The following is a 72,089-nucleotide window of genomic DNA, read 5'->3' as shown; positions in this document are numbered from 1 at the left end:
TCCACCTGTTCGGGTGGTTGCAAAAACAGCTGCAATAGCAGCTGAGTTTTGGGCTTTATTTGCCAATCTGACGCCTTGATATACGTGAGTGTATAAGCACTAGATTTCGCAATCTTTCCCACCACGCAGAATCAGGCAATACTAAGATCTCAAGGATGTGGATCAAATTTTCAGTTCATTTTTAGAATCATCAACAGTAAGTAACTCCAATTGTGACTCTTTACTGTTCTCTGATTTTTACTGATGCTTTCACATCGTGAAGGTGCATAATCTTTATATAAATTATGCACATAAATATAAACCACATAAAAAAGGGCATAGATATGCATCTTAAATCATTAGGGAAGGATTCAGCAAAAAGTCAGTTACTAAAATCATGCTATTTTATGTAGGAAATAAATAATGCTTAAGTAGTTTGAGGTATCTAATTAACTTCCTGATACTTGAGGGTTCACAAAAAGGATAGGGCCAACAAGTCAGGTTTGATTCTGTATTTCCCAAACATGAGAAGAATCTCAGGATCAAAATTGCTAGTAGCTGAACTGGATGCTTTATGACATGCAGCAATCATTTACGATAAATAAGTAGCCTTCTAGTGACATTTTAGATAAACATGGAGTTATACCAAAAGTATAAAGAATCTCAGAAGGCCTGCACCTGGGGTGCTTTTCCATTTCTTCTGGATTTTTCTAACAAGCAAAATCAGCTAATCAACTTTCAATCAAAGAGCCCAAGAAATGTCTTGCACTTTCAGCTCTTGCTGAAATCAATAAGCTCCTAATAAAGAATGAATAGTATAAAGCATAACCACAGCCAAGCTGGTAGGGAAACAAGAAGGGAGAGTTTTGTACCAATGCAAAAGAGATTCTCCATGTCCCAGGTATCTCTGACCTTTTATATACGGCAAACATAAAAGCTACAGTATATCTAAACAGTGGTTTTGTTCAGTGATATTCTCTGAGTTGAGATTAGCAGTACACACTAAGGAGAACTAGAGTGTTTCTAATTCCTTGCATTTTAGCTTTATTTATTTGTTTATTTTCTCCTCAGTGTGCAGAAACTTCTGCGTATGAAAGAGCAGCATAAGCTACTCTGTTAACCACTCTGTCAAGTAGAGGTGATGATAGCATTGCCATTACTCTCCCTGAGATAGCTGGAAGTTAATGACCCCTGCACAGATTTATGAATGGAATCGTATTAATTTGATCTAGTTGGTCAACTTTTGAAGGAGAGTGAGATTGGGGAAGGGTTGTATCTGGGCTTGGTATCTTCTTTTGAGTATTATTCCATAATATTCCATATTCGCAAAGGGAAAAGTAGATGCTGCCTCGGGTGCATTTTCTTAGTATGACAGAATTTTCTGTTTCTGAGATCTGGTACTCAGAACCTAGGATAAATAAAACATGAAAAACAAGTGAGGGCGTGAGGAGTAAATGGAATGGATTCCCTATGAAACAGCCAAATTCACGTATTCAGTCAGTTCCCCTCACAGCAATAGAGCTGCTGCGAGATAAAGTTGTAGGTTGGCCATGACAGTGAGCTCCATGCTGAGACACTCAGGTAGATCCCTAGCTTCCTAATACAGGGCTGCTGGAAGGGCACTGGCCCCACTCTCCCAGGTAAGCTTGGGATTGAAAAACAACAAAAAAAAAAAAAAAAGAAAAAATAATTGGATGCAACTGGTGTGACAGTAAGAAATGTAATTTACACTAAGAGCTGAGTTTCTGTACTGTGCTTAATAAAGTTTTAGCAGACTGATGCACGGTAAATTTGTGGTCACAGCAGGTTGCTTATTGGTATAGCACAGCCATGTGCATGTTGTCTAATAGAAATGAGGGTGTAGCAGCACCACATTTATATTCCAACTGATCCCTCTAGGGCTACAAAACATTATGGCTGTGAACAGTAACTAAAGGTGATGACAAATAAGCCGGGGATAGATTTTGATGTAGCAAATGATAAGAAATTAAACAGAATCCTTGTGTAATAACTTACTTCTGTCTTCAAGCATAATGAAAGATGTTCACATAAGATGTTGGGATAAAATTAAACCTTTATGTGAGGATGGATATGGCTCAGAAACAAAATCTGCTTCTTGGGTGGGAGTTCAGAGAAATCAGAATCTGACTAATTAAAAAGTGGATCTGAACCTGACTTTTTTAATGGGAGCAATCTGGAGATATTTCTCTTGCCATATTTTTTAAACTTCCTGGTCTGAACAAGAACATTACAACCTCTGCAAAATGTTAAGAAAGTTGTACAGTGTTAGGTTTCCATGGCAATGACACACTGAAGCTCTGCAATTTATCTGCATTGAAGCTGACAGTAGTATTGAGAAATCTGTCTCTCTTCACTCAATTTTGAGAACTCCATGTTATTCATCTGCAGCAGAAGGTTTTCTGGATGAGATGCAACACAATTTCTGCAAAGAGTATACATTTCTGGACACCATCCAGGATGCTATATTTTCAAGATTTTCTTAGAATTACTGAGAAGTGTTCACATTAATGAGAACAGCCAAGGTTTCATGAGCAAGACTATATTTTTAAGCATACAGTAACTATTTACTCAGTGATAACATGAGGTTTCCTAGGGCAGAAATTCCAGTTTCCATTTAATCATCAGGGCTTTGTGTGGGTCATATATTTAATATGAACACATATAGTCGTATACACATAAGTTCATTTCTTTGTTTATTGAATAGGAGAATGATGGTTGAATTGTATATTTTATGCTGTGGTTAGTGAAAATAGAAAGAAAGAAAGAAGATAGTGAGGAAGAAGACGACTCTGTTTGGATGTTCTTCTAAGACCTTGAAGGAGTATAATGAGTTACAATCACAAAGACATCCTTTCCTGTTGTGATTTCACATTTCTAGTTCAGCATTTTAGGGAAAAAAAAAAAAAAAAAAAAAGAGAAAGAAAGAAAAAAAAGGAAAGAAATGAACTGAACAAAAACTAAATATATATTAAAAAAATGAAATTAGGTGATGCTTCGCTTAAGAATCATATTTTGGGTGAAAATTCTGTTTGGTTGATTAGATTTTAACTTTCCCATATAGCATGTTTTCTGTTCCCTCCCTACATCATAGCAGTTCAATTTGGAATAAATATTTGTATCTCAAATTCAGTCTTCCCAACTTTAGGAAAAAAATCTATATCAGCAAGTATGTTGGGATGCTTATTACAAAATGCAAAATAATAGCTATCAAACCATTATTTTTTTGCTGTAATCTGTTTGCTACAGATTAAAATACAAAAAGGTGCATATTGTTGCAGCTGTCATTATTATTCTCACTTATAGCTTTAAGTATCAGTTTTTCCAGGAAGTGATCTTCCTGCTCTGGAAGAAGTATCAAAACATACATATTCCTCCAAGCTTACACTTGATTGACTTCATGGTGACTTTGAGCTCTGTTCTAAGAAATTTTTCATATTTGTGAAGACAGGTCTAATGGGCAAAAGGTCCAAAGGGCAAAAGATCAAACTCACACTTGAATTCACCAAAATAGCTGCCAAAGCTGCCAATCCAACGCAAGAGGCAATGGATCACTGACTGTGAGTGTTGCCAGCATGATATTTCACTCTGAAGTAAGGGATGTCAGCCTGTTAGTCATGTTGATTACTTGCCTGTAGACGTACAAGTGTTTGTTTAACATTGAAATATCTGGTTTCAGTCACTTGACTGATTTCAATGGCTGTGATAGGAAATACATTTAGTTTATATGGCATGTTGAGCTTCCCTTTTCAGCAGGAAATTTAATATTAAGCTTCCATATTATCTTTAACAACTAGGCATTGCATTATTATGAGAACAAATTAGTTATGAATGAATGATCAGCTTGAAATGCAACTAAAATTCAGGATGCCAAAATACCTCTGCAGTTCTCTCAGATGACTGAAGTTGTATTCATTCTTTAGAATTCTGCTTAATTTAATGGTGAGAGAATTCTGTGCAGAATTATTAATGTAATTCCTGAAATGTGATAATATTTATTTCTAGATTAGGACTGTTTGAGTCCCCTTTCCAAACTGTTCTGCTATAAATAACTTGTAAATAATGTAAACATAAGAATAAAATATTCAGATTCAGACTGACATATACAAAATGTTTAGTTTAGATTTTATAGCCGAAAATTTCTGAAATTTCTGGTAGAAAATTACACATTTAGAAAATAGAATTTCCTAGCAAGAAAATTCTACTCAGAGTTCCCCCCCCTCTCTTATCATTGGTAAGGTGTTGGAAACATATTTTTTATAGATGCTATTATAAGAAGTTGTTTTAGAAAATGAGCTTCTTCTTTGCACATTTAATGAAATATATTTTCACTGACATAATTTTGTGAACTAGGGGTATTTCTGCAATACACTATTTTTCTAGACTGAAATAAAAATTCTTAGCTAATTCCAGATTGTTCTGTTCTTGAGTGATCAATTAAAATGACATCTGGTAACAATGTTAGAAGACTAGGATGATCCTCTGTCTTGGAAAAGAGTGATTTATGGAAGTAAGAGGTCTGTCTGAGGTATGAGCTTTCAGATGAAAAATAAAATGAAAGACCAGGCTGCTTGCATTCATTAAAGTGTTCATGAGGCTCCACACAGGACAGAAATTCCTTCTTCAAATTGTAGTGTAAGTCCCTTTCATCAAACACTCTATCTTAACTACCAAATTAGTGGAAGATGATCTAATTACAATCTGCTAATGTGCAAGACCTCCTATGCTGACATTGTAGGCACCATTTTGTGTTATAGGTTATTGCTAAGGATTGTTAAACAGTCACTGTGTTGCATTCCTATAAATACAGTTTCCAAAGTATGTAAATTCTATTGATATCCCACCAGGGAGAAAAGTGTTAAAAAAATCTAAGCTATTAGACTCTTACTCTAGTGGCAATAAGGTAGCAAAGTCTTTGTCAGTAGGCCAAGAATTTACCATGATTAAAATACAGGTAAGGAGTATTTCCACAGTTGCAATCAATAGAATAAAAAAAATTAAAACATGGCTACAATCCCTACACTACTGCACAAGTCAGCCCCTAGCTAACAGGATTAGGAAGGAAATTTCTTCAACAGCATCTTATTAAAAAAAAAAATAATAGTAATCCTTCAGTGCTTAAGAACAAGACTCCTTACATTTTCCCTATCATTATTTTACCAGGTTTATGCTACGTTCCCTTTCTTCACAATAAAGACTTATTTGCCTCTAATGCAGATATGACTGTGTGAATGGCATAGAGCTGCCCTGGGAAGTTGCAAAATGTTATTGTGACAGAGGCTTTTTATTATTTAAAAAAAGTATTATTCCAGTGGGAATAAAGCAGTGAAACTTTTGTCAGTAGGCCAACAATTTGCTGTGATTAAAATACAGGTAATGCAAACAAATGGCTTGTGTGACTCTTTGAAAGATTTTTTCAAACATCTGAAAGCTGAACATGGTGTTTGCCCAGTGCACTTAGCTAAATAATTTTCACTCTAATCTGCTTTATTATTACCATCCAGTATTTTGACTTCAACTTAAATGTTCTATTCCTACACCCACTGAAGTCAACAATAAGTTTCCACTACCTTCAGTTGCATAGAAACATATTTTGATGGGTTAAATCTCAGTTTCCCATCAAAATATTGGTATGTGTTAATCAGTGAAGATGTTTTCCCACAGTAGGACGACGTTGAACAGGGAAAGCTTAAGCAGTGACACTGGGGACAGAGCTGTGAACAAAACCAAGGACTCTCAACTCTTTCTCCCAGACCTAAGGACTAAGCTACACATTACATAGAAACTTGTCCTTATAGACTCAAAGCACTTTGAAGCTGCCTCACACAGCGATGGTGCACAATGATACTTAGCCTGAGAGTGTGGTATGTTCCAATTTATACCTGATTTCATTGGAGCACACTTGTATTGGCTGTGTGAAAGAACTAAGTTTGTTTATTCAAGAGGAAGATTTACTAGAAAATATATTAGACATAGCTTTCATTCCTTACCACTGACATGACTGCTTTTTAAACAGAGTCCCATTCAATTTCCTTCCATGTTTGAGGGAACTTGCAAATCACTATTAAGATTTCTTAATGAGGAGCTTGAAAAATCTGCTACTGTGTTGTGGATGTGCCCATTTATCAATTTATTTCTGCATGTTCCATCAGGAGCTTTGTTTGTAGGGCTTTTTATTTCTTAGGACAGTAACACTGACCCAACTTCTCATACATTATCATGGGCCTATAAAAGAACATTACTTGAATTTCTAGATCTAGAAAGCCCTCTTCCTTCATCATTTGCTAAACAGTTCCTAAAATAAGATTATATTTTCTTTATTGTTTGTAAATCTCAAACACGTTCTGCCTGTTATACCCATCTATGCAAGTTGCTGTGTCCCAGGTTAATAAAACTTTACCATAGTGTCTGAGGCCACTCTTCAAAACTCCTCATTCAGAGAATGAACTTATTTCAGAAACTAAAAACTAAGCAGGATTACAACCTATATTTAAGACTCAGTATCTGCATAAGCAGGAAATGAAGTGAAGACATTATGAAAGTGAAAAAGTACAAAGTATGAAAATTATGAGAAAACCTTAACTGGAATAAGCTCTCAAGTAGATAGCAAGAAATTCACTACTCAGTCTTTCCCTGTGTTTGAGGCATTTATAACATGGATTTCCCGGTGTCCAGTGAGAGCTACAGCTGTTAGCTGTTAGCAGGCACTAACTGTTTCCTTAAGCTACTCAGACAAATCTAAATAATCTAGATAATTCCATTTTTCTGTCAAATTTATTGAAATAGAACAGCGAGAAAAGAGTGCAGAGTGAAGTTAGTTGCACTCTGTCTCAGTGTCTAAAAATAAATAAAAATTATATATGAAGCTTCATTATTTTTACTTGTATTCTCTATAGGTAATTTTAAAATTGGAATCAATAAATTCATTTCTGCATACTTGAGTCAAGTATAACATATGAATGATTCAGGTCTACAACAGTTCTACAAGCTTTTGTAGATCTGTCACTGTGCATCCAAACAGGTCTACTTGTGAGAGTAATACAGGGGCTTAAGAAAAGGCTGCATTGTGGAACTGTGATGTAGTCAAGACATAACCCTTGAGTGAAATAATTCATAATCACCTTATATTTAAACTCCAGTTCTCAATATCCTATTTCCAAACATACATACAAAGGATGGGGAAAAAGGCATTGAAAAAAAGTTGAGAAACACAAAAATCTCCTCACTAAAAAGATACTGGGCCTATTCAACAGTTACAGAAAAAGGATAAGAATAACATAAAATAATGAATGTGTATAGTCACATAATTCTCCTTGCTTTTTTCCTCATGAAGAAGAACAAAAGGAAACCAGTGGAAATTATGCTGCAAGTGGAAAGGAAGAAATGCTTTTGAAGATGAAGAATAATTGTTGGCACTATTATATGTGATTGAGATGAAGCTAAAAGGAGAATTCAGAAATTGATTAGACATTAATATGAATAATAAGCACACAATCTAAAGTTACAATAGCCAGGACTTATTAGGTTATTGTAGCTCAATGTCATGCATTTACCACATACCCTAAAATTAAAATTAGATTTGAATAATACAGCAAAACACTCAGTAATCTTTCCCTTAATGGATTTTAGAAGTTAAAAATTATGTATGATAAACCTGGGATAAAAATGGTTACAGACAACAAGAAGAGCTGGAACAATCAGCCTGTACAAGTAAGAAAGCCAAGTAAAAAATTTTGTAATCACTTCAGATCTATGACTGCAATATTGAAGTATCTCTGTCCTGTCTGTATAGGTTAAAAGCTGAAGACACTAAAGACACTTTGCTGGGCAAAGGAGTCTTTTTTTTTTTTTCCTGCCTTGGTCTAGTTTACCATCTCTAAATATAAATGCTAACTATTTCAGTATGACACTTGTAATTGCAATTTCTGTGTGCAAAGAATATTTGAGATACTTCTAAAACTGCCAGCTGACTTAATTTTCCCCCAAAACGAAACCATCTGGGAGGAATGAATCCAACTGGTATTTCTCTACACACACCTTTGCACCTCAACCAGCACCAGGGATGTGTTGTGTCTCTTACTGCCTTACAATGGCAGAGGTGTAATTATTGGCAACTTCTGTCTACATGTAAGGACTGCGGCTTGGAATCATTAAAATGCTATACTAGAGACAACAGAATGTTTACTTGGAATATTTTTTAGTATACTAAATAATATAATTAATGAAAGAAATTTCCCCTGACAGCTTTCACAATAGTTTAAAACTCACTGAACACAACCAGACAACTATTTAGCTAGCTGGAGGAGAAAGCTTGAGCAATGGGCTCAAAAAGCAAGGTCTTTTCAAATATGCCTGCTTTTAAGATTTAGTTTCAGTCTTTTCTCCCTCCCTGTCATGTAATTAAAGTTCTTGACTTGTTTGAAAATGGCTCAGATTAAGTTTCATTTTGTTAAGCACCTCAATTTTTCAGCAAGGAAAAAAAAAACACCATTAGGAATTTGCATTATCCATTACAGCCTCCTTCATGATCTGAAATTTATATGGGAAATGCTAATTGGACGTTCATCATCATAAAGATAATGATTCCTGTAGTCTTTGTGGTGATAATTAAGATAGAAGATGAAAATGATGTGGAGTGAACATTGTATTCTTTATTTACTGTAAATGGAGAATGGAAAATTAATTCTGTCCTTGTCTTCAGGGTAGAGATTCCAGGAAGGTATGGAGGGGGTTATGTAAAAGAAATTGTTTCTTCTAAGACATCTAAATTTGCTTAGGGGAGAGATGGCCCTGCAGATTTTATTCCAATATCCAGATGAAGGATGTTGGTACTGTGTGAAATCTTCACCTATTACTGGGTACTGTCCTAAAGACAGATGTGGTTAATGAGATTCCTTTCATTATGCTTCAGCACACTACGAGCTGGGAGCTTCCCCTCTATTGCTCTCTGAACATGTGTTCCAAGTTCTCTGAGGGAAAGATGACTTCCATGGTGCATGAAGTGACAGAGGAAGACAATCCAAGTCAACTGCTCTGAACAGTCACCATAACTACTTCCATCAGCTTCTGAGACTAAAAGCAAAATAAATGTGAAAATGAAAGAGTTTTACAGAAATACTTTTCTCTTACATTTGTTTTACTCTTCTGAAATCTCTAAAGAGGTTTAGTGACTCTGCGTGGCAGTGGATAAAGAACCAAAAGAAGCCACACTGAATCCAAGATGGATGTGGTTAATACTATTATTTTTTCTGAAACTGGAATAAACCTGAACCGTTAGCCTGAAGTCTTTGCTGAACCTCTGTAGGTCTCAAGAAAATCAAACACCTCTGAATCTTGGTTCGGAATAGAAACTTGATTAAAGACAGATGCATAGAAATTCACCTGCTTCAAATGCTGTGCTTAGTTGATACTGCAAAGTATTGCAGTGCTGTCTTTCTTTCCTATCTGCATTTGGCTTCTCCCCTGCAGTACCTCTCAGTAGGACAGAGTGTATGAATGTTTGCCTCTTTTCCATAACTGTGTGCTACCCTATTTCGTATATTACAAATATCAATTTGCAAGCATCACCTGCCTAATCCTGCTTTTCTTTTATTTAGGATGTCCTGCAGCAGACAGCTCTATTTAGTTATCACCAGGCTGCCCACCAGGCATCCAACTCCCACAACTGGCTTCAGCTGGCATAGCCTATGCTCAGATCTTTGCTCCAGAAATGAATATCACACCAGATAGTGGTGGAACTGGAAAGGAACTTTGGTGTTGTGGTCAAAACTGTGGTGAAAACTGTGGTGAGAACTGGGATTCTGCAGGGAAAGAGAGAATAGGGCTAAGTCCTTTTCTTGGCAGGACTCCTTAGGTCCCTTAGGTCTGCCTTGTCACACACAGTTTTCCATTTTAAAATATTGCATTTTCTTGTGAACTCTGCTTGACTGTCTTTCAGTTATGGAAATCAATTTTGAACCATTCTGGGCGTGAGCCAGTATAACTTCAGTTGCAGCTGAACCCATGAGTGCCTTGGAAGCCTGCATGCTGAACTTCCCAGGGCATAGGGCCAGGAGCAAAGCACTCCAGACCTCTGTCATTGGTCACAGAAAGCTCTCTGCATTACTAGCCACACTGCAGCAGCACCTGAGGGCTCTGGTTACTGCCTGTGTTTCAGCTGGCATCGAAGAAGATGCAGTCTTTTTTCTGAGGTTTACCAGGAAGCATCAGGCAAGATGCAATGAATAAATAATAATGCATAGAAGGATAAAGGAGTACAAAGGCAGCAGTAATACGATCAGACAGTTACAGAGGCCCACTGTGTGCAGAATTTAAGGGTTTTTGAGCAAGTCTGAAGATAATTCTACTGAAAATTTAAGTCAATATTTGCAGAAAATGTATTTAGAGACCATGCAGAACCACCCATTTGATCAGTTTTTCTACAACGAATCTTTAAATTAAAAAATAATATTAATCCAAAGTTGCAAAAATCACCCCTGATAATGAGGACAAGAGCACAAATACAGGCATAGATTAACAGGGAATGAGTAGTGGGGTTATAAAGACTTTAATTCCCCTCTGGGTATTAGTACCCATTGATGTGGTAAACACTCACAGATAGCGAGCTGTGGTCACAGCTACATGGCTGCATCTGTCCCTGAGACATGCACAGGAAAATGGATTCCTTTTTCTGATAACAGTCATGAGGCAAATAAGCAAGGTTCATGAGCTCAAAGCATCATGAGACTCATGCTGAAGGGCTCAGTGACTGAAACGTTTGTTGATTCAGTGGCAGGGTGACCCAATGGTATCCTGAGGCCATTAAAGATCTTGAATTTTGCAAAACTTTTGAAAACTGAGAAGCAAAGAGTTAGCACTCTTCCTCAATTCATTGAACATCAGAAATACAGCTGCAATGTCTATGCCCAGGCAGATCCATCTTGTTTCCTTAAAGCAGGCAGGAGAAACCAACAGGAGCTATTTCTGTACATTAAACCAGATGTAGGTTTGCTCCTTGCCACAGTGAACAGCTGGAGCCCACCGGGAAGGCCGTGTTCTATTATGGGGAGCTCTGGACCTAAGTTAGGAAGGAAGATGAGCTCCTGCTGATAGCCACTTCTGTGATCAAAGAGGAAAAAAAAACCCCATGTACTTTGATCTCAGTCCTACAGCACATAGAGGTTTCCCTGCTGCAAGGACTATCAATAACTATGCTGATATTCAATGCTGAGCAAGAGAAAGGGTTGTGCTAACTGGCATTATATGCACATAAGTAAAAGTTTGTAAAAAAACGTGAAAGGACTAGCATATCATAAGCATGATGTCTTTTTTAGTTTTCCGTGTAGAGGTTGCAGAGATAATCCATCTTTAGTACATTCAAGGCTAGGCTGCGAGCCCACAGTATGCATGAGTTGCTGAACTACAAAAAGAAGCTAAGGCATTTAACTTTTTGTTTCTTGTTTTTCAGAAATCTGCATTGCACTTAGCATTTAGGGACAGTGAAGGATTCTGCAGTTTTTATGTGATTTAATGCAGGCATACATTAGGATCAGCCCTCACAATCAGTTCTGAGAAGAGCTGGAATGACAGCGTTCATTTCTGGCTGTAGCTAGTGGCTGCCCATTGCAATATGGTGAATAATAAATAATCTGGTGAACAGAGACCTGTTATTCAAGAGGTTTTGAGAGTGAAATCAGTGGATATTTATGCTGGGCCCATAAAAAGAATGGCAAGTCCAATAATTACATAAGAGAGAGGAACTATCAAATTTGACCAACAGCATGTTATGTATACATTGGCAGGCAGTTATAAGAAGGAGACTGTATATTTCATCTTTCTGAATGAAAAAATTGCTTACAAGAAGCAATTAAATTAGTGATCCAACTTGTTCTTTTTATAGTTACAGTATTTAAGTCATTTCAGCAGCATCCTACAGTTTTATGAGGCCATAATCTGATTCCCAAATGGAAGAACTGTGGGGAAAAGTAAAACAGCAAAATGGAAGCACTATTCCTGGTGTGAAAAAACTCACATGGGGCTGTGCAAGTAATTGACTTCTTGGTTTGCTTGCTGAACTGGAAAAAAAAAAAAAAAAGGCCAGCAGCAGTGAGAAAAGAAAAATTGCTCTCTTGTATTGGATCAACACAGAGTGAGGAAACATGGAAATATAATTTCATAGGTCAGTATCCTTAAATAAGATAACAAAAAATATTTATATTGTTTTGGAGATATTACAGACTGTAAAGATTTAACTAGACAATGAGTCAGGGGGTATGGCACTCCTTTTGCTTAGTGTTTCTGACATTCATCTCAGATGTGAGCCATTTGAGCAGCATTGTCTGCTACTAGGTGTTTAATTATCTAACACACTAACACACACAGTGCAGCAACTTCAGAAAAACCAGCTGTTCTGTCTTGATCCACTGTTCAGACTGAAGACACTACCAACTTCTGAGTTTTGCAGAGCTGGCATTGAAATGGTTTATGTGTTTGGAGGATGAACTCTGCATTGGGCTTTAGATAAATTGTTTTCTGCTGAAATAAAAAATAGTTCTCAGCATATTTCCTGTACATATAAGAGTAAATATAGGCTGGAAAACTGCAGATAATTAATTCTTCCCTTTAATTTGGGGATTTCCTAGATTATAGTCCAATATTTAGAGAAAGTTGGAAATTGAGGTCATCATCAAGGTACATCTTCAGAAAGTCCTTATGCACTTTGAACATTTTACTTCAGAGTTTTAATCTGGAAATACACCAACTGACTTGAAAATAAGATGCCTGCCTTGAACCTTTGAAATGAGACTCCTATGAACTCCAGCATCAGCCTGACCTTCCATGTTCAGATTGCTCAAAGTTAGACTATCTTGAACCTTCATTTATAAATGAATCGCAAAAAAGGACACATCCTGAAATATTATGAACGTGAAAACAATGCTCCAAAAATCTTTCTGCTTCTGTTTTTCCTGGTTTAACTCTGCATCATTTCCTGGGCCTTTAATTCAGAGACTGTGTAAGGGGAGGTTTCACTTCTCTAAGCAGAAGGAACAAGTCATTTTGTAAACCTTTCTTCCAAAAGATTTTGTGATCTCTTGTGATAGGCTTAAAAGAATCAAAATACTAAGTGAAACAACAAATAAAAACTGAGATCTAAATCCTGTTTTTCAAGGTTCCTGAAATACTAAGTTTAAGCAGTTATGTTTCTGGTTGCTTCATAGTTTATGAAAGACATGGTGATCATCCACAAGGTTTACAGATTTTTAAATTATCCTACTCTTATTAAAGAGATGCTAGCTTTTTGCATATAGATACAAGTATTGTTCATTCTGTTTAAAACAGGCTACAGTTTAAAGTTGACAGATAACAGTAGGATATAAATAATGAATCGTTCACAAAAAGGGAAAGCTTGCATAATGTTCTTTTGTTAAGGAGGGCTATTCTCTCTGTCATTCACATACCATATTCATGTAAAACTCTAAACCAGTCACACTGCAAAATGTACAAGTCAGAGCCGTTTATGGGTAATATTTACTACCACCTCTGGGAATATGATTTACTCTTCTTGTTTTTACCTTTTCTTCCCCTTCTCTTCCTCACAGAGTTGTAGTAGCAATGCATACAGATTCAAAAAATGACCAAGGTTGGAAAAGACCTCCAAGATCATCCAGTCCAGCTGTACACCTACCACCAATATCTCCCCACTAAATCATGTCCCTCAGTACATCTAAACATTCTTTGAATATCTCTAGGGATGGTGACTCAAGCATCGCCCTGGGCAGCCCATTCCAGTGCTCCACTCTTAGAGATGAAATTTTTTTTAATATCCAACTTGAACCTCCACTGGAGCAACTTGAGGCCATTCCATCTCCTCTTATCACATGGGAGAAGAGGCTGATTCCCACCTCACCACAACCTCCATTCAGGTATTTATAGAGAAATATAATGTCTTCCCTGAGCCTCTTCTTCTCCAGACTAAACAATCCCAGTTCCCTCAGCCGCTCCCCATAGGACTTGTGTTCCAGACTCCTTGCCAGCATTGTTGTCCTTCTCTGGACATATTCTAGGGTCTCAATGTCTTTCTTATGGTGAGGGGCCCAAAACCGAACAAAGTACTTGAGGTGCAGCCTCACCAAAGTTGAGTACAGGGGGACAATCACTTCCCTGCTCCTGCTGGCAACACAATTTCTGATACAAGCCAGGATGCCATTGGCCTTCTTGGCTATGGTGGCACACTACTGGCTCATGTTTATCTGAGCATCGACCAAAAACCCTAAGTTCACTTCTTCCACATAGTCTTCCAGCCACTCTGCCCCAAGCCTGTAACCTTCCCTGGGGTTGTTGTGGCCAAAGTTCAGGACCTAGCAGTCAGTCCTGTTGAACTTCATTCCACTGGCCTCAGCCCAGTGATCCCCCTAAAGAGCCTTCCTACCCCCAGGCAGATCAGCTCTTCCTCCCAGCTTGGTGCCCTTTGCAGATTTACTAGGGGTGCACTCAGTCCAGGTCACCAAAAAAAAATATTGAACAGGACAGGCCCCAATTCTGATGTCTGTGGAACACCACTTGTGACCAGTCACCAGCTTGATTCAACCCCATTCAGCACCAATCTCTGTGCCTGGCTGTCCAGTCAGTTCCTTACACAGCAAGGAGTATACCTGTCCAAGCCACGGGATGCCAGCATCTCCAGGAGAATACTGTGGGAGGCAGTGTCAAAGGCTTTGCTGAAGTCTAGGTAGACTGTCAACAGCCTTTCCCTCATCCACCAGGCTGGTCACTCAATCATAGAAGAAGATGATGTTGGACAAGCAGGACCTGTCTGTCATGAACCCATGCTGGCTGCACCTGATCCCCTGGTTATCCTGTATATGGCACATAATCTCATTCAAGATGATCAGTTGCTGACACCCTTGCTGGCACCAAGGTCAGACTGACAGTCTTGTAATTCCCTGGAACCTTTTTATGACCCTTCTTGTAGATGGGAGTCACACTGGCTTACCTCCAATCCTCTGGGATCTCTATGGTTGACCAAGAATAGTGATAGATGGAGGAAAGTGGCATAGCAATTACCTCCACCAGCTCCCTCAGCACCTTTGGGTGGATCCTACCTGACCCTGAACACTTGTGACAGTCCAAGTGCAGCAGTACGTCTCTTAACTACTCCCACATGAGTTGTGGGGGGTTTATTCTCCCCATCCTAGACTTCCAAGTCAGCGGTTGGTGAACCCCAAGAATAATTGGTCTGACTTTTAAAGATAGATGTAAAGAAGGCATTGAGAACCTCGGCCTTTTCCTTATCCTCAGTGGTCACATTCCCTCCTACATCCAGTAAAGGCTGGAGATTCTCCTTAGCTCTCCCTTTACTGTAAAAAAGTTTTTTGTTACCTTTTATCCCAGTGCGAGCTTGAGTTCAGTCTTGGCTTTTGCCTTTTTGATTTTGCTTTGTGCAAAGGGACAATTCTTTCCATATGAGTGCAGTTCTTGGAACTTAGAATTCAAGTGAATGGAAGAAGGTCCCAAGAAAATCCTCTTGCCATGCATTTGATTTTTTTCAGGGCAGGGAGGTCAAGAAAATAATCTGTACTTTGAAAGCCTCTGACAACATCATCTCGAGGTTTGATTTCCTCAATTTACCAAATTTAGTAATCACAGATTTGGCTTGCAATGGAGTAGAAAACTTTGACTTTCACGATTAGACATGTCAGGGAGGGAGTCTTCTTGAACCAAAATGCACATATATACACACACATGCAAAGTAGCTGCAATCTGCATAACTGCAATTTTGGCATTGTGCACTGGTCAATTCCTATTGACAAACTAATTTTCTGCTATTATGAGGCTATGTATATTGATCTTGAAATAACCAACAAATCTAAGAGTATTAATTTGATGTCCAAGAATGTGAAAAGTCTGGTTTGCAGATAACAACAAGTAATTTATCCTGGTAAGTGTCTTCTTAAAGATAATCAATAATGTCAGTGGGATGAAGAATTACATCATTTTGTAAGGATCCTTCTGAACTGGTGTGATTCATTAGTGCTGTTTTTTTGGATGGTATGGCACAACACTATGCAAGTCTTAGGCTGGAGTTTAGAAAGGTTTGTTTCCAGCCTACACTTGACATATACCACAGGACTATAGCAAATTCAGTATTGCTTTTTTTTTGTTTTTTTTTTTTTAATAACAGTTAGGTAACAAAAAAAAAAAAAGTTGGGTAACTTTCCACTGACCTACCATATATGAAGATAGACAAGTGTGAATCTTTGGTCTCAGTATACTTACACAAATGAAAAATCTTCTCTACTATGTCTGGTGACAATCATATCATGGAAATGCACATACATGGGTTAATTTTCACACACCTGCTTAGTATGTGTTACTAACTGCCTTTGGAAGGAAAGCAGAAGTGACAGTGCTTTCACATAGTTGGCTGCAAAATAAACAGTTCAAGCAGGCAAGTGAGAAATCGCAGAGACTGATTGATATTGTGGAATAAGATGCCATATGAAAACCTTAACATATGTCAGGGTTTTGGTGTTTTTTTTTCTTTTTTTTCACAATAGCTACTGTACATATAGTTTCTCTTTCTGGAAGGCTCACAGCCTTGGAGGCATTAGTACCAGCATCAAGAACTCTTTTGCTTAAATGGCGCTCTCTCGCAGCATACTTTCGTCATATCTTGTAAGATAACGAGGTTCAGGAAGTTAGTACTTGACTGAGGAGACCAATCAAGAACATTAACAACCAAATAGATGTTAGAAATCTGTATGTGGCATTTTTTTTTCTTACACAGAACAAGTTATGCAGTAGAAAAGATTCTGCACCTCAGTGAGGTCTTTGAGTGTGGTGATCACAGATTTTAAGCTAGATTTGTGGGGGCTGTCTGTACCACGCAAAAAATTTTGCTTGAAGTAATTCACTTACATTTAGTTAGCTTTCTTTGGTGTTTGCAGTGTTCTTTACTTTCTTTCCTAGGAAAACTGGAAGCTTTCTTCCAGTACTGGCTTTGCCAAAGCAAGCAAAATAATCTTCAGTTTGCATATCATTCAATACTGCATTAAGTTTGTGAAGACAGCCTAGGCACTGTGTAGATACTGGAGAGAACCTAGCTCTGAAAGAAGTGACTCAATTTAAACATGAGTTAGAGGAGAATCTCTAACTAATAAGAAAATGAGAGAAGTCTAGAATTGTTCTGCTATTGTTCAATAAAGGGCATTGCTTTCCTGCAGTTACAACAACACACACATACAACAGTATGCAAATGCAAACAGCAGGTGATTAAAATATAAGAATCTTTGGGAACCTGTTCAATTCCTGTAGAAGCTGTTCACATTGAATGTAAAGAAATATCTGAGCTATTCTCTTGAGGATGAAAAAGAAAATTCATGTTTCTGGGGCCAGTGCACCGTAGAACTAAGAAATGATTTTGAATGAGGCTAAATGAAGACCACATCATTGATAAATAGAAATTCAGATGGCAAAAACTACTACTCTCAACAAAAGTGTTGGTGTTCAGCCTTTTTGAAAACTAGACTCCTTGTTCAGAGGAAGAAGGAGACTTGTTTCTCATTCTCCTCTCAATGACACTTGAGATCATCACTCCCATCTGATAAGCAAATTGTTTTATTTTTTTCGTAATAATAAAATATTCATTGTCCAAGATGGGCTTTACTGGCCTAGGAAATGCAAAGAGAATAGCTCATAATTAAAACTTCATATAAAACATTATAAATAAGGTGTATAGTTTTATGGTTTATTAATTTATGCATACCCAAGCTAAAATACTGAAACAAACTTTTCCTGAGAAGCAAGCTGGGGAAAAACTGGATGCTTTTTTGATTTGTAAATTGTTATATTCTCATGGTAAGTATTTTTCTTTTTTCTTATCCTGTTATATTCTCAAATTTTCTAATAATTAATTTGTGCTTTCACTATAACAGAACCAACATCCCTTAGTAGGACTTTCATTTCAGATACTATAATTTTGGCTTTGAATTTTTGTTCAGCTTTACTAACTTGGTGATCCTCTGGCAAGGAAACTGTCCAGAGGCAAGGAGCTGGCTTTGATGTCTCCAGGCTGCTCTGGCCCAGCAATTACTGGGAAGACAACCCCCTATGTAGTTAGGCCGTACATTCACCTGGGTGATCTAGAAGCTTAGAATGATGGAAGATTCTCTTCATGCCTAAATAGGTGATGGCTGCTGATAGTTTCTAGTGAAATCAAATTAGTTCTCAGCATAATGAGGACCTTGTTTTCAGCTGCAAACTATTTATTGGAAATTTCTGTCCTTTTTAGGCAGTGTTTTCAATTTCACTGAGCAGACAGTAGAATTCACTGTGGTTTAGAATCCAAAAGCACGATCTATGATTTTCTTAAAGTTACTGGAACTAACTGCAAGGTAAGATATTCAGCAGCCTTTGAATGTCTGAATCTGATACTTTGACATAAGAATTATCCTGTGGTTTAAGGTAGCATTCAGAAAGACGATGACTTCCAAGCTCATATTTGACAGTTCAGCTTTCATACCCATACAAGCTATTCCCTTTAGATCTGCAAATTTCTTATGTGGCCTTTATCAGTTTTCAGCATTTCAGATGCGATACTCTTTCAGTATTCATTTTAATGACTAGCTTCTTAGCTAGAGAATTCATGAAAATTGCATACTGACTTAGATTAATAGTTCTCCTGGGTTGAAAGGCTCAAGTAACCCTAAATAGCATATAGAGCTGGTTGGTGATTCAAATTCAGCCTGAGTGAGCGGTTTCTAAAGTTCTTCTTTTCATGAGTAAGGAATAGCATTAGCTGATGTGAAAGAGACAGGAATGAAAAGCCAAAAAGTTACTGGGAGCTATCATGAAGGAGCCATGTTCTAGCAAAGAGGCTGCAGGGAAATCTGAAACTCAGAATTATGATGTGGGTGACAGAATTGCTGGTGACCTTTAGGGTTGGAGTAGTAAGATGTTGTTTAAACCTCCCCTGAGATGTGCCAATATGTCTGTACATGGGGAGTCCAGAACGAATATGAGCAAGAGGCTTTGCAGATCAATTTGAGGTGGATAAGCAGAGTGGTGTGTGGGGACTTCATATAAAACCTTCCCCGCATGCTGCTGGCTTACTGCCAGTAGTATTAAATCCTTGACTTTCTGTTCACAGTATACACTCAGGATAAAATTTATGAACACATTGCTGAAAAAAGCAACCCTGATCCCCACACAAACTGCACATTACTTTTGGCATCTCAGTTTCTTTCAGTGCTTAATCCCTTCTTACCTCCCCCTACTATTTGCCTGCGGAGACTTGTCAGCAGCTGAAAGAGGATGGCTTCTTATAATTTAAATTAAGTAGAACATCTAATTTTTTTAAAATGTATATATATTTTAAAGAGAAGTCACCCTCTTTTGGATTTTAGATTATAAAATGTACTTTTTTTTTTGCATAACTTCAGAAAGATTGAAATGCTTGTTGACAAAACTCTACTGTGAAATTGTGCATTGTAAGAATTTATTTTACATTTAAACTGAGATATTTTTCATGGCTAATGTCTATATATTGAGTTCCATATGTATGTATACATGTATATGTGTATGTATAAATATATGGCTTTTGTGCAAGTCATCATACAAACTGTGACATCATCAAGTGCAAGAAATAAAAAATATCTTCTAAAGAAAATGCAAGGTTTTGCAGATCCCAGTAAGTGCACAGCCACACAATGACCTTGTTTGTTTCACCCAGACTCCAAAACAATTCCAGGGAGAACTTTTGTTGCTTTCAGTTTTACAAGAAAGTTAAAAACAAAATGTATGAGCTAGCAGCCTTACCTCCTCAACAAGGCTCCTAGCAGGACAGTGGTAAGAGCAAGGGGTTAGATGCAAGAACTGAGTGCTGGGTCGTCCTTTGGCTTCCCTTGTGCACTCAAGAGCTGTAGATGGAGATCACACTTTAGCTGACAACAGGAATTTTTCTTTTGTGAAATGCAGGAGACTCAGAGTTGGGACTCTCACCATGAAATAATTTACAATGGGCTACTCCCAGCTCTGATAACATCTGCAGAAGAAAAGGAGTCAACTTGAGAAGTTGTTGGTTTTTAAAAATAATTTTACACTGACAATAACTAAAAAAGGTTGGTTCTGAGCTTGCCTACGACCATAGCTTGCTAATGAAAATCTGCATACAGAAATGAAAAGAGACAGTATTCTATTGAGATTGTTCATATGTTTTCCCAAGAGACTGCAGACCTTTCAGTTAAACAAATTATTAAGGACGGCTTGCTCTATTTCTGTTTTGGAAGTAGCAGACTTACAGAATGAAAGGACCCACAACTGCCAGCTCTTCTCTCCAATAATGTTACAATAAACTAAAAAAAAAATAATAATTTTAATTAATTTATTAAGTATTTATTTGCACCCTTGTTCCTTTTCCATTCATTGACAATGATCTGCAAATACCAGATCACAACATGACAATAAGGAGAGCATGCTGAAGTTGATGTTGTGAGTATGTTTGAGCAAGATGACAAAGTTTCCCATTTATATATCTCCTTTTATCATAAAAAATGATGAAAGACTCACATTGTGGAAATTGATTGATACAAGGTGACGGGCTTTGAGTTTACTGTGACTATTCAAGAATGTTAGTGTCATAACGAAAAGCTTCTGGAGAATGGTAGCTTAGAGTTGAATAACAGAAAAAACAAAAACAAAAACAAAAACCCCACAAAACAAAAACAAACAAACCACCCAGCAGTTGTTAGAGCTGCTCAAGAAAGATACAGAAAAGAAAACACAGATCATCATTATGCCACTATAAACTTCATGTTGTGGTTGCATTGTGTGCAGACATATTTCCTTCATCTCAAAAAAAAGGCATAATAGATGGAAAAAGCCATGGAAATTGTTTTCATGTGAGTATGGATGCAACATTAAGGGACATCAGGTCACCTTGAAGGTCTTTTCCAACCTAAATGATTTTATAATTCTCTGATGAGTGACTGTGAGCCCTAGCATTCTCCAAGCCTAGGAAAGGGATGTGTAACACTGGTCTTTAAAACCATGAGTCTTACAGAGAGGGTGAATGAACACAGGCCAGTTTTTTGCAGAGGCTTTCAATAAATGACCTGAGGGTTTCACCAGGTGGCAGTCTCCAAACTCGCAAATGGTAAACTTTGTAACTTCACTCAGATGTGAGAAATGCCAGCTTTAGTCCTGCTTTCTATAATCTCTGTGATTTTGAAGATTACATAAAAGAATGGTCAGTGAGCTGATAGCTCTGTGCTAGTCTTCTGATGCGGTTCCTCTGGAGTGGCAAGGACCCAGTAGTTAAAAAAAAAAGCATAAAAACTTCAAATTCTTTCAGGCAACACTCTTTAAAACAAACTGAAAGCAACCAAAGCAAAATTGACCAACCAATGCAATTCATACTGATGCTAAACATGAGAATACTGCTTAGACACAATTGATCTCACATTTGTGGGTCAAGGAAAGACAAATTCTTTGTAGTCATTTCTTCAGAAACCACTCTTGAAGCAATGAGGGCTTTGCTGATGAATCTACTGACAGTAGATCAATCAGGTCCTTGGGGGAAAAAAAAGCACACAAATGCTTTATTTTGTGAATTATTATTGTTGTGGGAACGATCTCTGCTGCTGTCATGAGTAAACTGGGGCTGACAAATGTCCACAGACACAAGGAAGAAATGTTTTGTAATCTGTAGTCTCTCACATAAGATACCATTCCATCCACCATCTTAAATCACAGGAAATGTTAGCTCTTGTTGAAAGTCTGTGTTTAAGGCAACGACAACAATGACAATTTCAGTTTCTTAACTCTGTTGCTTGCTCTCTGTTCATCTGTCTTTGATGAAACAAAAAAGCAAAACCAAATAAACCAAAACAAAATATCTTTTCAGCTCAATACTGTAATTCATAAATATCCTTTCCTAGGACTGAATGTAGTAAAACTTTATAGGGGAAAACTTTATGTTTGCCCTTGATCACTTGCTATCCCTTTTCCTGGCTCCTGTAATTACAGTGCAGCCTTGTTATAAGTACAAGAGAAAAACTAGAGCAGGCTAATTGTCAGCATTTTAACCACGGAACATTATAAACCAGATTTGTCTTACATGAAGATTCTGTTGCATGTGATGTTAGCAATTGTTGAACTGTATCAATAACATTAATTAAGTAACAGGTTGAGGCAATGCATTCAGATACCTTCTCAGAGCACTTGGCTGTCCTGCTCTGCTCCTACATTTTAACCCTGACACCAGCAACACTTCCATACAGAATCATAGAATTGAGTTGGAAGGGACCAACTCTTCCAACCGCCCTGCAAAGAACAGGGCCAACCACAGCTAGATCAGGGTGCTCAGAGCCTGGTCCAGCCTGATCATGAGTGTCTCCAGGAAGGAGGCATCCACCTCCTCTCGGCAAACTGTTCTAGAACTTAACCATGTTTACCATGAAATAAGTTTTCCTTATATCCAGTCTAAATCTTTTAGTTTGAAACCACTTCCCCTTGTCTTATCACAACAGGTACTTTAGATGCTGAAATGCTGCTCTCAGGTTTCCCCAGTGCCTTTCCTTCTCCAGTCTGAACAGCCCCAGTTCCCTCAGCCTGTCCTCATAGGAGAAATGTTTCACTCCTTGGATCATTTTTGTAGCCTTCCTCTGGATGCAATCCAACAGATCCATGTCTGTCCTGTATTGGGAACTTCACATAAAACAGCAGTACTTTGTACAAGTGTAGTATTTCAAAGGGACATAATAAAATTCCATTTATTCCTGAAGGTCTCTTTAGTTCCTAGGTTATGAATATTTTTTCATCACCATTGGACTTGGATGTTATACAGAATCATATTTTATATACATATATATATATATATATATATATATGTAATTCTGAAACTAATGTCTCCTATTTATTTACATGGAAACTACAACAGACACAAAGAGCACAATACCACTATTTGATGGAAAATATTCTTAGCTACAAAACACTACTCTTCAAAATAGTCACCACTGCTATCTATGCATTTTTGCCAGCAGTGAACAAGAACCTGCATGCTGTGCTCAAAAAAATCTGCATGGCCATCCGTATATGTGGCTTGTATTTCAAGTCACTGTTGCCAGTGCTGAAATGCATCACCCACCACCTCACTGTGCTCACATCTACTATTTGGTGTCAGACATGGAAGTGTGTATGAAGCAAAGGTGTAGCACTGAATTCCTCCTAGGGGAAAAACTGCACCCACTGACATTCATTGATGCTTGCTGAACATTTATGGAGACCATTTTGTCAACCTCCTCCCCTGCTGCCATCTGTCACGTGGCAATAAAATATAATGGAATATAGGTGGGAAGATTCAGCCACTACTGCCATGCCATCAACATCTGCCTCTGATGTCGCAGGCCAACATCATAAGACAGAAAGCATTATTTTTGGAGCAGTCCTCATTATTATATATTATAGGTATAATATGTAGGTACTTGTGTATAATATGTATGTACACATATATACATATACACATATAGACAGACATATAACCACAGTTGTTTAAGATTATAAAGAAAAGTATGCATAGTGAGAGAATATCTTTTCTTAGAATTAATAATATAGTCAGAAAAATGAGCAAATTTTAGGTACTTTCACTAGTTAGAAGTGAATAAACAAACTGTGAGCAACCTGGAATAACTGGCTCTAGTGTAATGTAATTATGCAAACCAGTTAGAGTCAGAGTGAAAAGGTGACAAGTACCCACAGAATGGAAGATATTTGCAAAGAGAGAAGTGAGAATGCTGCTTGCCCACTGGGGGATAAAGAGAGAGAGAGAGGAAGATAATTATCACCGAAGGAGATGAATTAAGGGGAAAGCTGCAATGTGTTCTAGAAAGATATACGTTTTAAACCAACAGTGGTACAAAATATTTATAGTCAAACAAGGTGGAAAAAAAAAAACCAAAGGGGAAAGATGGGAAGTAGCCGAAACTCCTTCTTCTTCAACTTTCAGTAACAAATTACATCTGGACATAGAAAGTCCATAGAAAGGACTAATGAGATGGAGTAGCTTAATAGAAGCTGCCTTGTGAATAAATTAGCAACTCAGTTAGGAATCTTTCTCACCTTACTGAAGCTCCCTGAGATAATGCCCCAGTCTTGCTGGGGTTTGAAGCTGAACCTCAGCTGAAGCTTGTTCTCTATTATTGCTTGTGTCTGAAAATGACATTTTATTAGGCAGTTTTACTTCTAAGAGAGAGAATAAAAAGTTGAAATAAAAGTTTGATGAATAAAATCCACCTTTCAACCTTAGAGGAGCATGGAAATGAAAGCTGTCATGAAGACCCTCTGTCTTTTAAATTACTCATCCATCACTCTTCTTGGACAATAAGCAAACAGCTGGGTCTGGCACAGCAGGTTCTCTCTCTACAGGAAAATGGTTTAAGCAGGGTGGGAGTCTATGATTCCCATTTATTGTCTGACTGAATGTGTAATAAAAGACAGTCCAAATCTGAGTCAAGTCATTAGCATCTGTTAATATGGGAGGATTTCACAATTTGACATATCCTAGCCAGAAGATGGGCGGGAAAATAGGAGCTACTGCCGGAGAATGAGTAAAAAAGATAAATTAAAAATGACATCTACCCTAAACTTCATTACGTTATTAAAGCTCTTTCCATCTGATCTCAAATGCCATGTGGATGGGTCAATTTGCAGATTGCCGTGGACATCCTAAAGCTCGTGTATGCACTTCAAGACAAGCTGTCATAAATAGTTAAGTTGCCCTGGGAGCAGCGCCAAAATGCATTTCAGTGATGGCTGCAGAGATGCCTGCTAAAAAGCAAACAGCACATTAGCAGCCCTCAGAGTTATTGTGCAAATGGAGTGTGAAATTCTGGTCCATTGCTCTGCACTATAACTTTTTGTCTCCCTGATAATGATTAAGAGAAGCTTTGCTTGACTTGATGGTGGGTGGAAAGAAGGGTGTGAAAAATGAAAAAGACTCCTCTGGATGTTTCACTTGACCTTCAGAAAACTCTAAAGGAGGGTCATCTGAGCTACACACAGAGGAATCAGCTGGCTCTGTTTGTTCAGAAGCCTGGTGATGAATTTAGGAGCCCAGGGATGCATGTTATGGAATCACCATAAAATAAAATGTCCCGAGCAGTTATTAAAAATTTAAAAGGCAATCTGACCCTAATTGCTGCCTGAAATGAATGAAGGCAGAAAGATCCTACTGCTACTCTTGGGAAGAAATGCCATGCCTAAAACCCGCAAGATTGGAACTGATGTGTCACTCTGTGTTAATTTACTGGAAATTATTCTCTTTGCATTTTCATTATTAATCATGATAACACCATACTTTCAGAGCATCTTACATCTCATAGTATTTCAAATAATTATACCTCCTAGTCACAAAATGATTACTGCTGGTGGAGCACAAAGTGCAATGCCTTAAAGGGTGGGTGAGTATCATCCCATAGCAAGCTAGGGAGGGATGTAATGATTTGCCTCAGAGGCAGATGTGGGTAAAAACATAAATTTTCTGACCTGCAGCTCTACTGAACTGCACTGCCTGTCCAGAGCATTCATTTCATCTGCCTCCTGCTACCAATTGATAGGCACAGAATTAAAGGCCTAAGCAATTGACCCAAAGATCCCTGGAATCAGTGGCATTGCTTTAAGGGTGTTTTAGGTTCTTAACATTTGCTCCCCATTTGCAGGTGCATTTTATTTTCGGCTTGCCAAACACAAGGTTCTTTGATCTTTTAGACAGAGTACTCCTCCAAAATTATAAACTACCTTCAAAAATGTAATCCTCAGTGGCAAAGTCTAAGCAGATGAAGCAAGAGCCTAGTCTGCTTAACTACTAGGCTACACATCTTCTGGCTATTGCGTTTATTTTCACACACTGGGCAAAAGATATAGGGATCAAACATGCGGGGCCAATCCAGGGCTGTTCCAATGAACAGATTTACGCAAAGGACTTCTGGATTTGTCACACCTCAATTTTTACAGAACACAGGATGAATGACTTTGATTTGCAGAAAAAAAGCTTCCATCAGTCACTATTTATTACTGATCTCTTTCTGAAGTAATAGAAAAAAAGACTCAGTAACTGAAGCCTAGTGGGAAAATTTTGCTTGTGCATCTTATGACATCTGTGTAGTTTTTCAACTGTTGCTGCAAGTTTTACTAGATTTAGAGACTAAAATATCTGCCTCTGGGGATAGAAGACAAGACTTTTATCTATCTGCTGAAAAACTACACCAACTGGTGTGTAAGTAGTCCATCACTAGTTTAATGAGACCTTGAGAGTATCCTATTATTAATTCACTAGATCAGCCTAATGCCCAAATGCATTACCTTAGGATCACAGAAGGCAAAGATACTAGCCTCAGACCAGTTACACCCTACCTACATTTACAGAAATAAAGAGAAAGAAGAGATGGATTTTGTGTTAATGTTGAAGCAATACACATTCAGCTTCAAATTGAAACTTCTATTGCACTAGAGAGCTCCAAATCCTTAACTAAAAAAAAATAATAATAATCACTCTCCTGCTCCCTGCCTGAAACAAACAAATTGAAAAAAGACAAAAACAAGACTGTTGGATGATATATTTTGTTTCATTTCACTTCAGGGAGGAGCATGCCTGTGGTTTGTTGCTCTGGCAGATTCATCTGATAGGTGGAAATAGGATTAGGAATATTCGCTTTCTATCATAGGACATGCACAGAGAAGCCAGTTTGAAACATGGGTAGCTTTCATTGTGCACATACACATGTGGGACACGTGTCTGAATACGTGGAGAGACTGCTCGGATCTGGGGACTGGTATCTGAGTTTTAAGGTCAAGTGTAATGAAACAGTCTTGCTGAGCCGCAGGATTGAGCTCTTGTCTTTTTTCAGAGAATCTTTCTACTGTTCTGGTTAAATTGATTTTGCCGCACAAATAAGAAAAAGCAGACTGCAGAAACACCAGTCCTTTACCAGAGCTGAACCTATGCGCATATGCATAGAAACTTGGACTAACCTTCTCTGAAATTTATAGCACCTTGGCTCTTCCTGCTATGGATTTTTTTTATATATACCCAGTATACAAAAAAAAGGTCATCTGAAATCAAAAGGCATTTTGAGTAGTGAACTATGGGCAAGAAGTATATAATGATTAACTTGTCTGATAAATTTGTCTCATTCTGTATTGACAGATTATTCAAGAAAATATTTGTATGAATTTGCAGAGCTGGCCAAACAATTTACCAAATCTTAGATTCTCTTAATAGTTCCTAGGTGAGGTCAAAGACACTATATCTGTGCTTGAAAATATCAAGCCAATATTGCAGGTGAATATAGTTCAAAGTAATATAACGAATAAGCCAGTTTTCAGTGAGCTTTCAATATTGAACTCAATGAACCAAATCAAATACTTTTTGGGCTGTCGTTCACCCAACTGGATGAACAAAGCAACTTGAAGGGCCACAGCAGGCTGAATACTTATCTGAAATAAGTTTTGACCTCACTGTCTAGATTATCCCCAAGGATTTGTGAATATGAGTAGAAATAAGCACAGATGAATCCAACTAGATTTCTTATTGTTTTGAATACCACTTCAGCAGCTTTGTTAGGCCTTGAAAGAAATAGACTACTCATGAGACTCAGTCCCATACATTAGCTGTTTTTTTCCCCACAAGCCCAAAAAGTGTTTTCAAATCAGTTGCATGAATGCGGTGTAAGCATGTATTCATCCATATGCCCACAATCCTTTCTTCCTATAAACATTTTTATGAACATAAAAAGCTATATATTTCATAAATCCAATACTAGTATTTCATAAAGCCTATGAAAGACAATTCAAACATTTTATCGAAACAATGTGTTCAAACAAGTTTTTAACAGTGCCTGTCTTGTTCTGCCAGGGTCTGAATACAGCACATTTGCCTGAGGTATTTAAAAATAAATACTTGTGATTAATGTAGAAAATAACCACGATTTACTTGAACTTTTACCATGTGGTTTGCAATGGTCTGGGGGACAATACACCCTGCACAGAAGCAGATTCAAATCCCAGCCAGGTCAGACCTTCCAGCCTTCCTAGGTTTTTTACATGATGTGAATGCCATACTCTTAACCTACATGGTATGTGCACAGTAAGTTTGGGACAAACTTGAAAAGAGGATTTTCTGAGTATGAAATTTAAAATAAGAATTTGCTATATTAGAAATATACAGCACTGCTTATCAGCAAGACATTTCTTCTAAAGTGTATTTTATTCCTAAATTTTGTCTGTTTCAAATAATAATATCTACAAGTTAATTTCACTGTTGTTGAAATTAATACAATTGTATGAGAAAAGTTTATGGAGGCATAGAATTTCAGAAACACTCCAGATATAAGGAGACATGGAGATAGATCACTGTGGGTATTTATACTGGATGATTTTACATATATTTCATTATTAGTACTTCTGTGAGCATTGTTTAATTGGAAAGTAAATCAGATATGAATTGCAAACGCTGTCTTCAAACATCCCAGTAATATCCATTTAGGAGATAATCACTTTCTCCAGAAGCCTGAGAAATGTTTATATTCCTGATATTCAATATAATGGCTGATCTTTGCTTAAACTTGATGTTCGTAAATATGTTAACACAGTTTTGTTTTCTTAACAAAAATAATAAAAAAAGACAGGAGGATCACTTACAGTGGGAAATCTTATCTAATAAACAAGAACAAGAACTCCCTTCTGTTATAAATTCCATGAGTTATCCATTGCACAGCTGTTCAAATGTTTCAGCTTTAAACACTGTCTTACAGACCATTACATATTCCACAACAGTTGCTAATTTGATGAATATTATTTTGGTCCGGAAGTATTCAAAGAAAATACTGTGGGTAGTGACCTATCTTTAGTCTTTAACATACAGACAGCCTGAAACATCCAGAGCACTTGCTGTTAGATTGCTACAAGGTGAGGAGAAAACAGGAAGACTAAAAAAGGGTCTTATCTGCTAAGTTTTGGGACACAGACTGTCAAACTTAGGAAAATCTTAAAAAAAAAAAAAGACACGATCATCTAAGTTTTGAAGATGTTATAAACAGTCCAGACTGGAGCACAGATCTTTTCATAGTCTTGAGTTTTATCTCAGGTTATATTTCATTAAATACAAATATTTACAGACTCATTTCCCCCTCCGTCCCACCCAGAAGTTCTAGCAAAACAAACATTATCAAGCAACAAGTCTGTAAATTAAAAAAAAAAATCTGAAAAGAAAAACTCAAAATGATTCTGAAATGAAAATTAATGTTAATCTAGGTTTTTACAGTGTCACTAACCCTTATTCTTTTGACATTACAATTCAGAATTGGACCATCTTGCATTTTCCTGTTAGAAGTGTTGAGCTCTTTGTGATTTGATCTTTCAGCTCACCAAGAATTGTCTCAGCCACATTTTCTCCTCTCCAGTAAACATTTGGTCAGAGAGAAAATTTGAGCAGGGCTCATGCTCTCTGCACTGAGGACTCCCGCTGTCTCCATGGGATGATCCATTGAGACAAGGCCAGACAGGACACTTAGGTCTCCTCTGTAACATTCCTGTGCTAGTGAAGTGTATTCTGATCTCTCAGAGCATGGTGCTCCCTGACTGTCCCACAAACAGTAAAGGAAGGTGAGGGCAAAAAAAAAAAAAAAAAAAAATCTTTCCCACTCTTTTGGGACCATCTACACAAACTGTTTTCTATTCTGTATAATTTGGCCTCCTGCTTTTTGCCCTAACAAGAGAGCAAAAATTTGCAGCAAGAGGGACTGGAAGCTGAGGTTTACAGATGGATGGTGATTGATACCAATTAACAATGACAGATCATGAACTGCAAACATATTTCTGTCCCGTTCCCACCCTACAACATTGCAGACACCTTAACACCAGCTTCTCAAGCTACATCTTCAGGAGATGTGTTCAAAGAGCCCTTCTCACAAGAGTTTTAAGAAACAATTTGTTTCTGATGAGAGATTCTGCATTTACTTCCCCTGTGGTTTTCCATAAGATACATCACTGGCTGATGTCAAGAGCTATTATAATCATGTACTTTCACAATAGAGTAATGAGATTTTCTTCCTTTATCCGCAGTGTCTCCTTAATGCTTTCCATAAAGAGACTGTTTATGATGAATTCATTCCTCTGATTGCAATGTAATTTACATTTATATGATATGCTAAAATTTTGAAATAATAGATTCAGGCTTTGTTTAAAACTATGTGACTTAGAAAAATCTCATAAATACAGGCTAAAAAACTGAAACAGCCTCTTGTTTGACTAAGTACAATTCTTTCTTATGCGGTTCAGTCCTTGGGTATTGTAAAATTCCTTGAATCTAATATTTAGGATACTTATTAATGTACAAATTGCCTGCATGCAAAAAAATAGACGATCATTTAAATAGTTAAGGATATTTGCTGCCTATGAATCTTGTAGGTAAACAAGAACTAGAAATATTTCTCTTCTAAGAGCCAAGGAATATATTCAACTTCATTTTCATTTTCTTTTCCCACGTTCATCCATCATACTCCTGTCAGTGGCATGTATCTACTTTCTACCTGTCAAATAAACTTGTAATAGCATTTGGTTTTGACCAGCTTTGAATAACAACTCTGAGAACAAGATGGAAAGTCACTAACCCTGATCTGTAAATCTGGTTCAAAACAAAGGATGTTTCCTACCACGACATAGCCGGTTTTCAGTCTTTTCTAGTCTTATCCCTTCACTTTTCCCCCTTGGCAGCAATGTGCTGTGCTTCCTCCTCCCATTAAGAATGGTGAAATTTATTCTGGGGTATGCCATAATCTCATCACAAGAATGACCCAACTAAAAAAAAATAAAATTAGACAAAGTTTGTTTTAAACACCTGGATCATTTTGCCACTAGAGCTAGTACAATACGGAGCTATATTCTTAATACTCTGATTTGTAAATCAAGGTAACAGGTTTTGTCACAAATGATCTGAGATACCGACTTTGCATATACAGTGGTTAGACATGACACTCAGCTGGAAGATGAATAGATATGCATAGACTTAGCAATACTAATTAGGCTGTCAGGAGAAGTTTTCAGGACCACATAATCATGGTTGGTGCTAGATAAACGTACCCCATGACTCACTTGAGGATAGGAGAAATGGGTGAAAGTATAGGAGACACCTGCCAAAGTTGAAATATGGTGCAATCCTATAGTTCACAACAGGGAAAGTGTGCATTATCTGATAGCTAGCAGCTGTACTGAGGTTGGTGACAGCTGAGCAGAGGCTGCTTTCATATATGGAAGAAGGCACAAAGTGATTATGAAATAAAATAGAAATTATGGCTGGGTGCCACAGAACTCAGTCAGTCTGAGAACAGAAGTTAAACTTGCTCGTACATGGTATTGGCTTAGTGTTTATCTTAATAGCCTATAGGATGAAAGAGGAATTCATTTCTGCCCTCAAAACAATTTCAGTATTTCTCCTATGGCTGACAGAATGGGAAAATAACTTCATCACTGTGGATATGTTTCTCCTGATGTAATGGGCCAACCTGCATCAGTTCCTGCTGCAAAGCATCCATTTGACAACAGTCAGATGGTAAAACCCTCTATTACATAACGAGTATATATTGATTTGATTACCAAGGATGGATCCTTGTCCCATTTCAAATTGTTACCTCATACAGGTGTGAAATGGAAGATCAGTTTGTAGTTAAGAAACAGACCATATCTTCCTCACAGTAGTTCAGTCTAACTATAATAACTGTCAACATACCATAGCTGGAAGATTTTAAGACTCATTTATATAATTAATCTAAATTTCAGCAAGTTCGGTATAGTTTGACATTGTCTATTTAACTAGAACATTTGTTTGGTTTGCATTTCCCTTTAGTTTGTCTTTCATTTTCCTTGAAAATCTTTTACACAGATTCCAGAGTTGTCCTATGCATGGCAACAAAGCTGTCTGAAAAAGTGCTTTAATAGTTGCAAAACTGTGTGTCAAGTAATGAAGACACTGTACTGAAGGAAGATTGTGTTCAAAGGAACCTGCCTTTTACAACAGACTGGGAAACCATTGATTATTCTCGCAAGATTTTGTTTTCTAGGATCACAGGCAATTTGGCAGCATAACTGCATTTAGCAGGAGCTATAATGATTCTTCCTTTTAAGCCTTTGACACTGCTGGCCTGTATACATTTTTCTGCATACAAAACATCCACTTTCAAGTCCAACCAGTCACTTACAAAAGCCATTTTTTCCACATGCTTGTTATCCATCTGTCAGGAGGAGATACATATTTTGTAGGTGAGTTGTTTTAAGACAAAGAAGCAACAGACTGTTTAACATCACTTGAAAAAAGTTAGCAGTATCTCAGTGCTGACATCTTAAAATGACCTACAAACACAACTCAGAACTATAAGGTTGAAATGCTTAACCCTTAATGTCCTGATTTCACACAGAAAATAGACTGGAAAACAGCCTGGAATTGCTATGCTGAACTGGATTATTATTTGTTTTGTTTTCAGTTTCCTTACCAAATGGTACGTGCTCTTGCTTGGAAATATGAACATGTAAGACAAGCATGTCCTGAGCTATCAGAGAGATATGTTCACGAATGTTTGGCATGCTGTTTGCATAGCCCTTCTTTTGGGGTTTCACAGTTGGAAAAGGAGGAAAAAATTCTAGTACAGAAGTAGGAAAACGGGTACTTTGATGCACTCTGCAAGGTGATGGCAGCAAACCAGCCCAGTGCTGGGCCCCAGAGCCTACCAGGCAGGCAAGGGATGTGAACACACAAAGGCACAGCCCAACGGTGGTATTGGATCTGGGAAGAGACACAGGAGGACAGGCTGTAGTGTGATGGAGCTCAACACATGGGCTGATATTAGCACTGGAAAAATCAAACCTGTTTCTCGTCTATAGGCACCTGAGGGCCTTAAAAAGAGAGAAGGAGATAAGAGAAATGGAGGTGGGGACATTCAGAAAACATACTAGTAGTAGATGAGATATACTGCAAAAAGGATTCCATGCCAAAACTTCTTGTTAAACTAATTGTCAGCTGTAATGAGGAAGGAGCTATTTCACAGATTAGAATAAATCTGTAGTTATGGACTGAACAATGAAATGATTTTGCAAAAATATAATGAAATAGGATGTGAATAATCATCACTATATATATGTAACATGTCAGACTGAAATGCTTGCTTATAAATATGTGGCTACTTATCTAAGAATAAGCAATTCTGCTAAAAACTGAAAAGCCTATTATCTGCACGTAAATTCTCCTATTAAAGAATGTTTCTGAATACTGCTCCTGTTGAATCTGTCAGCCCATAAGCTGAGAGTTCAAAACAATCTTTACATCTACCTTACTATATTTAAGTCCAGGAAGACTGCTTATAGAAATAAAAGTGGCATTACTTCAAATTATTTTAATTCATAGATAGCCTCTCTATCATACTGTAGTCCATGCACACAGCTGACAGATTTGACTTCCAGTAGTTTATGTATAGGTTTTTATCTGTACAGAGCATTTGTGTCTTTATAATTCAAGGCTTATATAGTCTGAAATTAATGACATTATAAAAACAAGAATTAAAAAAACATTAATATTCTTTCCCTTCTTAATAATCAGCCCACTACATTTAAAATAATCTGTGTCAAAAAAAAAAAGAGTGAATTATGTATTTGCAATTTGATACCATTAATTGTCCACTCAAACTAAACAGTACCACTACATGATACAAACATATCAAAACCAGAAGCCCAGTTTGAAAACTAAGATTTGTTTTTGATAGAAATGTTTACTTAAAAATCATTGGATCACAGAATGGCTTAGGCTGGAAGGGAACTTAAAGCCCACTCAGTTCCAACTCCCTACTGTGAGCAGGGCTGCCACCCACCAAATCAGGCTGCCCAGGGCCCCATCCAAAATGGCCTTGAGTGCATACAGGGATGGGGCACCCACAACTTCTCCAGGCAGAAATATTTGAAGTGATACCATCTTCAGTTGTTTTTCCTACGCTTGGTCAGTGCTAAAAATAGTGGAATTCTGGTCTGTGTGTTTCAGCCGATGATAAAAAAAAAAAGCATGTAATCAGTAATAATAAAAGTACAACAGTATAAAAACAGTCATCTCCATACACGAAGGGCAGCAACTACAGTGACTTGCTACAAGTGAAAAAACCTTGGTGGTAAGCATGCATTGGTGTTCTACCTCTTTCTAGTTCCAAGACTGTGGGTAACAAGTATCAATTTTCTACAATTTTAAACTTTAATAAAATTGAAAAACTAAAACTTTTATTTTTACTGAGCTACAACAAAAGTAATGTCTGATAAACAGACATAGAAAGACATGCTCAGGTCATCCAACTCAAGCCTTCAAACATATTTAAACTTAGGATAACAAAAGACCTTGAGCCAACAAGAGGGAAAGAGTAGTATGGTACTGTGGGGTAGACAAGGATACAAAAGATGAAATCACAAGCTCTGTTGTAAATTCAACTTCTGATTTTCTTTTTAGGAAGCATTTTTTAGATGTTACTTTAATCCCCTAGTTGGGGGCTCGGTCTGATGAACCCAGTTCTCTGCGGAATCCAACAACACTGGCAAGTGCTGGAAGAAGGCAGATGATACTTTTGTAACATACGTATGGAAACTGTTGAACTGAGCGGGTCTGAGTTACACTCAGATTATGTCTTTTCAGAAGGTTCTGTGATAGAAGAGTTAGCAGGGCAGGCTTTGGCTTTGAATATACTTCATCTTCTCTGCAGAAATAACTGTGTAGCTGCCTAGAGCTTTCAAAAGTCAGCATGTTGGTTTGAAAGAAAATGTGTTTCTCAGGACATGTGGCTGTGCACTGACCCAGTCAATTTCTGCCTCCCTTCCTGAATAGCTGTGTGCACCAGGGGCATACCACTAAGTCTGAATACCTTCTGTAAAGCCCAGAAGGAAGTTAAAACATTTCTTCTTTCTCCTTTTGCTCCACACCCCTCAGCATAAACATTGCCACTTGCTTAGGGAAAGCACACTAGAAATATCACACTTAAAAACAAGCCAGAAAAGAAGGTACAGAACAGACAAATTTTCCATATGGACTGTTCACCTATTGGCTTCTTACAGATCTCTGAAGAACGGAGGTGGAAAGGCAGATCAAGAAAATACTTGAAGGGTGTTTTCTCATCAGGAAGCTCCTATTCTTAAATGGAGAATCAATTCTTTTGATTCATAGCATGCAAGAACTCTAGAAATTATAGATCTGAATTCTGGAACTCAAAATATTATTTGGTCAATATAGCAATTAAAATACTAAACACCAAACAAAAAAATTAATATGAATTGGCCTTTTTCATCTTCTGTATGTGATAGCCAGCTATAACATCCAGAAACATTAAATAGTCTCTGACTTGTAGAGCAAAACAGTGGCATTCTACTTGAATCAGAAAGTTATTTCATAATCCTTGATAAAAAATTAAATCACCGCCAGTGAGTGGAGCTAAAGAGCCACACACAAGCATAGAAAGGATGGAAGGTATCTTTTCTTTGTACTTGTATGGAATGTGTGAATTAACAAAAGTCAGACTGTTATAATTCTTGTGTATAGGCAAGTGTTAAGACATAGTACATTTGACTCAATGTAAAGGAAGCAGCATGTACATTTTGGGCTACATTCTGTCCTGTCACAAGGAATAACTTGAATGGATTCAAAACGTTTTTTTTTTTTTTTTTTCCCCATTGAAAGAGACACAGAAGTTATTCTTTCCAGTTCCTTCAGAAAATGAATAGAAAATGCAGCTTTAAAGATATTCTTGCCCAATTCATTTCATGCTGTATGCAGATGATTTAACAGTTCCCAGCAAAAGTGCTGGAGGTTTGGTCTTACAGTGCTTGCTGAGGTGAGGAGAAGCAGAGGATCACAACAAAGGTGAAGGCACGTGCCTTCATGTTTCTGAAAGAATGAACAATTTCACAGAACAACTCTACAGTGTTATTTTAAAAGAAGAGAGAAAGGGCTGCTGAGGAGAAATTGCACATGGGCACGCTGTACTGAGAAATAGGGAAACTCTATAATTTAAGGTCCATTCTTATTGTTCTGAAAGCTTTTTCTGGCATAAGGAACACAAAGATTTCTGCCTTGCTAGCTCTGCATGTGTCTGGAGTGGTGTTTTTTTCTTTCCCAAAAGATGTCGGCCTCCTTTACAGAGACTTGAAGATCTTCCTACCCTGACCTGCAGCTTTAATACTCTCTGGCTACCTGCACAGATCTCATATCTGTCCACCCTAAAATGTCAACTATTATTCTGATAAAATTCAGTCCTTGTCCACCATATGAATCCAGATGTGATGCAGATAAGTTTGGGATGCCCAAATAAAGATTACTACACAACAATTCTACTATTTGTGCATTGTTAGAGCTGATATCCTCATTGTAGGGATTCAGCCACTAAAGAAAGTCACAAGATTGAGAGTAGTTTTGATTCAGCACCCTGCAGCTATTGTTCAATCACAGCACATTCATTTTTAAAATCAATTGGTACTGGTTCATATTTGCAATAGGGAAACAGGAATGAGTTGGATGTTAAGAACCAGGGACGCTGCATAGTTGCTGACTGAAAATGGAGAGATAATGTTCTTCATTTTGACTGGCTTATGTTGATACTATTCATATAACTACCATAATAAAAAAAAAAAAAGATTGCTTCAGCCCCTCATTTCATTCAGCATTCAGAATAGAATTATTTCCTTTTCTCAGTTGATAACAGTTATTTGGTCGGCAACATAGCCTGGCAAGGTATCTTGAGAAATGCTTGTTAACCACACCTCTGAGCTAAATCCTTTGGTTTCTGAGCTTATTTAAACTGAGATCACTGAGCAGAATGCATCCGGAAATTATTTTCTAAATGAATACTATATACACAAATTCTGCCCATCTTCTGCTCCATAATTCCTATCTATTAATGGAAAACAGTTTTCATACTATTACACAGTTTTTGGAGTCATACACTACCCCTCCCCCCCTTCTCACTATCCTAGAAAAAAAAAAAAAAGGACATAATGTATTTGAAAATGAGCTTTATCTTGAAATCATACCCTGTCTGGACAACCTATACAGAATATAACATTGTTTAACTACAGCTGCAACACTATATTGTGATGGAAAGCACAGCAGTGACATCAGGATGACAGAGTCCCAGGCTGCACCAAGTGAGGATAAGCCCCAGTGCAAGCAGCCAAGGTCACAGAAATAAAGGAAAAGAAAAGCTGCTTACCCTTAGAAGGTCTCAGGTAGGCAGGGAGCTCTAGCAAGAAATTCGTGCTTCCCCTGCCAACACTTAAATGAAGTCTGGAAAGGGGTGGATCCTGGCTCCACCCCTTCCACTCACTCAGGTGCATTGCATACACCTGAAGTCCCCTGGGTTGGCCCTGCCTTCCCACCAGGTGCTCAATCACTGATTCAAGTTGAGACTTAGCATTTCTACTACAACAGCATACAGGCTTTTCTTTCATTTCTGTAGGGTACAAACCTAGATGAGGAGGTATGAGGGAGGAATTCAAACTAAATCATCTGTGTTGTCTTTGGCTTCTCTACCATGACACTAAAATAGCAGAGATTACTGTTAGTCTCTGCTATTTTATTAGTATTTCACTCAAAACATACTCTTCCTACAGGAATGGGGCAAATATAGGCACCATATATGCTTACTATTATATTAAATTGATTCGTCTTTGCTCTTGCAACTCTTCTTGGATTAATACAGTCAGTTATTTCTCTGTTTGTCCTGCAAGAACTCTGCAGCTCCTAGGGAAAGTGATTTGTCTGAATGCGCTCTCCTAATACCTTTCTGATCATCAACATAATTAAATCAGTTAGTACAACTGTGGAATCACAGGTAGGCGGTAACTTATTTCAGAATTTAATTAATATTCAATAAAAGATACACTAATTTCAATGAGAAGTGTGAGGATGAACATACAGGATGTTAAAATTAAAATGATACAGTGGTGCCTATAACCACTAACAGTTTTTCTAACTATATCCAGTAAAGCACCTTGAATTTTATTGTTATGTACAGCATACAAGACTGGATATGCAAGAATTTGAACAGCAAATGCAAACTTAGACAGTGGCAATTGGAAAGTGTACTATTAAACTCTGATAGCTTTCTCTCATTCCATAAAGTACAAAGGAAAACACCTATGTTCCAAATTATGCAAAAGACAAGTGGTTTAAATTTTAAGGGGAAAATGGCAGCATGTTTTAAAAACAGCATATGACAACAGACCAGGCAGGTTCATACATCTGTTCCGTTTTATGTCTGATGAGTGCAGCTCTTACTGAGAATATGCAGAGTGAGGTATGCACACCATTAGGACATAATCAGTGCCTTTGCCTATCCCTGCTCACCTCCTGCCTTCTTGTATCTGGAGAAGAAGAACAAAAGGGAGTGAAAGTGCATCCTGATCTATCAGTGGTAAAAGATAGGATGAAGAACTCGTCAAGGTTAGCTTTAGATTAGGTTCTTCATGTCAGAAAGAAAAAATGAATAAAAACTCTTTATTGTTACCTTTCTGAGAGACCACACCATTTTCCAACGCACATCCATACACCATACTGCCCTCATCACATAATGTGCATATGTAGTGATGGTAAATGTGCTGGAAATACACTGTTGTGAACAGCTGCAGGCTGCTGTGTCTTTAATGAACCTGGCTGCAGCCATGCAGCAAACTTTGAGGGAGATAGAGATTGGTGACTTTGTAGTCCTTTGCTCATCCTCAGCTTTCCTGAAAGTATGTCAAGACATCGGTACTTGTGAGCGCTATTTCAGTTCACAAATAACTTTTCGTCCCTATTTGCAGAGAGATGGAAGAAAGAACTAAGGGCAAATCTTAAAGCAGAGATCAAAGCCAGATGGAGATTATGATGAAGAGATCATCTGATCTTCTGATCTAAGCACTGTCCTGCCCTGCATCCACTTGGAGCAGTGACTGAGCACTGCCTTCCCGAACAGACGAATTGCCTGATATTCCATTTTTGGACTATATAGATCAACCTGCCTGCTAATAATTCATTACCTCTTGTGGAATACAGTGCTGGCAAAAGAAAAGATTTGTGGGGGCATTTCTGCTTTCTGACAGAGCACCATAGGCCTGAGATGTCATGCTGGTTTCAGCTTTCTGTGTGAGAGCTAATAGCCCTGCACATCAGAAGTGGGGCAAGAGTTGACAGATTGCCTGCATGCAGCTCCCACAAACAACTTATGGAGATCAGGGTGCTGCTGTGAAGATGTGTAGGAACTACTCTCAGAACTGACAGCCTCCAAGTAGCTAGCCTTGATAGCTCCTTTATACTCTAAACTTACGGATTTTTAAATTATTCAGAGAGTTTTGTTATCTGTGGGTTCTTTTCATTCGTTTTTTCCTTCTTTCTTTCTTTTTCTTTTTTTTTTTTTTTTGTTCCCTGAATAGTTGAGATATTTCAGTAGGGGAATTTACATTACAGAATTTAGAGGGCTGTTTTTCCTGTTTGTTCATTCTCTATCTGGAATTCCTTCCCTTTTCTTATTAATGATTTATTGTCTTTCTGAGCAGCATGAATGCAAAAAGAATAAGACCTAATGGTGCAGGTTAGTTATCCATGAAACTTCTCTGTATTTGATTGTAACAGTTGCTATCTTCCTGCTATGATTGGTACAGTAAATTTAAAGAGAACAAATATTTTTTTCTATATGGAACTCTACATAACAAGTAGCCTGCAAACAGAACAAATCTGTATGTGTAGCACAGCATTTTCCTCGAAAGAGATCCTGGGAATTTAAATTAAAAAAATGATTTAATTATTTGGATTGGGATGACAGAATAAAGCCTAGTTGTACATACACATAAGCTTTAGAGCACATTTACAGTAGCACAAAGATCCTTGATCCAAGATTAATGGTAGGTAAACATTATTAATGAGATAGGATACACAAACCCTAACATGGGCAAAACAAAGAGCAGCTATAGGGATACTCATTCTTCCCTGGCACTTCACAATTCTTCAGAGGAAGAGAACAATTGTGGAAAAGTAGGCTTATACAAAGCCTGACGCCCTGCCTTCTGCTTCTGGAGGAGTGATGCTGCAGGCAAAGTTAGCTAGCAGGTGTCTCCCGGGAAGTAAATGATACACATTTCCTACAAACAATATACCAAAAGGTATGGATTTGAATTGAAGACTACTTAAAATCCCTTGAAGGAAAGGCCTCCTTCTCCTGCTTACTCATTGTTTTATTTCCTTTATTATTGTGAAATTAACAGTCACTCCATCCTAACTGAGGCAGAACAGAGCACACTTGAGGCTGACAGGCACAGAACATGGATGGCTTTGTCCCACCATAGGAAGATGGTGACACACTCCATATCCCCTGTCTGGACTTCGAAGACTAGTGATTTTTTCATGATCACAAAGTTGTTTCAGATTTGTTCAGCAGTTCACACTGGAGTGGGAGAAAGTAAGGATGGATGGAAGACACTTTGATTTACTGAATTGAGATGTGATAGGAGCAAACTTCCAAGAGCTATAGAAGGACTTGGTTTGTTAATTCAGGATGCACCGTCCAGTGTTTCATCCTATCTATAGGAATTTCTGTCTCAAATAATACTACTATGCACTTAAATTTAAGGAACATGCATGTCAGATAATGACTATTTGCCTAGATAGGAAGGGGATTCTCTATTCTTCATTTTATTTCTACTTTTCCCAGCCAAATTTGCTTCCACTTAGTACTGTAGCAGCAGAATTGAGACTGGTCATTTTGGAATGAAGAAAAATGTCCTCAAGTTGTACTGCCAATATAAATAGGAAGAAACAATACCTCAAGCATAGAGTAACAACAGAAAAATAGGTTTAGAAATTACCCTATTGTATCATTTCTATGCTGTTGACATGGGATAGTGTTCTTAGACTTCTAATGAAGGAGAAGTTGCTGCTTCTCCCATCTATCTGTTCCAGTATTCCCCTTTTCTTAAGATCAGGAGGAGGTTTTTCTAATCACATGACCTGAATCTTTCTTGCTGTAACACAGGCCAGGGGCATCATCCCCACCTTCAGGAAAAAAATGAGAACAGACTCTTCTTTCACTTTACAAAACTGGTGTATGTGTCTGGATATCTCAGCAGGTTTCGCTAAGTCTTTTTTCTCCCCAGCTTGTTCAGTCTCTGCTCATCAGCATTATTTTTCCAGTCCTATGTTCTTATTGCTTTCCTCTGGTTTGTGTCCGATAGTCCACACTCTGCCAGGAGTACCAAGAGTTCACAAATCTATATTGTTTCAGAACAGCGCTGCAGCACAATGACATAGAAGTATGCCTTGAGTAAGTGTGGGAAGGAATGCAGGGAGGATTCTCGTGCTGCAGTGCCCTGGCATTGCTGAGGGCAACTCCGAATGGCAGGATATGGCCATTTCCCCAGCATATCCCTAACCAGGCCACTATTAAGCCTTTGCACTACATTTAACATGCATACACAAAACAAAACAAAACCAAAAAAACACCCCAAAAAGGTAGTAAAAGATAGTTTCTTTAAAGGTTAGGCTTATGACAAAGTGATGCAAGACCAAAGCTTCAGGAAGGGTTAAAAAAAGATCATTTTCCTCTTCTTATGCCCTGTCTGCATAATAGTGTTATTTTTTAAATTGCTGTAATTAGAAGTAACAGTAAAATACAAATCCTTTAAAAATCCAGTTAATTCAATAATTGAACTATGATAAAGCCATATACATCAGTTATAAACCCAAACAATTCGCATGGAATATGGACCAATTTAACTAAAACCATACCCATGCCCAAGCTGTAACAAAAACAACATGGCTCTGCTGTGTCAGCAAGGGTTTAATCAGCCATTATCCTCCTGAAATTTTACAATCAAATGTTATAAAATCAAAGATGTTATTTGAGACTGATATTTGTACTAAATCAGTGGTATTTAGAAACAAGAGTTTTATTTTAAAATTACTATTGTTTATAATGTATTTATTGTACACATGCATAAACTAAATCTATCACTGGTATCTTTCACAAAGAAATCTCAGAACATGAAAAAGTTAATTTGAAAAGAAATTAATCCTCATAAGCAGCATGTGAAGGAAAGTATTGCTTCCAAGAGGATATGGAGATATAGAAAAAACTATCGAAAAATACTTTCAAAAGTACATATCTTTTAAGTCCTGAAAAAGGGGTGCAATAGAAGGAGGCAGAACTGAAAGCATGGAGCACTTACACGCTCAGAGATTTTTAGGAGAAATATCAACAGACCTGCATGGCAGCAGCAGGAGGCACTGATATGACACAGAAAAGAATTGTGCTGCCAGCTGAATTAAGAGGGATAAGAGCTTTCTTCTGACCCTGCTCCTCAAGTACAAATTTCTGAGCTATTGCCTGTAAATTACAAAGCTTTGATTTTTCAGTGCCCAATTTAATACATACTTTGACCTTTCAATGTGCCATATGAAGCTTTGATCCTCACCAGCCAACTGTCAGAGTGAACTTTGCATAAGATGAAAACAATACATTTCAAAATCACGTTCATCCTTTCTTAAGAAAGCCCAGAAAAATATTTCAGAGATGGGGAAAACTCATCTTTAGATGCTGCCTCAGGGTAAATGCTACAGTAGAACTACATGTACATAGGTTACTCCAAAAGTAAAGCCTCCTGTTCATTTCCACAGAAACTGCAAAAGCTACAAAGAGCACAGTAACACTATTTGATAGAGAAAATTCTCAGCAGCAAGTATTGATGAACGTCAGCAGGTTCCATTTTTTCCACATGGAGGAATTCAGTGACACTCTTTTGCTTCCTACGTACTCCCATGTCATCTGTCGTTTTGTGAGACTGCTCTTCCTCTGCCATTTATCACATGGCAAGAAAATGCAATGGAATATTGTTGGGAAGGCTCAACCTCTACTGCATACCACCAACATCCACCTCTGAAGCTGTGGGCCAACATAACAAAATAGGAGGCATTGTGTTTGGGGCAGCCCACATAGGTGCAGTCAGAAATCTTGGTAATTAGATTCTATAAGACTGATAAAGTGCCCAAATTATATAGGAAGAAATAATCTGATAAAAAGAATGAAAATTTAGTGATAATGTTCTTATTTCAGTCTTACCTTGGACAGAATGGGGAGAAGACAAAAATGGCTTAAAGAATGGTTGTGTCTGGAACAAGGAAGTGGTTCTGCAGCCTCATACAAATTCATGTTGAGAAGATGAGCTCAAAATATACAGCTCTTTTCAATCAAGAACAGTTTAGAAGCAGGTTATTTTGAATCAGCCTGAAAATAGCAAAAAATTCATAGAGAAAAAGTCCAGTTGATATTTTTAGTCCAAACCAAAAACAAAAAACCAAAAAACTCCACCAAACAAATTCAAAAGCCTAAATAATTAAAAAAAAAAAACTCCAAAATATGAAAATAAAGTTTCCTGTAGCAGGAACTACTTCATTTTTTATTTGCCTTGGCCCTTTTCTATCTGAAAGCCCTAGAAAACCATATTCCAATATTCTTAAGATTATGTAATATATTGTGTAATGCTTTTCATGCCTGGATTCCCTACACAATTTTATATCATACACTGCAACCTATTTTCATCAGTTTTAAATGCAAAGAAAGTTCCAAATTTATCCTAAATAAAAAAGCGAGGTGTTTTATGTTTAGGATAGGTGGATGCTGCTGCTTCTTCTATCTTTTTCTCTTTAATTCAAAATAGTATAAAATTTCTGTCTTTTAGAAAAAAAATTTAAAACTGCACAAATTGAGATTTCCTGTTCTATGTGTGAACTGCAAGGTTTACCGATATAGTGGCTGTGCTGGTGGCATTTCTCTCACTATTTCGCAGTGCGTGGTTGAAACCTGAAATATCAGCTTACAATCTTCTCTGATAGATCCTTCAAAAGAATTCTTTGGAGCTGCAAGCTTTGATATCAGTTTAAAGTAAGGTTTTGTCAGTTTTAAAAGTCATTTTTTTCCTACTCTGCAAAGTGACTCTAGAAATAGCATCCCTGGTACCACAGCCTTCCTTCATCTGTGATTTCTCTCAGATTTATTCAGTTCCCAAGGTAGAAGCTTTGCTGGCTTTCTTCTGACTGCTGTTAGGCATACATTCCCCTCATTGACTACAAATCCACCTGTGTAAATGTTTTGAAATCATTATAAGTAGTCCAAGAGTCTAGATTTCTCTGCCCCTTTTTATCTATGGATGCATGATGTCACTTAGATCACAGCTGACTTTTCTCCCATGGCTCTGTATGATTAATAGGACTGAAAAACTGTACCGAAATCACTGCAGTGACAGGACTTCACAACCCAGCAGGAAATTCACCTTGTGCTTGTGCTGAGCACAGAACTCAAAGGAGGGGACACTGCTCCTCTGACTCCAAGCAGCTCGGAAATGTAGTTTCTGGCATTTGAGCATAGTTGGCATATCTGAACACAAAAAACCATGCTAATTCCTGATTTTTACACTGTGCAAAGGACTGGGAGGGGTGGCAAAGGATGTTAAACTGGTTGTAAAGATTCTGCATCAGTTATCTTAGAACACTCAAGCCGATTTTGCTGCCAGTTTATGCCAGCTCTGCTAGCTGACCTCCTCAACTGCTGGCATAAATTGCTGCAACACACCCCTAAATTTCCTCCACAGCGAGCAGATTTGTTGAATTAGAAGGTGCAATCCTTAGATAGCTATTTTTCTGGATGACATGCAGAGGCCAAGAAAGAAGTAAAGTGCTTCAACTTGATTTGTGCTGCATGAGGGACCAAAGTGTCACAACAGCCAGCTCTGTCCGCTGCACTTTGGTGGTAGAGAGGGCAGCAGGAGGACTGCTCCATAATGAGGGGAGACAGGCACAGAAAGGGAACAGAACTGTGATTACAGAAGAGAAACTGAATTGCCTGACAGTGTCACACTGAGAAAGAAAAAGAAGGGGAGGATTAACGACAGGATCGGAAGATATGTCTCCTGCTCTGTGACTCCAGCATGGCCCTGCCGGCAAACCAAGGGACTAGGGTTGTGAGTGAAACAGTCCTTGGCTTGGGGACAGATGATGAAGCCCTGTGAATCACTGCTGATTTCTGCTTGCGTTATGATGGTGTTATTTGTCTGTGGATTTTAAGGACCTATTTTCAGTATGGCATTACCTTGGTAACCGCAATCCATACAGTTGCAAATGCTTTTCATGTAAGACTTGGCAGCGTTAGAGAATGAAATCCTATGTGCAACTATAGGATGAAGCCAAATTGAATAAATTAAGGCAAATTTCCCTTACCTCTTCTGTGCTATTATTAAAAGGCTACTAATTAGAGATAATGCTCCTACACTTTAGCTATCCTTACCACAGCTATTTGGAAACAAAAAGGAGAAAGGATGAGGTTTTAAATGAGAGGGATCTTTCAGCACTACCAATTAAACAGTGCCTTAAGTACTGCCTTTACATTTCCTGTCGTCTAGAGACCTGATGATAATTTATAGGAAGAAATCACATGGAAAATCACATGATGATTCCCCTGTAACCTTAAATGATTGCAGCAAACCAGGAGTCAACTAAAATCAGCTGAAGGAATTTTCAGTTTGATTCTGAATCTTCATTAAAAATGAGCTTTGATTCAGTTGGAGAAGGCAAAGCCAAAAGAGAGTTTTCTCCAAGGTTTGTCTTTGTGTTATGCAGTGCTTTCTGACCTTCTGTGATTCCTCCTGCTCCTGTCTCATTGGTATTTCGTACTTTTGCTTGCTTAATCAGAATTTTGTTTTAAAATAATTTAAATTTGTTTCTTGTAACAGAACTGGAGAGCATATACATGTCAAATTCTGATGCTAGCAGCCAGACAACATGTGTTGATTAGCACTGACATGTCAGGCGATTCAAATGTGAGACAACAAAGTTCAAGTGCTGGGAAAACTCACTAAGTTTGATCCAGAACCTGTGCCAACAGGCTGCAAGAGACAGCAGCTAACGAGGAAGCTTTTATTCAAATGTCCAGATCCTCAGACTGATTTCATATTAAATAAACTCTGTTGGGAACAAATGTTAAAAACGTTCCACGTTAGCACCTGGAGTTGACTTTGCATACATTCTTCATCTCTTCTTAGTACAATTCTGCTACTCCAATAGTACCCCAAAATACCTATCTATATTTAGAGGATTTCTTAGTGTGTATCAAAACGGGCTATTTTATCCTTATTGCTGAATCAAATATGCCAAAATAATTTATCAAAACTGCATCATTACATTTAGACAATTTTTGAAATTATCACATATAACTTCATTAAACTTCCATCTTGGACTGTAATTTGAGGGAAGAAAAATAACTGTAAGTGAAAAAATTCTGTATCATTAGATCATCCAGGTGGTAAACACATTCTCTAAAAAAGCCATCTAATCAGCATTTCAGTCATCAGATTTAAATTGTAAATGAAACTCTTGTCTGTGCATTAGAAAAGCACATGCCATGTTTTGTTAACATAATCAGAAAAATGGAGCTGCCACAAACCCTTTCCCCATCTGCCAGTCATTGCATTAAATGCTTCTGCAATTTTATTAGAATTCTCTGTCTCTGCAGATCCTGCTCAACTGTGAAATTGGAATTGCAAACAGAAATATTATGTTTCTGTTTACAGTAGTGGATAAAAGGTCCAATTTTGACATGTGGAGAGACAGGGAAAGATTTTTTTTTTTTTTAAGGTAAAAGGACAGTACAGTGAATTTCCTCCAATGTAAGTATGAGGCAGAAGGTAAGAAAGCAGATGTTTCTTTTATATGACATTTTTCTGTGACAGCAGGTAGAAATGAAGAGGTTTGAAGCAGCTTTGGGGCAGTAGCATTAACAAAGGACAAAAAACTGCCTGTCCTTCCAGTCCTGGGAGTAGGATGCTGGCTGAAGGTTAATAAGCCTGAGCTGCTTGTGCTGCTGCAGCCGCTGCCTCTGCTCAGGCTGCAGTACTGGATGAGCAGAGCTTGGTGAAGGTGCAGGCAAATCCTGTGGCTTCAATCCTTGATGTAGCCTTATTTTTAACGTATACTTGCTGCAATGTTTTTGTTAATGCAAAAGGTGTTTGGGAGGATGTATCTAGTTCTGGTAATACCACCTGTGCTGGGTATTGCTGAAGCATTATTTCCATTATTTCAAACAAAACACAGCCATTAAAAACAGCTTGGCAAGTCTAATGGCTGAACCAACTCATCTAAGTGGCAAATGGTTTTATATCTTTCTTAACTAAAGTTCCTTATTTAGGGCATTTCTCTAATTTCTTATTCTCCTTTCTTTCCAACCTCATGGTATGTTTCCATTTCTTTATGAGACTGTTGAAGAGTTAAATTCGCTTGAGCATTTTCAGTTTGCCTGCACAGCACATTTCCTTCCCCGGTGGAAAAGTATAAATATTAAAATGGAAAAAGGGACACGGAAAGACTCTCCAGTTTTTCAGCCCCTCTTGCAAGCACCTCACCTCTAACATTCAAAACAAAGTAGACAGAAAGAATGATCTGTGGATTCTCAGGAAAGCAAACAAATAAATAAAAATCAATCAAATAAAATTCCCCAAACAAATCTGTAGAATATATATGTTTTTTCTTGTTGATTTCAGTGATCTCAGACATGAAATCTAATCAATAGTGCATCAGCAATACTTGATTTTTCAGCTCCTTGAACTGATTGACATTCAAGTGCAAACAAAACACCAGGGCAAAAATAGAAGCTATGTAAACTTAATCGAACATTCCCGGAGGCCTATGGCTGTCTCCTTTCAGAGTAATTAATGTCTCCCGTGTTTTCTGAGTTAGTACAATATTCAGAACTGTTCAAAGATTTCTGTCTTTTTCTGCAACTATTCCTACACTAATGTCTCTCTTTCCCTTGGATCAAAGTCTACTTTTCTTTCTCACAACAACTGGATTCTGGCCTCAGCCATGGCTTCTTGGCATTCTTATCTAATATGGCCTACCCTAATGATCCATGGAAATATGCAGTCAGAGGAGTAACTTTGTCACTAATTGGCAGAGGACAAAGCATCTGCAGCTGGTGCCACTCCTGGATGCCCTCATGAGGACTTCATGAATGCTACGTATCAGCCTGCTATCTTCCTCTTTCTTTCCCTAGCAATTTTAAAAGAAATGACAGTGGGGCTGTGTTCTTGTCAAGGGCTTCCTCTCTTTCCTCTTTGCCCTGCTTCTCTTCTCTCTCACAGGCTTATTGCCTTTTCCTTCTGCTTCTTCCTACACTGAAAGTCCATAGGTGCCTCTATTCTCCCTGCTGCCAGCACACACTGAGGTTTTAATCAAGAAAGAAGCAAAAGGCAAACACTCTCCTTGCTCCTTTAGAAGTAAGTAACTGTCTCTTTTCTTCAGTCTGGGCTCATCTGATGCCTGGCAGCTAGTCAGAGGATAGGTGCTTCTCTGAACTCAGGGGAGCTTTTTGCAATTTGATGTGCATGCATATATTTGTGCGTGCACGCATACGGGGTTTTAGGTACTAGTACCTTCTCTCAGCTAAACCATAAAAATTATGTCACTTTTCTTTGCTTCCCTTCCTCCCTCTCCATCTTGCAATATATGAATGTAGGTACATCATTTTCTCTGCTAGGGCATCTTGAAGTGATGTAGGGTTGATTCTTAATTATTTACATAAGTGCAGTGTTACTAAGATGCAGTAACAACAGTGCAAAACCTGTATAAGCAGACACTTAGCTTCCATAGAAGGGTGAGGATGGTTAGATTTTACACTCACCCAGTTTCCCCTGATCAAGTTCACACAAGGATAAACAATGAGCCCAGTGAAACTCTGAAATGGCCTTCCAAATGTTCCCGATAAAGGCAGTGGGCAGCATATAAACAGCTCCAATATTTTGCAGTCACAATACAACACATAATCTAATAATTGTACAGCAGAGACATTTTTATACTTCTACAAGCTTCTCTATAACCATTTTTAAAATTGAACCTTCCCGGCAAGACCTACTCTGCATTTCCTAGATTCTGTTTCCATACACAAAAAGCAGCTTGTACCTTCAGTCAAACAATTTCACTTTGCATCGAAGATAAGTGAAAAATAGAAAACTAACACAAATTTGTTAGAGGCTACCTGACAAGGAGATTTCTGTTTCTTGAATTTCTTCACAGGACTGTCATCAAGCAAAATGGTTTGTATTTTGAAGTGTTGCAAAAAGAAAATAGTTCTGAAAAATACCATATTTGTTAAACTGTTACAAAGTCTGCCCTCATCCACTCTCCCTTTCCATCTGTGGTGGCCTTTGTTTGATGTGACAACTTGGAAACATGATATTAAGCTTATTATGGCATTCGCTGAGATGACCTAAATAATAAAAAATGGACAAAGCTAAAAGTTGTGTAATAACAATGAATGAACAAAGACCTGAAAAGTAATTTAACTGATTTTTTGCAAATGTAGCTAGCTTTTTTGAAAAATAAAGCAACCTCCAACAAAGCCAAGTCAAAGAACTTCAAACCAAGATTTGGCAGATGCCACTGGAATTGCTTTACTGACCTAAAGTCAAAGCACACTTCTTGAGGATGCAGGCATGGACGCGTTTTACTGAATGTAAACTGAACCAGATATCTGAGTTTAGTTTATAGTGAATATATCATAATAAACAGAGACAATATATTTTAGCTTGCAATCTTAATTTGGTATTCCCAGACTTATAGGTTTTGATTAAACTTGACAAATTTTTTACTGTTCATAAGAGCTGTCATTGGGAGCAGCAAAATTCCCTAAGGTTGATCATACAAGTCTGTTTCAACACGACTGGACCTGTTGTGCTGAGGTGAGTATTAACCTTTTAATGCAACAGAAGGCTCTACAGGGTTTTTCCTGTAGTCCAACTTATGTTTTTTTAAAGCACAATAGATCAATAAATATTTATGATCAGGAGTTACAATCTAGAATGGTAACACAGGATATATATATTATAGTATAACAGGAATTTCAATACTACTTCACAAGTGAGTTCTGGACTGAGACACTAGGGCTGATGTACCCTTCTGGCTTTAAGTGAATCTCACTGTGAGATCTGGATGGCATTCAGGTGAGAATAAGGGGTGACTCTACTGAAGTCAACAGAGCTGTGCCTACTTATGCCAAGTGATAATCTGGCCCATACTGCTGTTTTTCATTAGAGTTATGTCCGATCTGCTGCTTCATAAGGATCGATTAATCAAAGTGATACATAAAACATATGGATACAAGAGGAGCAGGGTAAAGGATGACATCTTCCAGTAGTCTTATCACATGAATATTAAGTCATCATCACTATCATATAATACTTAATGGAAGCATATTTCAATCAGGTGTACAAAGCCACAGGGATACAGTCATCGCTATTAGCCTGATGCAAACAGCTGTCCACATGGGATAAATTTAATGACCTACTCCAGATGCTGCTGAAAACTGGTTCCAGAAATCCAGCAACCTGACTGTCCTCCTGACATATGCAAGCTCCAGCTTCCAAACTAAGCTTTTCATCTTTTAACAGTGCTTGATGATACCTGATCCTTTAACTCCACAGATGAATCAAGAGACATGGCCCAGGACCAAGATATTCTTTCCCTACAGAGAAGCCTAGAAACATCACAGAAATTTTACTCTGTTGGCTATTTCTTTTAACATTGATTAATCCATCTCTAAGCTGTATTTTTAAGCATCACTTGAGGCAATCTACATAAGCTCTTTTGTGTGCACGGTTTCTCTTCTTTTTCAGTGCCTTTGTATGAAAGCAATAACTCTCATTCTTTATCTTAATCAGCTGATGTGGCACCAAACAGCTGCTGCTCTAACAGAGTTCCCATATTCCCAGAAATATAGAACAAAGGTCCTAATATTTTGTGGTCATTAAAAGTAATCCTGCGAGTTCATATACAAATAAAGTTGTTTTGCTCCTGTACCCTTGACAGAATCTGATCTCTGGTGATTGTTCTTTCTTCATAAATTACTCTTTGCTTTTCAGTTTCACACAGATTTTATTCTGATTCCATTGAAGCCCTTGGATATGGTTTAGGTACTTTATTACTTAGCTCAGTGGAATGGCTTTATTTTGCACAACTAAGACACTATTTTTAGTAGTGTGACACCACTTCAATACCATTCAACTATGCACTTAACTATATTCAATTATACTACTTAAGTAATGATGATAAATAATGACAATCCAGTGCAGGTTTACACTACAAAAAGTTATTATGTATATTGGAATTTGGACAGGCTGTTTTACATTTCCACTCTCATGCAAAGTGACATGGGTTTGTTGAAAACCTCATTTAGTTAAGACGGTACTTGTGGTGTAATCTGCAAGAAAGGGTACTGATTTGCTGCAGTACAGCAAAACCTTTATTGCACTTCGGTATGCAAAGCCAACTGCTCCCACCTTTGATCCTGGTTCTCCAGCATATTATAGAAGAGATAGCTTAATCCTTGTTCTTCTTAACGTAAATTTTCTTGGAAAATGATCTACAGAGATTCAAATCTGGCTTCATAAACTACCACTGTGTTACGTGAGGACAGATGCAAGGTACAACCTTTTCCTGTGCTGTTATTTTATGGGTCTTCCTCAAAGTTGTTGTCAAGGATAGATATAACTGAAACAAAAATCACAGGCATATTTTTTGCTACCTACAGTTACAGAAAAAATGAACTGTTTATTTAATATTTAAATAGTATTACTCCTAACCATCTGCTCATCCATCAAGAAAGTCCTCTGAAAAAGATTCTTAAGCTACAAGAAATAACAACTACTCTATGAGTCTGCGTCTTAGGAGCCTGCATCTCAGGAGGCTTTGGATCCAGAAACACAACTCTGTATATGGTGAATGCCAAATAGAAAGATTTAGGTTTGATACAGGAAATAACTAGCCATAATAGACTCATCTTTCACCTGAGATCCATAGTTATTCATCTCATCATTTAAGAATCATCCAGTGACAAAGCAGTGCCTAAAATCTACTATGACAATACCGGGAGAAAGAGCAAAGGGTTTCTTTGATTTGATAATGAAACGGCAATATAGGAAAATGGGCTCCAAACAACTAGTATTATTAATTTCTATATTTCACTTAATTGGAAATGCTCATGGTTCTCTGATTAGCATATAGGCAGTTAATTTCAGGATAAACTGAGAGGTATTTTTATCATTAAACTTACTTTCCCATCCCATAAGGAAACAAAGTAATTTTTCTGGCTTTTCAAAGAAAATCTTTCAATTCTGGGAACCTTTTTGAGACACTACAGACACTGTTTTCATGGACAGTTGCAAATGTACAGCTGCTTAGGAAAATCAGGTGCCAAATCTTACCCTGCAGACAGTGCACTTGAAAAATATGGAACTAGATGATTTGGTTGGGTGGCCTTCAGACAGGACTAGACAGCTTTTTCCTTTGTTGAGTACAGAAGAGAGTGTAAAATCTTATTAAATTATGTATCTTGTATCTACTATAACCCTTCGTTACTGCTAGGAAAAAAAAAAAGCTTATTTCTGTGAATTATGTATCTTCCAATGTACAGACAAAACTTGTTAATACTGAAATTAATGACTGGAAGAGTTTATTACAGTTGTGACATCTTTCAACAGCAGCTTCTAGCAGCCAATACTTCAAATTTGATGAAGAAAACCAAAAGAAAACAACAACAACAAAAACACTCTGCCCCTAAAGTAATCACATGCCAATTAGAAGAGGAAAGCTGCCAAGGCTCTGGGAGACAGCTACAGTTTTTGAGCTCAAGTCACATCAGCCATGTCTGAGTTACTTGAATTTTCACATCCTAGGAGAAAGGCAACTTGATACACTGCTGAATTCATATGCATGAATGCAAAGCCTTCTCTCTGTACATTTTCCTAAGATTTTCCTTGGAGAGCTGTCTAACACAGTGATAGCTTATCAAAACCTTTCACTGTGTGATTTCAGAAAAGTTCTTTGCAGACTAAATCGTGTTAAGGAAGGGCAAGCAAGAGAGTGAGAGGAACAAGATCCATCTGTTAACTTAGCTTATGTGTTTTCTAATTATTCAACATTATCTTGGGGCTGATTGCAGGTGGCACTGACCAGTTTGACCATTCAGCATAGGCTGTATATTAGTTTGCATTCTCAGGGCAGGATGACATTGCAGAAACCTGTCAGGGTTGCTATGGTCTTTTAGAAGCAGCTCTATTATCTGGAGATGTAGCAAAAAGCATTTCAAAAATACAGAAAGGTAATTGACATTTTATCCAAGATTGTGATGCATTCAACAAACTTTACAAAGGGATTTATAAAGTACAAACCATAGTCGATGTATGCACAGACTCAAGGTCATCCAAATATTGTATTTCTCATGCATAGAAAATGTGGGTACCTTCACTATGAACAATCTCTCATTTTGTTGTGGGGACAATGAAACCAAAAATGGAAAACAAGAAGTCAGCATACATCTCTTCCCTTTGCAATCAACAGATCTGCATAAATCAGTGCATAATGAAAGCTGTTACAGACTCCCAACTACTTATTGTTATTCTTTTGATACAGTGCAAAATCAGCTGGTTCAGTTCAGATTAGCCTTCACTGGTACTTTCAGTTAAATGTTTTCCTTGCACTGCAATAGATGAAGATCACTCACAGAGTGATCCTGAATGCCCTGCTATAAGGGTGGGTAACACCCTTCAGAGATGTAGTACTAAACTAACTGAAATTAGTAGCATCTTATAACTCTGAAACTGATACTGAAGAGAATATGTGAACACAGACCTAACTGTCAAGTGTCTCATCAAGCTAGAGTTGCTTCTGCAGCTGAAATCACTTGTCGAAATCTAAAGCTGTGATAAAGACAACACAGCAATACTACAGGGCATAATTACATGAAATAAAGAAAGTTCTGGTAATTAGCACCCAAAGCAAAGGAGTGGACATTTTGCTTGAGTGGGTATGGTGTGAGAAGGGAGGCTTATAGTCTGTGGTTTGCTCTTTTTCTGCTAATCAGAACTATGCTAAAAAGAAACTTGCTTTTTTTATTTATTTACTTACTTATTTATTTTGAAGATTAACTCTTCTCCATTCATTACCTTGTACTTGAACAACAATAGAAAGTTCAATTTATATTGTATCATAAAAAAATGGCCACTACAACCTAACTGGGCTGTTGAGAGTGTTACAGATGATTAATTGTTAGGTCTCAGACCTGGAACTATGTATGTTTGATTCATTTTATCTTTGTTGCAATAAAGTTGTGTTGAATAATTGGTGGCTAGAAAAGCAGCTTTGTTGCCATTTGATGAGAGAGAGAAGAAAAATACACTTACTGTTACTACGTGAGAACAGGAGAAGTGTCTTTCATCCCTCATCACAAATTACCATTCTCTCTAGCCAGCAGTTGTGACTCTGCACGAAAGTTCACATTCATCTGCCATGAAAGGAAGGACTGGAAGAAAAAGGTTGACCTGAAAGATCAGGCATTCCCACATAGAGAACTCCCTCTCTGAGCTTTGTGGAGGTTTGCTGCTAATTCTTAATCATGAATTACACATGCAGCATCTATTATTATCATTGCTTTTAGGATTCAACTAAAATGCAAGCACATTTCTTTGAGCTATATACATATTTCTTCATAGGGACACCCTAGCCTTCACTTTAAAGACTGCATGCAAGAACTGAAAGTCAGACAGACCCTGTACTTTTTTGTAATAGTTCAAGTCGCTCATCTAGATCAAAAGAGAGGTTAAGAGAGCAAATGGTAGTAGACGGGTAGATACAGTTTTATGCACAAGGTATTGGATCAAGAGTAGGATCAAAGTATTGGATCTGAGTTTAATCAAATTCTAGGGTTTTTTTTTTTTCTTTTTTTTAACCTTGTAGACTTCCAGCAATAACTTTAAAATCACATTTGAAATCTCTAAAACAGTGTTAGCATTCCCTTTCCTCTCTTTTGTGTTGGTCTTCCATACTTGACTGAAAGTTGTTTTTGCCTGAGTGCCTTCCCTTAATGTGGTTGATATCTAAAAACTACAGTGAGAGAACAGGCTGATAATACTGACCATTCATTCAGTAATGAGTAGGGCAGAAAATGTGCCCTGTATGGATAGAAACAAGATTTAAAACTGTTATTATTAGGGGCATTCTTACAATGGCAGAAGTTGATGCATACAGTTTCAGGAAAATAGGCTGCGTATTTTCAGAAGGAGGATATCCTGCAAAGAGCCCTTACAATCTAAATTATTCTTTGATTCTACGATAAAAGTGTTGTTACTACTTGGTAAACACTCTTCATTGATTTCCATCTGTTGCACAAGACAAGGAGATTCTTCTGAAGTCGTGGTCGCATTAATGACAGAAGACTAAGCCTATCTTAAACTGCTCACAAAATAAGTGATTTCAAGTCAGCTTTTAGTGTCTGTGATGACACCTGTCTTTTCACTTCAAAGAAAATGTTTGTAACTAGACTGTAACAGGACAAAGTATTTTCAGTGTGTCTTAAAGAAATTTCCAGATGTCTGCTATTTGAACTTGAAATATGGTATATCTGCTTTTTTGAAGAATAAGGAGTGAGAAAGGGACGTTATACAGTGCAAGAAACTACTGCATAGGATTGTGTCTTCATTTCTAGTGCTTTTTCCAAAGTTGCTTGCTTTCTAAGGCAGGAATTGTGAGAGAAAGGAAAGCCTCACAGTTAAAATAGTCACATGCTGAACTCAGGAATGAGTTTTTATCCTCATCTTTTTTTTTTTTTTTTTCCTTTCTTTTTTTTTTTCTTTCTGATGAATTCTGATGTGATGCTTAGTAAGTAACTCCAAATCCAATCTTTTTCATATGGGGTCATTAACAGCTTGTCACTTGTTCCCAAGGTGCCCAGCAAGAGACTTTTTCCTGATTGGCAGGAGTGTAAAATGCTCACAGCTATAGCTGAAGTCAATCAGAGATGTGCTCGTAGCATACAAAATGACATCTATTGTTAAATACTGAAACTTAGGTGCTACATATCTCAGCATGGTTGATACTAGTGGCTATGTTTGACTTCTTTGTGGCTCAGTTTTCTGTCTACAAAAGAGAGGACAATGGCAATCTTCAATCTTCACATGGGTTTTGAGAAGATAAATTTACTAATGCCTGTGAAGTAGTTAGATATTAGTCAACAACACAGAAAATCCCATGGGGGAACAAACAGTTGAGTATTTGGAGCACAGCTGGTATGCAATGCACTAAAAAATACAAATATCACATACTAAAAAATAAGAAGAAAATGAAAAATTGAAGAGCTGTTCATTAAATGCACTCTCTCAATTCCAAACTCCAAACAAATTTATGTAAATAAAAGCATATGATCAAGGATTAAGGACTCTATCACAATTCCTACATACTAGAGGTCAAACTCAACCTTAATTCTGTCCTTCAACTGTCTGTATTTGCCCTTGAAACTTAGATATTCTTCAAGTACTACATACAATAATTCTATTTTGATAATATCTCACAGATGCCTATAATCACAGAACAAATTTAATCTACTAAATAAGTATGATGTAAAACATGCAGTCTTTCCAAGTTTTTCTCTTTCTGTCATCTTTCCTGTCTCTTCTTACTCATTTTCAGTGTCCAACCTAGCTTACAATTGTAAATGTGGAAGTTACATCTAATGACTATACACCTGAGTATAAATCTGGATGGCTGAACAGTTAAAGATATTAAATAGAGACAAAATGCCGATTAATTCCCTTAGATAATCAAATACATAATTCCAGACATACTTTCATACTTATATACTGAAATATTAACCTCGCAGTTTCCCATGTTTCTCCCAGATGTATTCCAGACATTGTTTTTCATGATAGAGCCATGATAGAGTCAGGTTTACTTTTGTAAATGGAAAGGATTATTTGTTTTAATACGTTAGAAACTTTTATTGTTGAAGTCTTAAAGCATATTTGGTGCAGTAATAAGCACGTTCAAATGCTGCAAGTTAAAGGTGATGGATATTGCAAAACTTTCATGGCATGCCCCCAAAATGGAATATAAAGATGAATCACATTTAAATATTAATACAGTGATTATTTTGCACATATGACTGTTACAGAAATATGATGTAATTTTTCCTTAAAATAGGTCTGGGTACTCCATGCGTTACCACTGGAAAGCCAATGACCTATTAGGAGTTTTAACATGAGTAAACAAAATGACCTTGCCCTGTTCTGACCAGTTCTGATACCTGTCAAAAGGCAGCTTTTTGAGTTGCCTTTGGCACATTCACTTCAGGTTTCCATCACAACCAGGAAATGCACCTTTGCAATAACTTAGACTGAAGCATCTAAATTTTGACAAATTTAGTGGAGGATATCCACTGAATGCAGCTCTAAAGAGAAATGAATTCAAATTCCTGTAGAAAATACACATAAGTAATAAAAAAGGTCATGCAGGTGTAGCATCCATTCATTATTGTTTCATCTTAGAGCATGGTTCATAGATAGTGTCTGTATAGAGCATGAAGGATGGGAACACAGGTTGCAGGATGGAAGGTACAAAGGTGATACCAAGTGGTCAGTCCTATATATATGGCTAAAATGGTAGCCGAAGTACAAAAAACACTGAACATCAGTTTTAGAAAACAGTTCATTTCACTGGAAATGTGAATCCTCTCATGATATTTTGCAGCCCATTCATAGAAGAGACAGTTCCTGGGTCTAGGTCAATCTAGGAGAGACCGATTCAGGTGTAATAGTTTCAGTGTTAGTTTAATTCTGGGGTTGATACAGTGAAAGTGATGTGAAATAAATGTCTAAGTGTGAGGAGCTCATGAGAAAGAATGTAAGTAGAGTGCTGATTATATAAACAACATACCATCCTTCTCTCTTGTACAGAAAAATTAATTCCAGATAATTAATTTTGAACAAACATTTCTCTCTGTGACTGACTTTCCCTGACATTTATTATCATGGAATATGTGGCTGAAATTTAATTTCTGTTACACAGATGACCAATTTTACCTTTTGATATAGAGGATTGCCCTTGTTTTCAGACAGGTAACATTTAGACTTGTTTCTTGTTTAGGGCTTGCTCTACAAAAAAACTGTATATGAAACCCAATTAAAGAAGTCTAATTACAGATGGTCCATTCATCTGTTTCAGAAAAGATATAGTGCATAATTTAACTCTAAAAAGCACAGACTTAAATGGAGTATTCTTCTTTATTTTCAAATATTGATATTCAGGACACAAGTGGGAAAAAGAGTTTAGATGTTTGACAATAACTCATTTGGAAGGGCAAGAAATAATACAGATGTGGATGACTGTAAGGAAGAATAATGGTGTTACTGTATGTACCATGATTCCGTACCTGAAAACATAAAAGGACTTGATCAATGATAACTCATGTAGAGGAGGGATGCAAGATGATGAAGAACTATCAGAGGTATCTCTGAGAGAATAATGACATCTTACCCCATGGTCCACATCGCCGTGCCCAGCAGGTGTGTTTGGGATGACTGATGAGAGCTCCTGCTCAGGCAGTCACTAGTAATTTAGTGTGGTAGGCCATGCACAAACGACTTGCGTTACTGCCGACAGCTTCATTACAGCATGCCCATCCTTCACTTACTGCAGACCTTCTTCCATCAAACTGAAGATGAATGAGGGAATGGCCCACACCCTATATGTCTGCAATATTATCCTCTCCATTATTGTTCCCTGGCCTGTTTTTAAGTTCAGCAGTACCTTCACATTGCACAACAAACATCCAGAAACACCATTAGTACCTCCACCTACATGAAATACAAACTAACAGAATTGAAAAGTAGGTTTAAATATAACCTGAAGAAGCTGTCTTTTCTGACATTTCCTACAAAATTATTTCTAGACCATGCTGGGTCACTATGGAATAACCTATTTACTGACATGGTATGAACCATCTTTCTCTAAAACTGAGTTTCCAACCACTTTTCAAACACATATTCTACAGAATAAATATGTTTTTTTAAGGTAATAAATATATCCAGTCAATAGCCACTTCCCTAATACTCTCTGTGGGTGCTGTATGCCATCAGGTTGAACAAGACTCTGTCAGCTCTGAGAATTCCTCTTAGAATAAGTGCCTCAAAAGAAAAAGTAATTCATAACTTTTTTTTTTCAAAAGAAAAAAGCTCAAAGAAAGCAAGGACATTGCTCAGATGTTATGTGGATGCAAGGACTGTGGAAACAGAGAACAATGAAGCAGGGAAGACAAGCCAAGGCTGCATAGAACTAAATGGAAGAAATCAGAAGTGTAAGTTTAAATGAACCTGGAGAGGAATTCCTTGTTCCACTCTTCAAACGAGTGAGGGTAGATGTATTTGTTCTCACTGCTGAAAGTGCTTTGACAAATGCTACTGGACTAACTGAATGGTTTGTGTGTTTTTACAAGCTCTGTAAAGTCACTGCTTATGATAGTTTCCAGTTGCATTTATCCTGCTCAGAAGGTCTGTTGATACCAATACAACAGCTAAGACTCTTTTCAACATCAGTTCTTGTTAAATTTTTAACCTAGCTACATAAAAAAGACCTAGTTACTGTATATAAAAACAGTACAACCTATAAATATAATCAGACATATATATTAATTTCTAGGTAAATGTTATATCTTCCATTTTGAAGGTGCTGAAGGCTGCAAAGAAGATGATATTGTAAATTCTTTATGACTTACAGTCTCTTATCCTTACTGTAGACCTAGCATCATATCATGCAAGTTCAGTACATGACAGATTTTATGTGTGTTTGTCACACATTAAGTTCATTCATACAAGGGGATTCTGTGTATGTCTGTAGAGTCACATGATAGGAACTGCCTTGCCTACTCAGCCATCAGATCAGGTGAAAAACAAGAGGGTGGACACATACAAATAAGGTAAAATGCAAACCACAAGCACAAAAGCTTAGTAGAAAGTGAACATTAAGTCTAATGATTGTCAATAGTTACACTGGCAGACATGAGCTTTAAATAAATACTTGAATAAAGATAAGTAATTAGCTTTGCAAATGTTCGTGCACGGGATCTTAAATCTCCACTTTCTCTGTTCTGTCTCCCATATGAAAGAATACTTAAATACTCTCCATAACAAAAAGCTTTGACAGAAAAATGAATAAAGGGAAAAAAGGCATTTTTTTCTGATTTACTTACCTTATCAACTACATATCTTGTTAAAAAAAAAAACAACAAAAAACACTTATGTACATTATGCATGATGATTTTTCTGGCAGGTGCAGAAGTGGCAAATTTTGTGAGCCATCTGGACGGTTTCCTAGAGAGTACTGCTGTGGATCTGTTGCTGAATGTCCATGTGAGTAACAACAGTGCTGGGAGAAGGAACAGTGAGGGTAAGTGGAAAAAACTGTAGCCAGGAGTGAGACAGTTGATATAAAATTCATTTCAGATACTTGGTTGAAGCATAACAATTAGTGGCACAGAATAAAGGAACAAAAAAAGTAAAAAAAAAACCTGGTGTTTTTTATTGAGGAAGACATAAGGACAAAAGTATGACTAAATAGTGTACAGAGTTAATATAAATTAACTTTAAAACTTTAAAAATAAAATCTCAACATTTGCATCACAGAAATTCTTCACATTAAAATTTCTTGTTTAAATGGGGAGAATATATGCAATATTTTTACTCATCAGAGCAGTAGTAATGACTGCACATTGTTGGACTGTAAAAAAAAAAGGCCCCTAAGGCTGAAAACACAGGTGTAGAGAGACCTCCTTTTTCCCACTAGCTAAGTGTCAAGGTAAAGCACTACACAAAAACTACACTTTTAGAAAACACTGGTGACTTTTCCTTTAAACAACTGTTCTCAAAAGGAAAAGTGGTAACCACTACATATTCAAATTCAGCAATCTTATAGAAGTGAACTTCCATAGAAAATTATTACAGTAAAATTTAACTTCAACGTGGTAGCAGGAAAACTATTTTAAAGGATGAAGGCAAGTAATTAAAAGTGTAAAAAGCCTTCAAGAATATTTAAAGACACCATATTGCATCCTCAGTATAAATGTTTATCCCTATCAAAAGTAATCCAAATGACAAAAAAAGACATCCTTCAAAACACAGGAGTCACATCCAAAGGTGCAAAACAGAAAATGCATAAAAATTATGGTAAAATATAGAAAAATAATAAGCTCATGTCAGAACTGATTCTGAGAAGTGTATTGCCAAAGGCATAAAAATTGATAATAAAATCTCTCTGAAACATATAAAAACCAAACATCCTTCCAATTTCTATACAGCAGAGAGCTGAGCAATGGAGGAAGCACTGTAGGATGCTGTGGTCATAGCAAAAAGGCTAAAGAACTGCTTACATTAGTGTTAACCACATGGGAGCTTAAAGAGGTCACTGCACCGAAACCTTTGCTTATAGGGGACACTGCTAAGGAACTGTCTCAAAGTGAAATGTCAGCAGAAGAGGTTTTAGAAGAGATCAATAAAATGTGTAATAACAAAAAACATAGGAAAGCAATGGTATTAACTCAAGAATTCTCAAACTTGCTGTTGAAATACTAACTGCTCTAAATGAACTACTGATAAATAAGTGTTCATACTCCCAAAAAAGAGCAAGTAGAAAACTAACTCTGTTTTCAAAATGACTCCATGGGGTGCATGGGGAGTAGGAGGATTCAGACATTTTTCATGTAGAGCAAATTGACTGAAGTAGTGATAAAGAATATAAAAATAGACATGGACAAATATGACAATCCCAAGAACAGTCAATAAGGCTTTTCTTAAAAAAATAAAAAAGCAATCTATGCTTTGCAAATCCAGCTGAGAGTTTTGGTAATGTGTCATCCTCTTGATATAGCACATTTCCAAAAAATTTTTCATTATGCTTTTGTCCCAAACTCTGTTCATCTTAGAAGAGTACACTCTCATAAAAAGAGACTAGGAGAATATGTAAAAAAATGTAAAATGAGAAATGACTAGGAAGAGGTGAATATAAAAAGCACAGCTTTTTATAACAGAAGACACACAGATTGCAGAGTAAAAATGCCTAACAAGCTTAAAATAAAAGAAATCAATTGTTTACTCAAGGTGTGATTGAACTGTTGAATACATTATCACAGAATATAGAGATCAAAATCTTGACAGGATTTAAAAAGTGACCCGAAAAACGATGGACATTAGGTACACTGCATGTTGTTATTCTAAAATGTGGATTTAATCATTGAGTTAATATTTGTTCTATATGGCACAGATTCCTTTAATGAACATCTTCTGGTCATTGTCAGAGAGAGGACACCATTGGCTGCTGCTGTTCTAATGCTTTCAAATATCAATACGGAAAATAAGCTTTATAAGGTGACCTGTATGTCTTGATATTAAATACCGTATGACTAAAAAGAACAGAAAAGTGATGGAAAATATTATGGGGAGAAACTATCCTTCATTTTTGCTTTAATTATTATTAAGCCTCAGGAAATACATTAACTCAAACCAGATATAGAACTGGTAGAAGCATATTTAGTATAAGTGTCACCAAAGATACGTGATGAAAGTCTGTAAGGATCATGTTGAAACTAGGGTAATTAGATTGGGTTCCAATTCTCACCAAAACTCTAGCTAATGCATTGCAGAGTTTCTCCAGGCTTTTCTTTCCCCTCTACAAAATGGGAGAGCTCCCTGAGTAACTCTCCATTTCCAGTGATGTAAGCATAAATACTTAATGTTTCAAAACACCCAGAAGATGTGTTTGAGAAGACTCCTAGCAAGATGCAGTGCCATTACTCTTTACAATTTGTTTATAAGCCTTCAGCCAGTTTTCAGCCCATACAACAAGGGCTCACATCCAAGACTAGCTGAATTAATTCTTATAAAACCTTGTGAGGCATTGAATCAATACAGTGTTTACTGTTTAACTTACTTATTGAAGAATATTTTATATTAATATAGTGCTTCTCAATCTGAATGATCCTGAAGCGCTTTGCAAACTATTTTAATATAAAGGCAGACTAAAATGCCGCACTAGCAGAAAGCGTATAGAGTGGGGAAGATTACAGCCAAGGACAACAGGGCAAATTATTTATGCTATAAGAAATTATTTTGAAACCTTTCATGCACGCTGACCGCAGTTTGTAGAAATCCTAGAATACTCTGTTATTAGTAATGGTGCTGTCAAAGCAAGACAGAAACTGAAATATAACGTACCGCTCAGGAGTCATGTACCTCTCAGATTCCTTTCTGGCCCTGTGGTATCATGTGTTCTACTCTCTTCTGTTCCTTCAGATGGGATGAGAGTCATGTAGCTCTGAAGCTGTCCTGGAGCCATATAATCCCTGAATGTGTTTCTCACTTTTACGGAGCTTAGGTTTGCTTCAGAATCTCTGTCTTGCTGCTGAAGTAGATTTTATTTAGAAACAGGAAGCTGTGCAGCTGAGAGGCATAAGCTGTATCTATCATCACATGCTGTACTCCAGTGCAGGTGGTAGTGTGTGACAGTGAGATCTGGGATTTCTCTAACATACCAGTAAACTCTTTCCACTGCTGTTACAGGCATGCAAGCCCTTTCTCTCTCCCATAGCCTGGAACTGCTAGCAGGTGTCTTCTACTCTGAATTCCACGCAAAGGATCTTGTACTCAACTGCAGTTTGAGACATTCATAGGAAGGCAGAATGAAGGACATGGAGATACAGAATGGAAAACCAGCATGGTGGGCATATGTGAGATGAAAGCTGCTTCAGAATTTGAGTTCTTTCCTCTGATTTTCTTTTCCTGGATGGTGCTAAATAGACAGTATTCCTTTACCATGAAGTGAGACAGACTTTGACATCCTGTTTTTTTTAAGAGTGTCAGTGTTCCTAACCAGACTGTGTTCTTTGACAGACCTGTTACTAAGCCTGCAGTGGCTTCTTAAATTCCATGTGATAGTTTTATTCTCTGTATTATTTCCTATCTATTGGAGAAATTTTTCTCTTTAGGATAGGATTTACATGCTGCAGATATTGCTCTCTTCTCCCCTTCATTCCAGAATCATTAGCAAAATTTCCATTGATTTTAGGGGCCAAAAATCTCAGCCTGATGTTAGTTTGTAACAAAAAGGAACTTCCCAAAACCTTAAAGTCTAGAATAGATACACATGACCATATTTTCAAAGGTTTAAGATAGATATAAAATTTAGGTTATGAATGTGACACAATCCAATTGAATTTTCTACTGCATGAATTAGTTTTTGGAATTTACCTGGCAGAAAGAAGCAAGCTGAGCTTCTTAGGATTTTTTTTTTTTAATATATAGTTAGAATAATTTTTTATTAAGATCAATTTTAAATCAGTTACCCAACAATAAAACTAGAAGTACGTTAAGTCCTGGGAACTGCAATGTAAGCAGAAGCTAGATACGAATTACAAATAGGAATGCCCTGCTTTTCTGGCCCCCAACAAATCTCAATACTAACCTTTCCTTCCCATGAAAAAACCTGCCAACTCCAGAGGCTTTCTTATGACAGCAAGAAAAAAGAAAAATAGCTGTAATTATTCACAACGGATAGTTATCGTTAACTCCACAGAAAATAAGGTTGTAGCACATAATTTAGCAAAAGCTGCTCTTCCAAACTAGATTCATGTTACTTTTGTCAAAATTTGACAGTGGTAATAAATCCCATGAGGTGCAGATCATCCTCTTATTCTGTACTTAGTGTCCATCAGAATGAGGCCTTGATCCACATCGGAATGTCCTTGATCTTACCAAATTGTAAATAAAATAAAATAAACCATTACCTTTCCTTCACCAGTTTCTTGATCCAAGCAAAATGAACATGCTGTTCTGAACTCATTCATAAAATACCCTTGTGAGGGATACTGAAAGAAAATCCATTGTTTTCTACTAAAAATTTTATTGGAATTTACATTTTTGGAATTTAGCTTTTGTCAATATTTTCCAAATGAAAATGCATTCCATCTCTCTTTTCTTCTCTTTCTAGGAAGAAAACGAAGCAGTGAGAGGAAGTGAGATGGGTAGGAAGAAATTTAAAAAGAAATAAATAGAAAGGACTCAGCAGAGTTCTTCCTGAGATCAGAAATGAAAAAACAGTCATGGTCATGTTACTTTCTAGCTGTTCTTAGTCTGAATTACTTTAATACTGTGCTGCCTATCCTGCATGGGCAAAATGAACATGTAGCCCAGCAGTAGCTGTGAGAACACATGTTAGGATGTCCTTTGTTCTATTCAGAAATTAGCATCTTAATTCATGTGGACATTTTGATCATAAGGGCCTCTTTGTGCCAGTCACTGAACTAGATGATAAAGTTTTTTCGTAAATACATCTACATATGTATATGGATGTTTCTGTTTTTCATATTATACAAAAAGCACATAAGCAGGGCATAAAGCACAAGATAATGTTTAGATAAAATGTGAAACAATTCCACACAAAATTAAAAGTTAATCACTTTCCCTGCAGTTTAGTTTAAAAGGAAATTAACTTAATTGAACAGAGACAACTCTATTTCGCAAAAATATTACAACCAAAGGTAATTTTTTTTTTTTGGGGGGGGGGGGGATGGAAATATTTTAGTAGCCAATTTCAACTTCAATGAGATTACTTACTAGAAAATTAAATACATTTTCTGTTAAATGTAATAATGAATTCCATTGTCTGCATTGCTCAGGCAGAACTGGAATATAATTGTGTTTAATACAATCAAACACAGTCTCTATTAAAAGTTATAATGCAGTTTATTGTCTGCGCTACTCAGGGAGAACTACAATACAATGAAATTCTTGTATCTAAGTCACTCAGAAAATACATGTATCCTATTATATACCTGTTCTGAACCTTACATCCTCACAGCTCTCCAGGCTGGTCTGTCTTGTCTGCCCTTGTAGTGAGCCCATGTTGTTCCCAGCTGAACAAAGACTTGCACAAAGTAAATTGGGTGGACTCTAAAGAGCAAGCTTTCCAAAGTTCCAATCCCAAAGCATTTCTCTTATGTTTTCAGCATCTCTCATTTATAATGCCCAATAATAGAGCTGAGTTTTATATTGACCATAATAAGGAGAAATTTATGTTTTTCAAGAAAATACTGTGTGTTAAAAGTTGTGGTACAGCCACTGTTTTTTACAATGCAAAACAAGATGCTTGTGGAAGGACAGTAATGCAAACAAAAAAGTGGCAAAGAGAAGTGAATTTTTGGTAATATTTTATAACTAATTGAGCATTCTTTATGGGAAGAACATCTTCAATAAACATTATTTTTCCTCATGAAATCAGGACAAAGGATGGGAAGACAAGGTAAGGAATTGAGAAAAGAGATCAGGGATTGTGGAAAGAGTAAAACATGACACCAACAGGTACTGTAGATACAAGCAAGAAACTTTTCTAACCTATGAGGTTTATTCTGAAAAATCTCTTGATGTAGTTTAGAAAATTTCAGTGAGAGTCACATCAAACCTGGTAAGTTTGGAATCATTTTTTTCTAGAAATAGAATCCATCCCTGTACAAAAGGGCATATCTACCTTTCTCTAAATTTAGTTTAATTGGTTGTGTAAATTGTTTTTGTTTTTTTTTCTTTTTTCCTGAAAATGAACTTTCTCCCATATGTCAACCCAATGACACAAGCAGAGGATTTCTGATCCCTTTCTTGCTCTCTACTTTATTACTTTGTAATGTTTTCTTACAGCCATTAGATATCAAGGATCACATTGGTGTGGAAACAGAAAGCTCGAAGAACAAAGCTGTGCTGTCACAATGTTCACTGTGTTATTTCCAGTAAAAATCTGACTAAAATCTGGAAATTTAGATTTTTTTAATATTTTGAGTGACATTTTAGCTATAAATAGGATTGTTGTTAATAGCTCGGAAGTCTGAATGGCCTAAGAGACTAAATTTAAGGCAGAACTTTTGGTTCCAGACATTCACTTCTTTGACTGTGATTCCACTTTACAACTCTACATCTTTAGCTGATCTCTTTTGTTCCTGGTAACTATGTGCAGAGAACTAGCTATTTTGGCATGGTGGCATGCAGAAGGGGTATAGAAACCTTCCAGACAATGGTAATTCTAGTTCTACATGAGTTATAGTTAGTGCAATTTAAAAATTACATAAAACCTGAATTAAGGGAGTATTAAGTCTTAGTTGCAGGCAGATTTATTTGGGTAACTCTAAAAAATGTTGATTGAAAACTTAATATTTTAACAGTGTCTCAATTCAGAGGTTTCAATTGCACTGTAGGTGCCAGTATGTCCATCTTAGCATTTCAGTTTAAACCTGACACACGGATTCTGTCCTGTTGGAAGTAATTATGGCTATTTTCATTATGGACAAGCCTGGAGATTTCAATCAAAATTAGAAAGCTTTTACCGAGTAGTGTAAAAAAATATGACAAGGCATAATTCCAACCCTGAGAAGTTTTCAATTTAAAAAGACTATGCAAAATGGGAGACCTATTTGTTTCTGAAGGCATCCAACCATCAGATCTTGACTATTATACTGTAAAAGGCCTGCCCAAATGGAAATAGGAATTGAAAATAATTTTTGTGAGATCCTGGCAAGTCTTTCCAAAATGGAATCCCTTGCAATTTCTTCACCTTAAAGAATTATTTGTAATTTTCTCAGGATAAAATAAACTTCTGATTTGCATCCATTATTGCCCTTGTTTCAGGGCTCTGTCCCAGCTTGCTGGTGCAGTCGCTCCCAGGACTTGCAGATGCTTCTGTGGTAACTTAGCAACAAACCCTTCTTCAGACATGTTACTTTCACTATATCCTAAAACATTCCATACACATTTGCATTCTAAAGTTACCCTCAGCTAAAAATCCTAGTTTCTCTTCTTATGCTCCAAAGATTCTAGGGATGGTATCAGGATTGTGCAACTAATTCTTGGCATGAATCAATATTATAGTTTACTCCTCAAACTTAATTTCAAAGTTCAGTATGAAGATAAACCAGCTATCCAAAGGTAAGACATTCTGTATTTATTGCACAGCTCAGTTTTAGCAGCTGTTTGTAATAAACAGTTGTACAGAAATTTGAGTACTGAAAAATATATCAGAGAAAATAAATATTTAATACCATATATCATACCCAATAGGAAAAAAAGAATAAAAAAATCAAAGCCTTTTGCTCTAGACCTTTCTGTGTTCTTCTGTGTGTCATAAAAGCAGAATGATTTTATTACTGATTATTTACAAGGAGTCTGAAAACAAACTGTTGAATAGTTTCTACTTCTCCTAATCTTAGGACTTTCATGCTCTGCACTTCATAATATGGCATGTATTTTTCTGTGTTTGCTTTAAAAAAAAAAAAAAAAGATTCAGTCTTTTATCTTTGAATGAACTAAAAACAACCTCTGATTTGTTTTCAATATGCTTTACATTTTAAGGATGTCTACAGACATTGCCAGGAGAGATTAATCTGATGACCCCACAAGACTGTAGCTGCAAGTCAAGCTCTCTGAAACCCATAGTAAATTTGAGAATCTTTGAAAGTACGAAGTGATAAAAACAGTGTTATAAACTGTAAAAAAAAAAACCACAACAAACCCACATTGAGGAAATCTGTACAGTAAATATAGCAGGAGTGATTATGGAGAGAGTTTAACTTTCATCTCATTATAGTAGGTATTTTTCTAATCCTAAATCTACATTTGGGCACAGAAGAGTCACAATATATGTATTCACCCAGTCTACTGAAAATAGCAGCTTGACCTATCAAGAATCCAGGTTAGTGCAGTAAGTTTAGAATAATTCTTATTTCCTCATGAATAATAATGATCACCTTAGATCACATCATCTTCTCTGCCACAAGGAGACAGGGGAACACTGAAATGGCAATACCACGGCTAATATTACAGAATCTGCTCCATTTTCTCAGTAACCTTTCAATATGTGGGGAATGTTAAGTTTGATAAGGACAGCCAGCTATTCCTACAATCCCCTCTCAAATCATAACACTGAAGTAGTAAAATGACTTCTGTTTTAACATAGTGTAGTTATACAAAAATTTCACTGGAATTTTATCCTATGAAACTGAAATTCTTCATGTATATTACATTAACCCAGGACTGTTCACAATAGCTTTTTAGAAAATGGTACTTGCAGACTGTTTGGTGGTTGAGAGAGGATAAGTGTAGACAAATAAATATATCCGACATTTATTTTCAATACTTGGCATTTTCATTTCATTTACTTGTTAGAAAAGTTGTAGGCACTCACTCAGAAAAATGTAAAACTCTGAGTAAGTTAGATGATAAAACCCACTGCAAATAACAGGCACAACATTCTTGCAGTGCGCAGCTCTTGTGTTGGAATTTGTTTTACAAACACTTTGCTGAGCAGTCACCATTAGCCAAGACATTCACAGATATTTTGTGCTTGCTTTGAAACAGCCGTGAATAAAGCACAGGAAGAACATATTGAATTATTCACTATGCACACATTCCCAATTCAGTTTTGCTGGGGAAATAAGCCTATTAGTGAGAATCTAGTGAAGCAGTGTCTCTCTGCATAGAGTCAGCTGCCCCCTCTAATAGAGGGGATGGATATTAGTCTGAAGGGAGGAGGCTTCTGGATCACCCAGGGTCCAGTTCATCATGAATCCTCACATGTTTCTCCTCAGATGGTTGCTTGAGCTGCCAGGATAATCCAAATTCAGAGTAATTCCAGTGAGTTAGCATAATTTTCAAGTCCTAGGGCTGCTGAAGCCTCACTGCTCATAGCTCAATTCGTAACAAGAGAGAGAAATTACTGCCACATCTGTGATACCCACTTTTAACCGCTAGCAAAAGACAAAGCTTTAATTTGGCCTTAGGAGTCTTGGAGCAGACTTCACCTCAAGCTTTGGCTTACCTGTCTCTGTATTTATATATGTGTGTGTATATATATATATATATATAGGTAAAGATTTTTGAAGTGAGAGGAGGAGCAGACAGAGAAACAGCTGGTGCAGGAAGTTAAATAGGCTTAAAGAGCAATAGAATAAAGTCATGGAACAAAAAGCCATTAAGGACTATTGAAAACAAAGATACTGTCCCTAACTCAGAAGGATTCTGAGCTGCAAATTTCTGGATACTGCTACAGTATCTCTGATATACATTGCAGGACACTTGCCCTGGTCTTATACTCTGCCCAGGGAACCTATTGCTGGCCACTGTTTGAGAAAAGACATTGGTCTGGATGGACTTTTTTTATGACTCAGTACGGACATCATTATTTTTGTGGGACAAAATATCAAATTTCAATGACATTGCTATCGACATCATTGCTATGGAAACCAATTCTACTGCAATTTACTGGCTACACTTTTAAAATACATTAGGGATGAAGCATTTGTATCAACTCATGGAAATCAACCAACACCTTTTGCATTTTTTCATGTTTTTGTCTAATGACCCAGCAGTGAGGAGCTGTCAAGCTTGGCTAGTGACTAGCATAACTATGCTATACAAGTTCCATACTGATAAGGCTCTGATATTTGCATAGGGCCATCTTAGAAATCAATTTGGCTTTTATAGTGCAGATACAAGAGGTTAAGGTGCGGGGGCTGCTTAGCCCAGAGCCTGTTTCTTCTCCTCAGGAGCATCTGGGTACAGGGAAAACATGAGGTCTCTAGCAGTAGCTGCCATAAAGGCCACAGAAGCTACAGATCACTACAATTGTGGTTCTGTGCAGGGAATTTCACCAGTTGGAAGAAGGTCACATCTAACAATATTGGCATCCTCCACAGTTCTGTCAGTCCTGCTGTTTCTAATGTGATTACAGGAGGGATTGATTTCTTTCGTAAGGTTTATGTTGAAGGTAACTAACTCAAATATTTATTTCAAAGATTCATTCAAAACCTGTGACTACTGACAGATGTCCCTGTTATATGGGTCAGTGTCTTTGCACCTTGTAGGTCCCCAGGGAGACACTGCAAGGTACTGACCCTTTTTTTCCAATGAGATAGCTGTGGTACACATGCATCTTCTCACGTGTGTGAAAAAAAACTGGCATTGCCTCTTCTCTCCCTAGCTGATTAATGGTGAGGATACATTATCAGAGCTAATAGGAGTCAAATGAAGAAAACTAGTCAACTGAAACCCTGCAAATTGGTTCCTGTGCTTTCTCCATCTCTTCTAATACCTAATGCCAGGGATTTTCATTCTTGTCCAGCCAGGGCTAAAAAGGAAAGGATTAGAAAGTAAATAACTCCCACATCTGCAATAGGGGAGCAGTCAACTGTTTCATTGGTCCATTTATTAGCAGGACAGAAATGTAAATCTACATCAGAGAAATGTTTTTTCCTCCTGTACAACCTGTCATTCTTCTTTGAAAAGTAGATGTGGATACTAGCATTCCACCTATATGGCTTTATCTGTGTATCTCTGCATCTTTATTATTTTCTGCCCCAAGCTACGTGACCTTTACTGAGGTGAAATTATGGCTGTTTTCCATGGGAACTTTGCTACTAAAAAAGCAGGTAGGATTTGAGCCATTCATCTTGGATGTCCTACTTTAACCTTTTTTTTTTTTTTTTTTTTTTTAATTCCTTCAATACTCTGCTGTACTCTTTTCAGAGGTGATGGCTGGAAGTAGGGAATAGGGAACAGGCACTTTACCAGTGAGCATTTTCCCCTGCCAGTGTGGCCTGATATGTCTGTGTGCCTCCACGACTCTTTCCATACACCATGCTGCTTTTCATACCATGTTATAACCCTTTCTTTAAGACTTGCTGCAGGGATACATAACAAATGCATTGCTCCTCTGGCTAAGAGAGAGAAATGTTCTGGGAAAGAAAGTACAAACTCATTTCCTATACATAGAAAGATTAATTTCCTCTACATGGATATATTTCATTATCTTTAGAGTTTCTCTCTTTCTCTCTTGCTTCTTTTATCCTGATGATGTTTATCTCTCACCATCAAGTCAAGGTAATCTCTCCACCTTGACACAGAGTTTGATTTGGTAAGCCTATCGGTATAACAGCCCTTGTGACACAGCACACAGTGGGCTTTTCTTACTGAATATTTTACTTGAAAGCCAAAGAAATCAATTTGGTTTTTTACTTTCTAGTTTAGAAACAGTATATTAACATAACAGTGAATAATATAGAAAGCCTGGACTATCTCCCTTCTCTCCTCTCATTATAGTGGTAATATATTAAAGTAATGCAGAGCCACATTCCTTT

This window comes from Phasianus colchicus, chromosome 5 (genome assembly GCF_987193195.1).
Source record: "Phasianus colchicus chromosome 5, bPhaCol1.hap1.1, whole genome shotgun sequence".
In the NCBI taxonomy this organism is placed as follows: Eukaryota; Metazoa; Chordata; class Aves; order Galliformes; family Phasianidae; genus Phasianus; species Phasianus colchicus.
This window is presented reverse-complemented; position numbering follows the sequence as displayed.